The 60,948-nt window shown below is 45.8% G+C and overlaps 2 protein-coding genes and 1 long non-coding RNA gene across 6 annotated transcripts; all 3 read right to left on the minus strand.

Annotated features, from left to right (window-relative positions):
- Nucleotides 1-28,488: 28,488 nt before the first annotated feature.
- LOC143692034 (uncharacterized) lies at nucleotides 28,489-35,609 on the minus strand. The gene is made up of 3 exons (XR_013179894.1): nucleotides 35,494-35,609; nucleotides 32,753-32,826; nucleotides 28,489-28,674 (listed from the first exon to the last, which is right to left on the minus strand). It is a non-coding gene; the product is annotated as an uncharacterized LOC143692034 (long non-coding RNA).
- Nucleotides 35,610-46,086: 10,477 nt separating this feature from the next.
- FBXO4 (F-box protein 4) lies at nucleotides 46,087-54,505 on the minus strand. Of its 3 annotated transcripts, none has more exons than XM_054652689.2 (7): nucleotides 54,364-54,505; nucleotides 53,368-53,603; nucleotides 51,547-51,767; nucleotides 50,512-50,587; nucleotides 49,844-50,022; nucleotides 48,844-49,019; nucleotides 46,087-47,806 (listed from the first exon to the last, which is right to left on the minus strand). In XM_054652689.2, exons 2-7 carry the CDS (start codon nucleotides 53,580-53,582, stop codon nucleotides 47,717-47,719), a joined length of 957 nt encoding a protein of 318 aa, XP_054508664.2. In that variant the 5' UTR covers nucleotides 53,583-53,603; nucleotides 54,364-54,505; the 3' UTR covers nucleotides 46,087-47,716. The 3 variants fall into 3 exon arrangements, with proteins under 3 accessions (XP_054508664.2, XP_054508663.2, XP_054508665.2); XM_054652688.2 differs by lacking the exon at nucleotides 54,364-54,505 and adding an exon at nucleotides 53,724-53,947; XM_054652690.2 differs by lacking the exons at nucleotides 48,844-49,019; nucleotides 54,364-54,505 and adding an exon at nucleotides 53,724-53,961.
- RIMOC1 (RAB7A interacting MON1-CCZ1 complex subunit 1) lies at nucleotides 54,130-57,758 on the minus strand. 2 transcript variants are annotated; one of them, XM_054652692.2, is made up of 6 exons: nucleotides 57,607-57,758; nucleotides 57,188-57,288; nucleotides 56,661-56,804; nucleotides 56,135-56,266; nucleotides 55,828-55,942; nucleotides 54,130-54,556 (listed from the first exon to the last, which is right to left on the minus strand). In XM_054652692.2, the coding sequence occupies exons 1-6, from the start codon at nucleotides 57,674-57,676 to the stop codon at nucleotides 54,267-54,269; spliced, it is 852 nt and encodes a 283-aa protein (XP_054508667.2). In that variant the 5' UTR covers nucleotides 57,677-57,758; the 3' UTR covers nucleotides 54,130-54,266. The 2 variants fall into 2 exon arrangements, with proteins under 2 accessions (XP_054508667.2, XP_077027280.1); XM_077171165.1 differs by lacking the exon at nucleotides 57,607-57,758 and adding an exon at nucleotides 57,441-57,462.
- Between the last annotated feature and the right edge of the window lie 3,190 nt (nucleotides 57,759-60,948).

Consider the following 60,948-nt stretch of genomic DNA (forward strand, 5'->3'; position numbering starts at 1 on the left):
TCAATCAGGGGTCTCCTGGACACAGGGGCAGATGTGACGATCATTCCCTCTCGGGAATGGCTGTCACATTGGGAATTGCAAGACGTGGCTGGGCGCGTACAAGGTGTCGGGGGTATGCAATTGGCCTGACAATCTAAGAGTGTCGTCCAAATTCGGGGTCCAGATGGGCAATTGGCGTCAGTACGCCCATTCATTTAAGACTTTACGGAACCCTTGTGGAGGAGAGATCTCCTCGCCCAATGGGGAGCCGGAATTGACCTCCCGATAGCTCCCCAGGTTTTTCAGGCAGCGGCCACTGAAGAGCGCTCTACCCAGAAACTGAATTGGAAATCAAATGAACCGGTATGGGTAGAACAGTGGCCGCTCAACAAACAAAAATTGAAAGTGCTCAATGAGCTCGTCCAGGAGCAGTTACTTAAGGGTAACCTGGTGGAGTCCATGTCAGCTTGGAACTCCCCAGTGTTTGTGATCAAAAAACCCAATAAAGACAAGTGGTGGCTCCTTCACGACCTCCGTAAAATTAACAACATCATAGAAGATATGGGACCTCTCCAACCAGGGATGCCGTCCCCAGCGATGCTCCCACAAAATTGGAATCTAGCTGTTGTTGACATAAAAGACTGTTTCTTTCAAATTCCCTTGCACCCTGATGACGCACCACGTTTTGCCTTCACGGTTCCTTCCATCAACCGTGAAGCCCCAAGGAAACGCTACCATTGGTGTGTTCTTCCACAAGGAATGAAGAACAGCCCTGTCATCTGCCAGTGGTATGTGGCTTCCTTGCTGTCCCCAATTCGTACAGCAGTGGAGGACGTCATCCTTTATCACTATATGGATGACATACTAGTTTGTGCTCCGACCGATGACATGCTTGCCCATGCGCTTGACCCGACAATCAATGCATTGATTGCTGCAGGGTTCGAGCTCCAGCAGGAAAAGATTCAACGGATGCCACCCTGGAAGTACCTGGGCTTAGAAATCACCAGGCGGACCGTTGTTCCGCAGAAATTGGCTATTAAAATGAAGGTAAAGACCTTGGCGGATGTCCATCAACTGTGTGGGTCTTTGAATTGGGTGAGGCCTTGGCTAGGCATTCCAACCGAAGACCTAGCCCCCCCTTTTCAATTTGTTAAAAGGGGGAGAGGAGCTCAGTTCTCCCAGGTCACTCACCCCAGAGGCCCAGGCAGCATTGGAGAAAATCCAGGAATCCATCTCGGCCAGGCAGGCCCACAGATATCAACCGGGTCTGCCATTCAGGTTCATCGTTTTGGGGAAACTGCCACACCTACATGGCATGATTTTTCAACGGGACAAACCAGTTAGGGGCAAGGACCAAGGCTCGGGAGACCCTCTTCTGATTATAGAGTGGTTTTTTCTCAGTCATCACCGGTCCAAGAGAATGACACAGCCACAGGAGCTGGTGGCTGAACTCATCCGCAAAGCAAGATCGCGGATCAGGGAGCTTGCAGGCTGTGATTTTGACTGCATTCACATTCCCATTCAATTGCGGTCGGGCCAATTCAAAATGAAAACCCTTGAAGGGCTGCTAGAGGAAAACGAAGCACTACAATTTGCACTGCACAGCTACACCGGCCAAATTGCTGTTGATTGGACGGCCCATAAATTATTCAATCAGGAAGTCCAATTCACATTATCATTAAAAAGGATTCAGAGTCGAACCCCTCTGAAGGCTCTGACGGTTTTCACTGACGCGTCCGGAACATCCCACAAGTCTGTAATGACTTGGAAGGATCCTCAGAGTCAGTGGTGGGAGGCTGATGTTGCTAAGGTGGAGGGCTCTCCACAAGTAGCTGAGTTGAACGCTGTCGTCAGAGCCTTCGAAAGGTTCTCTGAGCCATTCAATTTGGTTACAGATTCTTCATATGTTGCAGGTGTAGTGTCCAGAGCAGAGAATGCAGTCCTTCAAGAGGTGTCTAAAATCCCTTTGTTCACTTGCTCTCAAAGTTAATTACTTTAGTCTCCCACCAAGAGCAACCTTTCTTTGTGATGCACGTCAGATCACACACTGACCTGCCGGGGTTCATTGCGGAGGGCAATCGAAGGGCAGATGCCCTTGCTGCTCCAGCCCAGATGGCCCCACTCCCTGACATATTTAATCAAGCGAAGATTAGCCACCAGCTATTCCACCAGAACGCCCCTGGCCTTGTCTGTCAATTCCAACTCACGCGAGAGCAGGCCAAGGCGATTGTGGCTACATGCCCCCAATGCCAATCCCATCAGCTTCCGTCCCTCAGCTCTGGTGCAAACCCCAGAGGCTTGTCCAGCTGCGAGGTGTGGCAGATGGATGTGACTCACATCCCCTCCTTTGGCCGGCTTAGTTATGTTCATGTCTCGGTCGACACTTTCTCTGGTGCTGTCTATGCTTCTGCCCACACAGGAGAAAGGGCGGCAGATGTAAAAAAACATCTTGTGCAGGCCTTTGCTGTCCTGGGCATTCCTAAGGTCACCAAAACTGATAACGGCCCAGCGTACAAGTCCAGGGAGCTGAGGAGCTTCCTACAGCAATGGGGAATAGAGCACAAGACCGGCATCCCGTATTCCCCGACAGGCCAAGCTGTGGTGGAGAGGACCCACCAGAGCCTGAAAAGAGTACTCGAACAACAACGAATGGCAGTGAAGGTGGAGTCCCCTCACGTCCGGCTGTCGAAGGCACTTTTTACAATCAACTTCTTGAACTGCTCATTTGACAACTTGAATCCCCCAATTGTGCGGCACTTCGGTCACCACGAGCAGCTGTACCTAAAGGCCAGGCCTCCGGTTTTAGTAAAAGATCCGGAGACCTGGAAGACAGAAGGGCCGTATGACCTAGTCACCTGGGGAAAGGGGTACGCTTGTGTATCCACCCCCTCAGGGTTAAAGTGGGTGCCATCGAAGTGGGTCAGGCCCCTTCTTCCTAAGCGGTCAAAACAAACTGGCAATGTGGCACAGGTAGAGGAGGTTTGCTGGAGAAGGAAGCGCAAACCTTCCTACACAGACCTCCCCCTGCTCTGAGGGCAGAACCAAACTTTAAACTTTGTGTTATTAACCCTGTTCCTTTATTGTTGTAGTTATTCTCTCCGGATGGCTCCCTGTTCTGTCTTGTTCCTGCTGGCCATCATCCTGTGGTCCGCTATTCCACCTGCGAGCCCATGGATCATCCCCCAGCCAAAGGCCAACGTATGGAGAAATCTTGCCAACGCCCTCGGCCAGGAACACATTTGCCTCAATATGGCATCAGCAGAGGACCCAATGTCGACCTGCCTCGTGGGGATCCCCCTCCCCCCAATCAGTTACCTTCCCCCCTTGGCCCTCCCCTCGTTGCCCTTACTTCAAGAACCATTTCCTCCCCCGTTGATCCCAGGATTGCCTGGAGAGATGGAATCCAAACCTTCACAGCTTGAATTGCTTGGCTCTGCCAACGCTTCCTTTTGCTTTCAGTTTGTGTACTCCCCTATCCCCGGGGACAAGAGATTTGAATTTATGCGGCAGTTTAGAAAAGGGTACACTGCCAGTCAATGGTGTAACTCGGTCGCCCAGCTATACACCCCGTCCACCTTTGGCGGCCAGCCGTTATCCCTAACCCCCGGGGAATTTTCTTTATTTGCGGAGACCGAGCGTGGGCAGGCATCCCCTCTCGCCTGGTCGGAGGTCCTTGTACTTTGGGTCGGCTGTCGCTGTTTACACCCAACCTGACCAAAATTAATGATTGGAAAGTGAAAAGAGCCGCTCCAGATTCAGTCCGGTCCAAAAGAGACCTTAAGGAGCTCAATCCGGAGTGTGACTCTGAAATTATCCATTGGTCCAAGCCGAAAATTGTAGCCGTCACCTTGTTTTTACCTTGGGTGTCAGTGACTAAGTCACTAGGAGAATTGGCTCACCTAGAGTGTTGGGTTGCTAAACAAGCCAATCTTACGTCAGCCACCTTATCAGACCTCCTAGCAGACGAGGAAACAACGAGGAAGGCGACGCTCCAGAATAGAGCAGCAATTGATTTCCTGCTGCTTCTACATAACCATCATTGCAAGGAGTTTGAGGGCCTCTGCTGCTTGAACTTATCATCCCGGGCCGAGGACGCGAGAGCCTCCATTCAAAAAATGCAGGACATGATCCACCAAATTAAACAAGAAACATCGGATTGGCTGGGGGACCTTTTCAAGAACTGGGGCCTCTCCGGATGGATCAGCTCGATTTTAAAGACAGTTTTGCTGGTCCTGTTAATTGTATTTGTGATTTCGCTTGCGTCAGCAGTAGTTTGGAAATTGGTTAAAGGATTTTTCCTTAAGTTGGCGTCCCCCCCTAATGTTAATCAAGTGTCGGCTGGAGAAGACGGACAGTCTGTGGAGTTGCAAGACGCCGAGGACTTATGCACAGACTCTGAACTTGAAGGTCCAGATCTGTAAGACGTATATTGAGCCCTCACTTGATTTTTCTTTTTTAAACGAAAAAGGGGGAGATGTTGCATTGTGTGTTGTTGAGCTATTGGGTTGGTTTGTTCCATTTCCCCCTATGTCTGAAAATGGTTCTGCCCCAGTTCACCTTTCCCGCCTTTGGAGCTGTCTGTTTCCCTGGCTCCACCCCAGTTGTCCTTGTATCCCTTAAATCTCCTCCTCAGTTTCCCTAGAAACCAATGTATCCTTTCCTCAACCCCTCCCTGGCGCCCTGCCAGTCACTCTCCATTCCCACCTTTATTTCTAGAAGTTTCCAGAAGGAGAGTTGGATGATTGGTCCAGGGACCGGGGCCCCTCCTCAGAATTGTCCCCATTGGTGTTTTCCCCATGTCAGTCCTTTGGATCCCACTCCCCACTGTATCTTCATTGGTTCAGGGACTGGTACCTCCCTTACATCCTCCCCCATTTAAAAAACTGCTGTAGTCCCTCCCTCCTGGGATTCATTAAAGCCTGGATTAAGCCACAGTTGGAGTCCGCCCTTTTCTTTCTGCTGGCCGCAGCTTCACCAGATTCCGTCCTGCACAAGGCGTGCCTACAGTCGCAAGCTGGGCATAGCCTTAGGCGCTATCCCGAAGCCAGCTCTCAGGAGAAGTGCCCCCCTGTGCTGCTAGCAGTGCTGGGAGCTAGCTGGACGCTGACAATTTAGCTGCACTGCTGCAGGTCAGCTGCTGGGCAAAAAGCGGAGACTGCTGGACACTGTGACCAGAGCAAGTTCTACATCCTTGGGACAGCTGCAGCCTCAGCTTTGCTTCTACTTGCAGCAGTGTCTGGGTGCATAGTCATGTATCAAGCTGCTGAAGAGAGACATGTGAGTTATTCATTGCTGCCATTGGCAATGAAATGTTTGCACCATGATGGAATGCCCAGGCAGCTCCTAGCAGGGCTCTGTGGAAACTGCTGCAGTGCAATGCTTTAATGGCGCTCTAAATTAATATCCATGAGGAGTTGTTGCATTGTGTTTTTATTACCCCTGTTTGTTATGGCTTTTTCTTTGTAGCCTTGTTCTCTCAAAAATGGTTTGTCTCAAGTTGTTTCATTTCCCCCCGTCCCCCCACCACCCCCCCACATCAATACTCCCTACTCTCCACCTAGCACCCCTAGTTTTTGCTGATTCATTCCCCAGTCTTCTCTCTGAACCACTGTTAGTCAGTGAGCCTCCCATCCCCTCTTTCCAGAACCTTCCATTAGGGGCATTGAGTGATTGGCCAAAGGTCGGGGCCCTCCTTCAAAACATTACCCGATTTGTGGCTCCTTATGTCTTTCTCCCATGTTTCCACACCCCCAGATCTTCCCATTGGTTTTTCTGTGAATCCCACTCTTGTTTATACCCCCCCTTTAAAACGGTTGTAAGAGCTCAGTCAGGGCTCTTCACGGCTGGTTTCTCTGAGAGATGGAGTTCCTAATAAACCTCAGACTGAACCCCTACAGAGAGTCAGCTCCTTCTTCCTCCACCTTTGTCAGCCAGCGCCTCTTCTGCTTTAGGGTGCATAACCCTAGCCACCCTCCTGTACCCCCTGGGCACAGGAGAGTGTCCCCCGTGGTCCACCATGTCGGCGCTGGCCGGGCAGTGACAAGACGGTCACCGAGGACACGGCGACAAGGAGTCTTGGAAATCTGTTTCTACAGGAGGACCAAGAAGCACTAGGATAAGTCTACACTGACTCTTCCTGGGAACACCATGGTCAGCCTAGAGGTGCAGGTGAAACAGAGTCAGGAGATGGACCAGGAAGCCGTGAGAGAGCCCAGGCCAATGGGTTCAGGGACAGCTGCCGCCTGTTTCCTGAGATCTTTGCAGCAGAGCTTGCCCAGCTGTACAAGAACGTGCGAGCAGACCCGTCACCTCTCACAACATGTCCCTACTGTGCTCTGGCTGAGGGGGCTACTTCACCTGACTACTGGATTTCCCTGGAGTCACCTCAGCCCACAGCGTCCTGGTGCCCCTGCGACCAGTACCTGGAGGAATACTTTATATTAGAGGATGAAGCTTAGTGATAGTGATAAATAGTGATAGTGATTCTTTTAGAGATAGTGATTGTGATACTTGATATTAAAGCATGGTGATTATTTTAGTGATAGCGATTGTGATAGTGATACTTAATATTGGAGGACCGGGCTTATTTTAGTGATAGTGTTAGTGATATTTTTAGTGATATGGATAATTTTAGTGACAGTGATACTTTATATTAGAGGATGATGGTTATTTTAGTGATAGTGAAAGATAAATAAATCTCTTTCCAAAAGCAGTAAGTTCTTGTCTGTTGTGGCTGTTTCTGTTGGGGTAGAATGCACAGAGCTAGGAGCAAGGCTGGGCCTGTGACAGGAGCTCTGAGAAACTTGCACTGCAGTGCAGGACCTGTTTGTGCCAGCCTCAGCCTGCTTTCCTAGCAATGGCCATAAACAAGGCTTCCCTGCAGCAGAATAAGGACATGCTGGTGAGGAGTCGCATGCAAAACCATCTCTATGAGCTCATTTGGGATGCTGCCCTGAATCAGGAAGGTCTGGGCAGAGAGGGAAGGATGTTCTGGGATGGATGGCTGTCCAGTGCTGAGCACATCAAGGAGACCTGAGATGGTGACTTAGGTCATGGGGATGTGGCAGTCCCTCCCCAGAGAGCTCAAAGAAGATCAAGGAGCAGAAAGCTGGAACCCGGCTTTGCAAGATACTAAGGGGAAGGAATGTGAAATTAGTCACAGGAACATTCCTAAAAATTATTTTGATAACAAAGACAACACTTATAATAAAATTGACAGTCTTTTCCCACTCACTATGGGAAAAAAGCCAAAGGTGGAACAAAACACAGGAAGTGTGCTGTGGTGTTTTGCTTGAGCGAGTATGGCAGTTGCAGGTTGTGTGTGGCTCCTTAATTGCTGTTTTGGGACTTGATTTAAGTTTTGGTTGAGGGAGATTAAGACTGGAATGTAGGATTGTAAACAAGGAGGCTTTCCAGGAGGAAAGAAGTAACTGAGTGCCCGTCTCAGGTAGAGAAAGCAAGGAACTGAAGAAACGAGCACGGCAGGGAACTGCTGTCCTGGGCTCACGACTCAGATTCACTGTGGGTCTGCAGGCCTTTCCCCATACCCGCTCCAGCTCGGCCATCTACAGCGAATGCTGGAGGTGTGAGCGCAGCAAAGCTTTTGTCCAAGAAATGCAGCACTGCTCTCTGAGGCTGACTGTTGCCTGCAGTGTGTGGGGAGGAGATTGCCAGCAGCAATTGCCAGAAAAATGCTTGAAGGCATCTCTGGACCCTGTAGGGTTTTGGAGGGTTTCTTATAGTTCTGCCTCATGCGGTAAAGACTGTCCCAAGACAATGCTATTCCCTTTGAAGTGGTGAAGAGGAACCACAGAGCTGCTCAGCCTTGTCCCTCTCCTCTCCACAGCAGCCCAGCTCCACCTCGGGCTGTCTCTCATGGGCCTCTCAGCAGCTCTGAGATACCCACCTCCTGAGAGGGCAGCCCAAGGCTCTTTTCAGAGGAGAGCTGTCCCTCGACCCTTGAACCAAGCCTCACAAACTCTTGTCATATGGACATGCACACTTGCAGTCCTGCAGATGCACATGTGAACTGAGAGCTGTGGGACATATGCAGGGTCATGCCCTGCAGTGCCATCTGCAGAAATGCCTCGTCTGCTTTGAGGGAGCTGACATGCCACTGCAGCGGGAAAACACCTCTGGATTCAACAGGCTGCAGCAAAAACCACCCCTGGGTTTCTCCTTGTGTGTTGCTCTGTCCAGTTGCCATTCCCTTGGTTTCTCGCTGTATCCCTGTTCTCTCCCCCTCTCTATCTTGCTGTCCCTTCAGAGCTTCTTCAATAGTCTCCATCCTGCCCCAGCCCTGACTTCGCTCTCTCTTCTCCTGCTCCCTCCTGCATGCACATTCTGCGGCTCTTCCTCTTTCCCTGCTGCCCCTTCCCGCAGCTCTGCTCCCGTTCTCTGCCCCTCTTTTGCACTCGTTATCTCTCCGTTCAGTTTCCTGTCCCTGTCTGTTCTGTCTCTACTTCTCGGCTCCGCTCCCTGTGCCACGCCCGGCTCAGACTCCCAGGCGAACTGGCCTGGCAGCCATTCTCTGCAGCCGGGACATGGCAGGGAGCTCTCCTGCAGCGGCACGACAGCGGCCAATCGAGCCCGGGACAGGCGCCTCGGGCCGGAGCGGGGCCGCTCCGAGCCAGCGGGATCAGCTGGAGCTGCGGCCCGGGAAGCGGGGCCGGCACAGCCCCACAGCCCCGTGCCCGCCCCTCACGGCCCCCGTGCGAAATGGCGGCAGCTGCGGCCAAGGAGGCCGCGGGCTGCGGGCAGCGCTGCCTCCCTGCCGTGCCACACGCGGCAGGCGGCTTCAGCAGCCCCACGGCTCGTCTGGGGACACTGCTCCCACAGCTGGTGACGAGCCGCCGAGCAGCACAATGCCGCGACGTGCGTTAAGGGAGACACTGGGTGTATGGCCAGTTAAGGAACAAAGAAGGGCAGTGTTCATCGGTGCCTCCCCTCGGGCTAGAACGGAGGGCCCGAGATGGCGCTCAGACCCAACGCCGAGGCAGCTGGGCCGCCTGCCTGGCTTCTGGCTAGGAGATGTGACCAAGACACCCTCCAGCCTACTACGGCCTTCTGCTCATTATGTGCTGCAGCCTTCAAGGTGAGCAGTGATCTGTGCTTGATTCCAGAGGACAGCCTTGGCCGAGTTTCTGCAGCCTGTCAGCTGGAGACTGCTTATGAGCCTTGGAGAGACACATCAGGGGTGGACATATGGCACTGCCTCTGTGCTTGCAGCTCTAAACACCTGGGGCTTAACTGGTGCTTCAAGAGCAATTATACCAAAGGCTCTCCAAGACATTCTGAGGTAGCGTTGCCTGGCACACAGAAGTCAGGAACATTTCCTTCCCAGAAGAGCTGTTCAGCCAGAAGGCCACCCGTGTTAACTGTAATCTGCAGCAGCCGACACATTTCTGTGTGTCCCGTGGCAGTACCTCATGGTGTCCGAGGACAAGCAGGAGGGAGATCAGGGCCTCTGGATGACGGCTTGAGGGACCTGGGGTGCATGTGGTATTTACTTGTACCACTTGCAGTGACCCAGACACAGGAAGGTTCTAGAGATGAATCCCTGGCACCCTGGTGTTGCCAGCAGGAGTGTGGGGCTTTGACCGTGGGTTACTCTACAGGACACCAGGCCTGATGGTGGCACAAGGGCTACATCTGCCTCAAAGGCAAAAAGGATCTTGGCTCAGGAGTTAGCGGGGCTCCTTTAGCGAGCTTGAAGTAGGATTGGAAGTGGAAAGGGAATCAACCAGGCTCACTTGGGAGAAGCGTGAGCACTGCACACCCATGTTTGCGTGACAGTGGAGGATGGAAGCAGTGCTGCTGCCATCAAAGGTGATGAAACTGTAGCAGAAGAAATGGGAAGAGCAGGTTTCTTGCCAGAAGGCTGTCAGACAAAAATACTACCAAAGAAAGACACTTGCATTTGGGTTTTTTTACAGCAGCCTTCACACAGGGCTTCTGATGGGGATTTCTGCGGAATAAGACATGAGTGCCTCTGCATTGCCAGAGTGCTGCCTCCCAGAATACATCAACCCTTCTCTGTTTTGCTCCTTTTTCCCTATGCAAAAAAAGGAAATTCAATAGAGGGGAGGTCCAGGAACTCACAGGCAACGTGGGCATAGATTGGGTAGTTCAGAGACACCACTATGTCATGAGGTCACAGAGCTCTGTGTGATCTGAGGTTCCAAAGCTCCACTGTGTTGTTCAGTGCTCGCTCTGGGCAACACTGCATCAGCAGCAGCAGCGTCAGCAGCAGCAGCACAGAATGTTGCGAGCAGGGGGGATCATGGTCCTGAGCCACTACCTCCTGCTCCTCTTTCTCCTGGCCCTGCAAGCCCAGAATGCCCAGAGTGCTCCGAGAGCTGGGCACGGAGCAGGTAGGCAGGCAGGGGCCAGCACATAGCCCTGGCTGGCAGCAGCGGGGCCAGGACTAGGGCTGGCTGAGCCAGGAGGCCACCACAGTGTGGGCAGTGGGGCAGACACACCAGGGGGGAGGAGTGAGGGGCTGCAGCTGCTCTAGGGTGCAGCATGGGCAGAGGTTCCTAAGGTGCAAGGAGGTGGGAAGGTGTGGGAATCCACAAAATCAGAGGGTTTTTGGGAAAGCTGCAAAAGGCAGGCCTCAGAGACAGCAGAACTGTGATTAGAGCTAAGCAGTAGCCGTGAGATAGGTTAGCAAAAAAATTATTTAAAAAGTAGAAAAGCAATGATAAATAGAACAATAGTCTGTGTATTTGTATCTTAGCTAAAGGAACTTTGCAAAATAAGTTTCTATGTATTAAGTGTTTTAATAGTTATATTCGTAGTAATATCTTGGATACTTCAATGTGTGTGACAAATCATCGACAAAACTATCAAAGAACTTTTTCTCCTATAAGAAAAAAGAGTAAGCAATAGATTCACAGAGAATTATCAAAATCTCACAGAGATAGTAAATGAAAGTATAGACAGAGAAGAAAGTTTTAAATTAAAACCTTAAAGTTGTCAAGATTTTTTCAAACAATAACTTGCAACTATTGTCAAATATAATTCATGCCCTTTAAACTGACTGGACTTTAGCAATATTAAATTGCTGTGTTGTGATATAGCAATGCTTAGTGCAAGCAAAGAGATGCTTTAAGTAAGTAATTAGCAGAAATATTATAGTAAAGCTACGAAACACAAGTAATAAACGACATGATTGTAAAAATTTCTTTTTAAGTGAACCAAGAGAATTGTGGGAATCCACAAAATCAGAGGGTTTTGGGAAAGCTGCAAAAGGCAGGCCTCAGAGACAGCAGAACTGTGATTAGAGCTAAGTAATAGCCATGAGATAGGTCAGCAGAAAAATCATTTAAAAAGTAGAAAAGCAAGGACAAATAGAACAATAGTCTGTGTATTAACGCTTGTCTAGAATAACTCCAGAAGCTACAGAAAAGTTTATCTAGCAAGATATTAGGAAGTTTGAAGCTTAATAATGGAGCTTTGTGCATTGTGTTTTAAGGCTTACAAGCAAGTATTGCATTTGAAATAAGCAGACATTGTTTCAACCAAAGTACATCTGCTTATAGTGGTTAGATAGAACTACTGTCAATATGCTTTTGCTTTGTGTGATTGGTCAAAAAAACTTATAAACTAAGTTGTAACATTAGGTTCTTTGTCTGCTGCCTGGGATGTGAGCTGATGGCATCTTCCCATTGTCATAACCATGTAATCAGAGTGATGCTGGATAATAAAACAGTTCAAGGCAAATTCCACAGAAGTCTGTCCCGTTTGTAATTTGTACATATACGCCAGGCCGGCGATAGGTAGGGGCAGTTCAGGCCCAGAACCTCAGCACCAGTTCTCCATCACTCAGCTCTGGTTATCATCACTCAGCACTGGTTATCCAGCCTCCAGGCCTGCCTCCAGGGCTCACACACCCACAGGTCGTGTGGGCATGCCATGGCTTTTCACTTCATGTCAGAGCTGCCAGCTCAGTGTCCCAAGGGCAGCTGGACCCCCTGCAGCTGTGAGAATACAGAACCACCTGTGTGTGCCCTATCAGTACCTTCCACATCCAGAAATTGAGGTGTGACCATGAGAGCAGTAAATGTGATGGTAACCCCTTGTGTGTGCTTGGTTGTAGTTGTTGACACAGAGAGTGCTCTTTCAGCCCCTGAGCTGGAGGCAGATGCCATGCTGATTCCGAGCTGGTACCTCAAGCGTGAGTAGTCAGTCTCTACTGCCTTGACAAAAATGAGCACTCCCTTTCCCCTGTGTTATTAATGAGAAATTTACCTTCATAGCTGTAACATTCCTTTATAAATCTAACATAGGGAAGAATTATGACACGGTTCCTGAGGGATTCCCTGAAGGATTCCCTGATGTTGCAGAGGAGCTCCTGACAGCCTTGGATGAAGCCCCATCTGGTTGGTATATCCCATTCTGTTAACCTTGAGACCTGGGATGCTGAGCTTTTGGTTCCTGTAGGGATGTGCTGTATCCTGGGTAGCCAGAAGTGCTCAGTCAGAGTCTTGCTGCAGGGACACTCCATTTCACACCTCCTGGAGTGAGCCATAGAGAGGGTCCAGCACAGCGTCTGCTCGCAGCTGTGCTTCCAGATGATTGCCAGGGGCATCTCCAGCTGCTGCTGCAGATGTACCATTGCTGGCCAGAGCTGCTGTGTGCAGACATTGGCATCCAGATGTTGGGAAAAGGCCTCTGCTGAATTTGTGTTCTCCACACACTCAGCACAGCATGGAGGCAGAAATGATATCCCAGGAAGTCTTGGCTGCCCCTGCCACACCTCAGGCTCAGGGATGGGTTGAAGCTGGAGCTCAAGTATGAGTATGAACCAGAAGGCATTCTTTCTGTGCGTCATTTGCTTCATTAAGTCTTGGGTGGTTTGGGTCTGCATTTCATGTTGCTTTCTAGAAAATCCAGCTGTCGATTCCTCTTGTCTTTGGAGACAGCGGGCTCCTCACTGCCACTTGCCAGAATGCCCAGGCCATGGTACCATGCTTGTGGTAAGGGGCAGTGGCTTCTGGTTAAAGTGTCCAATGTTTTTTGTGTAGAGACAGATTCTGAGACTTTGCCAGAGACCTTCCCTATGGAAGAAAATGACAGTGTTCCAGGCTCAGATGAAGAAAGCCAACCAATACAGGACACCAACAAACTTGCTGAGCCTGAGGAATATTCGGGTGAGTGCTTGGGCGTTGCTGTCTTGGAAGAAGAGCAGCATTTCTGCTGCATCCCTGCAGCGCTCTCCATGGATGAATTGCAGCTGCCCAGCACACAGCCCTGGCCTGCAGCCCAGAGGAAAAGACAGGGGCAATCTGCTGCTCCCTGGCACACACTGGGCACTTCCCCATGAGAACTTTATGGGATCCTTCTTGATCCCTGATGCTGAGACACCAGAGGCAGAGGAAGAGATCTCTGAAGACAATAATCCTTGGGCAGCTGACTCAAGACTGTGGGGTTATCCCTTGTGCAGAGTACAAACATTGTCTCTCACACTGTCTTTTCTCCTGCTAGGGTCAGCTTCTGGGCAAAAAGTTGAGACTCCTGGACAGTGGGAATTCAGCAAGAAGTACCTCCTAGCATCTGTTGCAGTCTCAGCTGTTCTTCTGCTTGCAGCAGTGGTTGGGTACATTGTCATGTATCAGCTGCTGAAGAGAGACATGTGAGTTATTCATTGCTGCCATTGGCAATGAAGAGTTTGCATCAAGCTGGAGTGCCCAGGCAGCTCTGTGGAAATTGCTGCAGTGCAGTTTAACTGTGCTCCAAATTCCTATCTATGAGGAGTCTTCTTGGGAATCTGTTTCTACAGGAGGGCCCAGGAAGACAAAGAGGCATCAGGACAGGACTGGGACTCTTCCTGGGAAAGCCGTGGCCTGCTTAGAGACGAAACAGAGTCGGGAGACGGACCAGGAAGCGGCGAGAGAGCCCAGGCCAACGGGTTCAGGAACAACTGCCGCCTGTTTCCTGAGATCTTTGCAGCAGAGCTTGCCCGGCTGTACAAGAACATGCGCGGAGACCCGTCACCTCTGACAACTTGTCCCTACTGTGCTCTGGCTGAGGGGTCTACTTCACCTGACTACTGGATTTCCCTGGAGTCACCTCAGCCCACAGCGTCCTGGTGCCCCTGCAACCAGTACCAGGAGGAATACTTCATGTTTGAAGATGAAGATTAGTGATAGTGATAGCGATAGTGATAATGGTAGTTATAGTGATAGTGATAATTGTTGTAAATAAAAATCTGCCATCATATGTTTGATGATGACAATTAGTGATAGTGATAGTAATAATGATAGTGATAGTGATAGTTATTGTAAATAAAAATCTTCCATCTGTGTTTTAATATGACGATTAGTGATAGTGATAGTGATAGTGCTAGTCATAATGATAGTGATAGGTATAGTGATAGTTGTTGTAAATAAAAATCTCTCTTTATTTTTTGTGAAAAAAATAAAGAGTTGAAAAACCAGTCAAACCAGTTTCTGCTAAAGTGAAGTTCTACCTGTTTGTTATTGTAATCACTGGTTGTTGTAACTAATTGCTCCTTTTGTATCGGTAAAGATCCTGCCTGGGGCTAAGCTGTCCTTCTCCCCGGACAGTGAGGGGAGGGGACATGGGGGGAGGGGGGCGGCATCAGAAGAATGCAAAATATCTTCGAGACCAGCATGCCATGGGAAGGAACTCTGCCAAACTTACCGAAAAACCCCAAAAACAACGAGCCAATGTAGAATTAAGGAATTGGAGTGATGTTTGGACGTGAGCAACAGAGTACTGAGATTGCAGAGATGTTGAAAACCTTTGTGGCCCGTCAGCCTGAGCACGAAGACTTCGGCTGAGGGCAAGACCCTGGCTGTAGTCACTCCAAGTGGGGAGGTACGGGCTGCGCCCACTACTCCCGCGAGGACGGACCCCCAGCTCTGACCCCAGTGGACAAAGCTGCACATTCCTCGTCCTCCGAGTCACCCTGGGAGTGGCGACCGGACAAAGCTGCACATTCCTCGTCCTCCGAGTCACCCTGGGAGTGGCGACCGCGGACCTGCTGAGCTTCCCAACCTTGAGCAAATCACTTTTAATAAAGGCATTAAGAGGAGAAAAAGTCTCCAGCCCTGTTTATTTCAATAGTGATAGTGATTCTTTTAGTGATAGTGATTTTGATAAGTGATACTTAGTATTAGAGGACCAGGCTTATTTTAGTGATAGTGATAGTGATACTTCTAGGGATAATGATAGTGATGCTTTGTATTAGCGGACAATGACTGTTTCTGTGATTTTGATAAATAAATCTCTTTCCAAATGCAGTAAGTTCTTGTCTGTTGTGGCTGTTTCTGTTGGGGTAGAATGCACAGAGCTGGGAGCAGGGCTGGGGCTGTGACAGGTGCTCTGAGAAACTTGCAGTGCAGTGCAGGACCGGTTTGTGCCAGCCTCAGCCAGCGTTCTCAGCAGTGGCCATTAACAAGGCTTTCCTGCACCAGAATAAGGACACGCTGGTGAGGAGTCACATGCAAAACCATCTCTACGAGCTCATTTGGGATGCTGCCATGGATCAGGAAGGTATGGGCAAAGAGGGAAGGATGTTCTGGAAAGGATGGCTGTCCAGTGCTGAGCACATCAAGGAGACCTGAGATGGTGACTTAGGTCATGGGGGATGTGGCAGTCCCTCCCCAGAGAGCTCAAAGAGGATCAAGGAGCAGAAAGCTGGTGCCAGGCTGTGTGAGATACAGAGGGGAAGGAATGTGATATTAGTCACAGGAGCCTCTGGATGACAGCTTGAGGGACCTGGAGCGCATGTGGTATTTACTTGTACCACTTGCAGTGACCCAGACACAGGAAGGTTCTAGAGATGAATCCCTGGCACCCTGGTGTTGCCAGCAGGAGTGTAGGGCTTTGACCGTGGGTTCCTCTACAGGACACCAGGCCTGATGATGGCACATCTGCCTCAGGGAAAAAGGATGTTGGCTCAGGAATTTGCAGGGCTCCTTTAGCAAGCTTGAAGTAGGATTGAAGTGGAAAGGGAATCAACCAGGCTCACTTGGGAGAAGCGTGAGCACTGCACACGCATGTTTGCGTGACAGTGGAGGATGGAAGCAGTGCTGCTGCCATCAAAGGTGATGAAACTGTAGCAGAAGAAATGAGAAAAGCAGGTTTCTTGCCAGAAGGCTGTCAGACAAAAATACTACCAAAGAAAGACACTTGCATTTGGGTTTTTTACAGCAGCCTTCACACAGGGCTTCTGATGGGGATTTCTGCGGAATAAGACATGAGTGCCTCTGCATTGCCAGAGTGCTGCCTCCCAGAATACATCAACCCTTCTCTGTTTTGATCCTTTTTCCCTATGCAAAAAAAGGAAATTCAATAGAGGGAAGGTCCAGGAACTCACAGGCATCGTGGGCATAGATTGGGTAGTTCAGAGACACCACTATGTCATGAGGTCACAGAGCTCTGTGTGATCTGAGGTTCCAAAGCTCCACTGTGTTGTTCAGTGCTCACTCTGGGCAACACTGCATCAGCAGCATCAGCAGCAGCAGCAGCAGCAGCAGAATGTTGCGAGCAGGGGGGATCATGGTCCTGAGCCACTACCTCCTGCTCCTCTTTCTCCTGGCCCTGCAAGCCCAGAATGCCCAGAGTGCTCCGAGAGCTGGGCACGGAGCAGGTAGGCAGGCAGGGGCCAGCACATAGCCCTGGCTGGCAGCAGCGGGGCCAGGACTAGGGCTGGCTGAGCCAGGAGGCCACCACAGTGTGGGCAGTGGGGCAGACACACCAGGGGGGAGGAGTGAGGGGCTGCAGCTGCTCTAGGGTGCAGCATGGGCAGAGGTTCCTAAGGGGCAAGGAGTGGGAAGGGGCAGTTCAGGCCCAGAACCTCAGCACCAGTTCTCCATCACTCAGCTCTGGTTATCATCACTCAGCACTGGTTATCCAGCCTCTAGGCCTGGCTCCAGGGCTGGACACGGTTGTGTGGGCATGCCATGGCTTTTCACTTCATGTGAGAGCTGCCAGCTCAGTGTCCCAAGGGCAGCCGGACCCCCTGCAGCTGTGAGAATACAGAACCTCCTGTGTGTGCCCTGTCAGTACCTTCCACATCCAGGAATTGAGGTGTGACCTTGAGGACAGTGCATGTGATAGTATATTCTCGTGTGTCTTTGGTTGTAGGTCAGTCCAGAGAGGGTTCTCCTCCAGCTCCTCAAGTCGATGATTCCATGCTGATTCCGAGCTGGTACCTCAAGCGTGAGTAGTCAGTCTGTATTTGACTTAATTGAATAAACACTCTTTTTCTTTGTGCTATTAATGAGAAATTTACCTTCATATGTAAATGTTCTTTTATAAATTTAATATAGGGAAGGATTACCAGAAGGTACCTGTGGTTCCAAAGGGACTTCTAAGAGCATTGGTGAAAGATGCATCCGGTTCGTATATCCCACTCTGTTAACCCTGGGACCTGGGAAGCTGAGGTTTTTGTTCCTGTATGGATGTGCTATATCCTGGACAGCCAGAAGCAATCAGTCAGAGTCTTGCTGCAGGGACACTCCATTTCACACCTCCTGGAGTGAGCCATAGAGAGGGTCCAGCACAGCATCTGATCGCAGCTGTGCTTCCAGATGATTACCAGGGGCATCTCCAGCTGCTGCTGCAGTTGTACCATTACTGGCCAGAGTTGCTGTGTGCAGACATTGGCATCCAGATGTTGGGAAAAGGCCTCTGCTGAATTTGTGTTCTCCACACACTCAGCACAGCATGGAGGTAGACCTATGAGTCAGGGATGGGTTGAAGCTGCACCTCAATCATGATGCTTTAATTGAAAGGATTCCTTCTGTTGGTTGACTAAGTCTTGGGTGGTTTGGGTCTGCATTTTCTTCTTGCATTGCAGAAAATCCAGCTGTGGATTCATTTTGTCTTTGGGGACAGCGGGCTCCTGACTGCCACTTCTCAAAGTGCCGAGGCCATGGCACTGTGCTCTTGGTAAGGGACAATGACTTGTATTTATGTCCCATGTTCTTTCTAAAGAGGCAGATCACAAGACTGTGGAGAAGAAGATGTATCCTATGGGAGGAAGTAACAGTGTGACAGGCTCAGATGAAGAAACAGAAGGAGTCATGGATACCAGAACACCTGCTCAGCATGAGAGACATTCAGGAAGTGAGTGCATGGGAGACGCTCTTTTGGGAAAAGAACAGCATTTCTGCTGTATCCCTCGCATGGATGAATTGCAGGAGCCAGGGCCTGCAGCCCAGAGTAAAAGACAGTGTGTGCTCCCTGGCACACAATGGGCTCTTTATGAGAACTTTATGGGATCCCTCTTGGTCCCTATTGCTAAGACACCAGAGTCAGAGGAACCCATCTCTGAAGACAATATTCCTTGGGCATCTGAAGCACTGTGGGATTATCCCTAGTGCAGAGTACAAACATTGTCTCTCACATTGTCTTTTCTCCTGCTAGGGTCAGCTTCTGGGCAAAAAGTTGAGACTCCTGGACAGTGGGAATTCAGCAAGAACTACATCCTAGCATCTGTTGCAGTCTCAGCTGTGCTTCTGCTTGCAGCAGTGGTTGGGTACATAGTCATGTATCAGCTGCTGAAGAGAAATATGTGAGTTGGCCTTTCCGTTGAGTTATTTATTTCTGGTTTGGGTAATGAAGTGTTTTCACTGTACTGGAGTGCCCAGGCATCTCCTGGCAGTGCTCTGCAGAAAGCTCTGCCATGCAGTTAACTGTGCTTTTATCTCATATCTGACGAGTCTTCCCGGAAATCTATTTTTATAGGAGGATTCAGGAAGACAAAGAAGTATCAACAGAGTCCAACAGTTACTCTTTTTGGGATAGCAAAGATTATAGTAAAATTAAAGGTGAAGCAGAATGAGGAGAATTCTGAGGAGGGATCAAGAGATCCCAAGCCAACAAGTTGAACAACAGTTGCCGCCTGTCACCAGAGATCTCTGTGGCAAAGCTTGCCCAACTGCACAAGATCACAGATGCAGATGCCCAACTCTGCCTGCCTCTTGCAGGTGCCATTTGTCTGATGGTGCCTTTTCACAGGTGTTCTAGGTGACCTAGGTGGTTTATATAGATACATGTATATGTTTATTAAATTTCCTGTATGTCAATACATGCAGTCTGTGTCGCTGTGTTTTTAAGAAACAAAAACCCACATAACGGAACCTGTCTGTTTTGCCTTGGGGTCATGCATGGGGTGATGTACTGGGTCCCTTGGAGAAAAGAGGGCACACAGGCACTCTTTTGTTTCTCTCTGGGCTCTGGATGGGATTGCCTGGCACAGATCTGTCACGGTGGCAAGGGGGTGGTAAGAGTGCAACCTTCCTGAAGAGTGTCCTAAGAAGGACAGGTCAGAGGCACAGGCACGTCCTCCCAGCAACCTTCCTGAAGAGTGTCCTAAGAAGGACAGGTCAGAGGCACAGGCACGTCCTCCCAGCCTGGCGTGTGATGTTAAGCTTAGGCCTCCATTTTCAGGCAATTTGGAGAAAGGGACTGGAGCTCTCTATGGTATTCCACAGAGTAGTAGCTTCTATTAAGAGCAGGGCCCTTTACAAAGAGACCCAGGGACACAAGCTCCACAGACTTGGGAAAAACAGGGGTTTATATAGGGAAGGCAAGGGGCGGGACAAAACTAGTAACCAATGGGGTAAGGGTTCAGGGGCTGGGCACAAGGGGGAGGACCAGTGGGTAACAAGAGATTAACATAGAAATGCAAAGGCCTCCGGGGATGGTATTTGCTCACCCTAATTAAGTCAGTAGCTTAGGGGTTGGCCCTCTAGGGGAATGCAACAAGCTTTTCTTCTGCCAGATTTCTGGCCCCTACCCAGGTCTTCAAATAGCAACCTGAGAAGCTGCACTCTGTTAGAAGTTGCACTTTGTAATTAGAAAATCAAAATCCTCTGGTACCTTTTAGATTGCCTTGATCATCTTAAATCTTTATTTCATCAATGTGCGAAAATAGAGAAAATGTTTGCATCTTTTAAAAAAGTAACTATGAGAGACCATGAGGTCTGACTTCCCTCTTCTGGGAAGGCTCTGATGCCTGATCCAAAAATCCTTTCAGTGTTTGAAGAGTTTCACAGTACTGGAGATTTCTTCCTGGGGATAGTGTTCTTGCAAATCTTCTCTGATTGCTGACAGTGGAAGGAGGATGAATGAATACAGTCCTTCCTTGACACAAGTGCTGGGTGAATTTCCAGCTAGCCCTTTCCCAGACTGCACTGAGATCGGCCAGGGCTGCTCAATGCCACAGCAACGAGGCTGCTCTCCACAGCACTGACTGTATCCATGCCTAGGATCAGGGTAAAGAATAGGGACCTTTTGTATGGTTTATTCCCAGAAAAGGTCAGGGACTGACATGGTTGACCATTAGGAGATGCCCTCTGGTTAGTCCTGTCTCCTGGCGCATGCCAAGAGTGGCTGCTCCCTATCTGCCCAAAGGCCAGTCTGGGTAGCGCTGTGAGCAGGGCTGCTTGGCACCCAGAAGCTGCAAGGCTGCTCTCTGCGGCTGTTATTTCCAAACCACATCTAAGATTCAAGGTGAAGGAATGAGAGGGGTCACTTGCATGGGTTCCCAAGAGGTTTAATCCTGGGAGGAACCAGAGGCAAATGACAAAGAACACAACTTTGCAACAACTTATATACAAGGGAGGGTACAAGGGGAGGACTCAAACTTCAGCCAATTGTGGGAAACCTGGGGTGGAACACAAGGTGGGGAATACTGTGTTTCAGCCAATGAGGGGCAACAGGGTAGGAGAATGGTTTGAACATACCAATGGGATCTCATGGCATGCAGGCTTGACATGGAAGACTCTAGCAATAAAGGCGGGGCTACAATGACAGACAAGGGAGGAGGGCAGGGTCGCACTGACTGGCAGGGAAGAATCCAGGATAGAGGTTGGTCTCTGGGAAGATGGGTAGGGAAATGGGGAGGTACAACTGTGGGATAAGCCAAATATATGTGGAGGTAACCCGAACAAACCATTATGAACTTGTAACAGAAAAATCACACCCCACAAGGGATGAAAAGGCACTGAACACAGGCTTAGATCAACTTATATGTGGGGGAGGGTACAAGGGGAGGATACAAACTTCAGCCAATTGCAAGGAACCTGGCGAGGAGTGCAAGGTAGGGAATACAATGTCCAGACCAATAGGGAGTAACAGGGGAGGAAAACAGTTTGAGTGAACCAATGGGATCTCAGGGGATACACAAATGACAGGGTAAGTTCTGGAAACAAAGGCAGGGTCTTCCTGATAGACAGGGAAGGAGGGCAGGGTTACAGTGATGGACACAGAAAGAACTGTAATGAAGAGCAGATCTTTGGGAAGATGGACAAGGGAGGTGGGAGGATATAACTCAGAGACAAACCATTTGCACAGGAGTACTGGAACAAACCATTACAAACCTGTAGAGAAAAAACACACCACCATACTTCTTAAACAGTGGTTTATCTGTAAGTACATCCAGAACATAAAACCTATTCTACACTATGGTTCACAAGAGCCTTCTGCCTTTCCTTTTAGTATCAAGCACTCACAAAGGCAGTGGCCCTTTGTTTTACAATATCACTTCCTTCTGTAATGTACATCTACTTTTCATTTTTAAATGGAAACTTTTTTCCTTCCAGAAAATCAGGTATTCTAGTTTTATTTTAGAATTTCTGAAGGCCTCCAGAAAGGGAAAGAGAACCTTGAAGTTTCTGAACTCTGACATTGCAGAGGGATGGATGATCACTGCCTTGGTCCTTCTGGCCAGCCTGTTCCTACTCCAGGCCAGGCACCATTGCCCTTTTTGATTATCTGGGCACACACCTGACCCATGTTCAGCTGCTGTCGACCAGCACCCCCAAGTCCTTTTCTGCTGGGCATCTTTCCAACCACTCTGCCTCCAGCCTGTGGTGCTGGGGTTGTTGTTACCCAAGGAGGTAGAATTTCACCTTTTCGTCTCTCTTACCACTGGCCATAGCCCATTGATGCAGCCTGTTCAGATCCCTCTGCAGAGCCTTCCTGCCCTCCATCAGTGCTCCCACTTGGGTTGGTGTCATACATGTGCTGAGGGTGCACTTCATCCCCTTGTCCACATCATCAATTAAGATACTAAACAAAACTGGATGACTGGTACACTGACATTTGACATTCATGTGATGAGTTTCTTTACAGATCCAAAGACATAAAACAAGGAGGGTTTACTTGAGAGGCCAGAAAGGCACCAGGCTTCTTGTCTGATATCTGCATATATTTTCTTTCCCGGAAATAGTGTCGTAGGGCACCTCCATGCCTAAAAGGTTATAACAAAATAGCAGAATAACAAAATGCAAAACAATCATCCTACTGTAGGTAAGATATTCCTTCAGTTCTTCCTCCGTCATGAGAAGGATTGACTAATTATTTTCTCCCTTCTGTCTTCCAGTTCATCTTATTCATATCCTTATCAAATTCCAAATAGTATTAAACTAACCAGAGTTAACATACTGTGTAAGATATCTCTGTGTGGGAAGAAAAAGCAGTAAAAACTCTTTTTGTCTTTATTTGTTTGCAATTATGTTAGTAAGTTCTACTCACAGTTAATTTAAAGCTCTTAATACTCAGTTGGGTGGAACACATGCAACTCATGGCTTAAACCACTAGTAATCAACATGAAATAGTTAGGTATTCATAAAGTAGTTAAATGTCTTCTTACAGCAAATTCTTCTGCTAGTCATGTAAGAGCAACTGTACTTGAATAAAAAACTTCCAAATGTTCCCAGCATTGCTGCACTCTGCCATTTTTACATTTAGTAGAAGGCATACCAGTTTCAAACTTTTCAAGTTGCATTTTAGTTTTTGGTAAACGCTTAGGCAAACAGGTGACAATAATTGATATGAGCATTGTAGACATAGTATGGAATTACCTCAACATACTACTGTTGATCCTTCTTAAGTGCTGGGAGTGTTTTTTGCAGTACAATGTGAAATACTAAGACTTCTGTGTGCACTGTTCTGGCTTATTAGTATCCCCTTTTCAAAAGCAGGTTGAACTAGCTTCCAACTCCAAACTTTCTGTGATTTTATGGCTTTGTGTGTCACTCCAGCAGCAGCTCTTTAGTTCAGTGCTTTCTCTTTTTCAGTGACAAATACATTCACTGTCATTTCTGGAGCAGGCAGAGAACTAAGGAGGCAGCAGTGACAATCTCCCTTATTGTCATAAAGAGAGAAATAGTGAGGATTATATGTAGAATTCTGTTAGAGAGAAAAAACTTTAGGCCTGTGAATGTCTGGCTGTTGACCCTTGAAAGTGTCCCAGTGCTGCAGCGGAGGTGCTGGTTGGAGTGCTGACCTTACCCTAAGAAGTGTCCTGATAAGGACGTCCTGGGCATGCAGGCACGTCCACACTTTCACTGGTGGTCTAGCTTCAAGGTGACTTAGAGGAATGAGAAACCAGAGCCTTGTATGGTGTTCCACAGAGACCAAACCTTTATTAGAGCAGGACCCTCTGGGAAGGGTGCCAGGGACAAAAGTTCTGGTGAAGCAAGGAAAATGTGTTTATGTAGGAAAGACAGAGGGCGAGACAAAACACACAGGCCAATGGGGTAAGGGTGCAAGTGTGGAGCAAGGGGGAGGAGCCAATACGGTGGAAGAAACCAACATACTGCAGCAAAGGCCTCTGGGGGCAATCTTTCTCATTACCCTCTTGGTTCTGCAGGGATGTGCAGCAGGTCATTCCCTGGCCAGTTCTTTGGCCCCCACAACTCCCCCTTCTTTATTTAATATAAAGGCTTCCCCCAGAGACCTTCCAAGCACAGTTTTACACTGATTAAACATACACAGAAAAATGAAAACAACTAAAAGGATCCAAAGTATGTTCTTCAAAAGGGAGGCAACCCATCCCTTGAGTCCCTAGTGTCTAAAAAGGTCTTTGAACCACTTTGGGTCCTGTTCTTCTTTGAGTTCTTTTATGAGGTTTTGGATCTTCTGGATATGCATCTGGATGCTTTTGTGTGGGAAGTGAGGTTGAAGCAGCACAGCCTGTTGAACTCCTTGCAGTTGTGTCCAGCAGCAGGAAATCAATTCAGTTCTCTCTAACAGGCCGCTCAGTTTTGGAGAGGGCTTGCCTGGTAGTCTCCTTGTCTGACAGAAGGTCACTTAGCACTGCAGACGTTAGGTTAGCCTGCTTACTAAGCCAAACTCCAGATTAGAAAGCTCACTGAGGGCTTCAGCAGCAGCAGCCCCGGGTAGCAAAGGGACATCACCACCCTCTTCTTATGAGGCCAATCAACAATTTCACTGTTACAATTTTTCATCGAATTGAGTGAGCTCTGTTTTTTAGCATGACAATTAATTTCTCTTTTGCCAGTCGTGGATTAATGTTGAGTTTAGGGTAAGGATGGTAAGCTGGCCAAGGTTGCAAGGACCTCCCTGCAGATGGGAGAGAATTCCTGCCCACACCCTGTCCCCACAGATTGGAAACACTCCCCAGAGAAGCACTCTGGGGTAACAGGAGAACACAGATCCTGTGTTGCTTGTGTAATTGCACCAATTAACTGAATTGTACATTTTGTTATTAGGTGAAACATCTTTGTGGTAGATCGATTTTTATATTCAGACACGGGATATGGTTTGCCTGAAGGCCTGTAGTAGAATCTAACACAGTAGGTGGCCTTGGAGGATCCCAAAAGCTCCAATTCTTGGGTTTGGTTCCTCTGGTGCATGGGGCAAAATCTTTGTCTACTCATTCCAGGTGTCCACCAGGTCAGGTTCCTTCCCTGTGAAGGGGTATTCACTGGGCTTTAATGGAACCCCTACCAGGCATGAGGCCAGTGGGTTGCTGGCACTGCCCATGGACAGGCACATGTTGTGTTGCTGAAGAGTTTTTGTGAGGGTGACCTAAATGTTCTCATTGGGCTGTGCTACTAACCATGCATCCAGTGCCAGCGTTCTTACTGGCATCCAGAAGATAGGGACAAGCAGAAGGACCTTGCCGGGGTAGGTGTTGCCTATTATGGCGGACGGATGGTAAAGGTGCTGCAGCCTTCCTGAGGAGAAGCGTCCTACGAGGAATGGCTCAGGGGCACAGGCACATCCTTCTCTCAGCCCAGCAAGTGATGCTCTGCTTTGGCTTATTCTGGGCGATGCGGAGAAAGGAGAGATGGGAGATTGTATGGCATTCCACAGAGAACTAGCCTGTATTAAGAGCAGGGCACTGTGAGAAGGAGACCAGGGAAAAGAACCCTGAGGATCCAGGGAAAATGGGTTTATATAGGGGAAGTGAGGGGTAGGACAAAACACTAGGGCCAGTGGGGTAAGGATGCAGGGACAGAGCAAAGGAGACAGGCCAATGGGGTACAAGGGATTAACATGATACTGTAAAGGATTCTGGGAGTCATCTTTCTACTTGCCACAACCAAAAGGGTTTTGGCTTAGGGATCACCTCCCCAGGGGAGTGTGGCAAGCCTTTCCCTGGCTGGTTTTCCAGTCCTCACAACTCCCCCTTCTTTATTTAATAAAAAGGCTTCCCCCAGAGACCTTATGAGTAAAGCCTTAAAACAACTAAACATGCACCAAAAAAAAAAAAAAAAAAAACCAAACCAAAAAAAACCAAAAAAACAACTAAAAGAATCTAAAGAATATTTTTTGGATGGAGGCAACCTATCCCAGTGTCCAAAAAGGTCTTCAAACCACTTAGGTTCCTTTTCGGTTTTTAGTTCTTGGAGTAAGTTTTGGATCCACTGGATGTGGGTGGAAATGCCTTTGCTGTCGGTGCTTAGGTTGAAGAAGCACAGCGCTTCAAATTCTTCACAGCTTGTCCATGGGCAAGCAGTAGAAAGTCAAAGGCAACTCAGTTTTGAAGTGTGGCATGCCTGATAGTCTCCTCATCCAGCAGGAGATCACGTAGCCCAGCAGATGTTAAGTTGTTTGCCAATTTTGTTTGCCAATTTTGAGATTTTTCTGACCAACACACCAAAGAGTGTGGGGGAATCAGTGCTGGCTAATCACCAATGCACTCACTTCCAGCTGTGAGATAGGATTAGGAGAAAGGTAAAGCAGGCTCAAAAATTTACAAGGGTGTAAAGAAAAATTTATCAACAGTAACTAAAAGAAAGAGTAATGAGAATCAGAAAAAATCTTTGAGAATACTTCCCCTCCCCCCATAACCTTTTCTTTCCCACTGACAATGTAAAGAAACAGTACCTAAACTTTCAGTCAGTTTGAAGCGGCAGCTGTGAAGGATTGTCCCTTCAGGACGTCCTGGCTAGCCAACCAGCACTACTAGCAGCTATGGGACACTCTCCTGATTTCCGTAGGTCAGAGGAGCGTCTAAGGGTCTCACCTTGTTCAGGGACATAACTCGCAGCAACAGTCAGCAGAAGAAATGAGAGTGGACTCCAGCTGGGGTGAATCTGGGTTTATTGAATCCCCACAGGGAGACAACACCCCCAGGGGAACTAACAGCCAAAGCCGAGACTGAGGTTTTACAAGGGTTTATAAAGAGGGGAGGAAATGGGGGTGGGGTTGGTCTCCAAGCAAATAGGATTGCAGGGGGGAGTGGGATACGGAAGATTGACTTTTGGAATACACCAACAGGAATAACTTTCGGTGGGGGCCCCAGCCCCTGAACCAATCACTCGACATTCTGGCTGGAAGCTTCTAGAGAGAAGGGTTGGGTTGCCGAGTGACAGACAGGGCACCAGAGAGGGATCAGGGAAAGGATACATTGGTTTCCATGGTAACTGGGGAGGAGCCAGGGTGATTGACAATGCAAGGGAGGGAAGAGAGAACCAGGGCAGAACCATTACAAGAGAGGGGGAAAACAGAGCAGTCCAACCGACAACTTATACAACCAATGCACAACATAACATCTCCCCCTTCTTTGTTTAAAAAAAATTATGAAGAATTTAAAATGAGGTAAACTGAATTTGGTTATTAAACTCAGAGTTGGGATAAATGTTTCCAAACCAAGGGTGGCTCAGAATGGCTGAAGCCCATCAGTTTTCATCCATAGGCTGTTCTTCTCCTGGGCTCATCACCTGATTCACGCTCAGAGGGGACAACAGCTTGCCTAAAAGTCTCTCATTTTTCAAATGATGGAGGAGGCAATCAAAACTATAATTACAACTAAAAAACTAAAAGTATGGTTCTCAAAATTGACCCAACCCAACCCAAGAGGCCCCATCCCAAGAAAATGTCCCATAGCCAGTGTCATGTTTCTTTCTTGATCTCGTGAACCATATTTTTCATTTTTCTGACAGCACTTCTTGTGTCCTCAGCCTTAGATGTTAGATTAAGGCAGCAAAGGCCTTTGAATTCCTCGCACTGATGGTTATGTAGAAGGAGGAGGAAGTTGAGGGCCACCCTATTTTTTAAGGTCACCTTCCTTGTGATTTTCTCATCTGATAGGAGGTCCATTAATGCGGCTGACGTAAGATTGGATTGTTTATCCACCCAACACTCTAGGTGGGCCAATTTACCCACAGCGTTGGCTGAGGACACCCAGGGCAAAAACGCAGTGACTGCAACTCCTTTTGGTTTTGACCAATGGATAATTTCTGAGTCACACTCTGGGTCAAGGTTTTGAGATCCCTCTTGGGACGAGCCAAATTCAGCCAAATTTGTTAGCTGTGAGATCGTGGTGTTGTTCCTGGGCAGGTGCAGTTGAGAGCTGTCTACTCTTCGTCTGAGTGACCAGCTCCCCCAGCCCACCTTGCTCTCACGCCCAGAAGACAGAAGACGTACACATGACCAGACGATGAAGGAGGGCTCTCAACACGGCTATGAGTCCAACAGGGTTTATTGCAGGAAGGTCAAAGGGTCCAGGTAAGGTGAGGGCAAGGAGAGGGGCAGGGACACAACCACTGCCAAAGGGAAGCCAGTGGCAGAGCCCAGAACAAGGGTGGGGCCAGGGTTTATAACTGGGGGAAGGTAGGTGGTGTCAGGATACATGTATCCAATGGGAAGGGGAGTCAGGGGAGGAGTTGAGGTGGGGTGACAAGGGGTACCCAATGAGAGAGGGGGTGGAGGGTGGTCCTATGATGAGACCCAACTGGGAAAGGAAGAGCGGAGGACCTTCTAGAATCAGGGAATGGACCACAGTTGATTGACAATCAGGCTGAAGTCTCCCAGGGTATCTTCACTCCATCCTCCCTGTGACCTCTCCCACAGTTAGCCAATTATTAATTTGGGTTTTGTTGGAAGTAAACAGTGAAAGCCGTCTGAAAGTGCAAGGGCCTCTGTTAAGACGGTATGGGATGCCTGCCCACACTCGGTCTCCGCAAATTAAGAACACACCACGGGAAAGGGATAAGGGCTTGTAATCAAAGGTAGAAGCCATTTCAATCTGGGTGACTACCTCATACCAAGAGTTAGCAGTGTATTCTTTCTTAAGCTGTAAAACTGATTGAAAAAGCTTATTTGGAGAGTTTGGGGTGAACATAAACTGAACACAGAGTGAGGCGTTGGCAGAGCCAAGCAATTCTAATTCCAGGGATTCGGAATCCAAAGGTTTTAGACCCCGGATTCTGTTCCTCCAACTGATCAAGGGTCAAAACCAGGAGAGCGGGTAATCTTCTGGGGCATCAAGGGAGCAAGGGAGGTAGCAAGGGGAGAGGGAAACTCATTGGGCAGGAGAGGGATCCCCACAAGGCAAGACAATATAGGGTCTTGTGCCGATGTGATGTTGAGGCAAATATGATCTTGGCTGAGGACTTTCGCAAGGGTCTGCCAGACATTGGCCTTGGGCTGGGGAACGATCCATTGGTCCGTTGGCTGGAAAAAGGACCATAAAAGTGACAAAAAAGTGACAACAGTGGCTTGAATGGGAGCCATCGGGTCAGGGTCACGACAAAGAAACAGAAAAAAATTTAGAAGATAGATTAAAAAATTTTGGTCCTGCTCAGGGAGGAGGTTTAGATCTTGGATAAAGGGCTTGCACCTCCTCCTCCAACAGGCCTCTTCAATCTGTGCCACAACTCCAACAAACGGTGTTTTCTTGGAGAGAAAGGGCCTGACCCATTTGGAAGGAGTCCATTTCAAACCCGAGGAAGTAGACATGCATGCGTATCCTCTTCCCCAGGTGACAAGGTCAAAGGGCCCCTCTGTTTTCCAGGTCTCTGGGTTGTTAATTAGGCCTGGAGGCCTGGCTTTCAGGTGCAGCTGGTCACAGTGCCTATAATGTCTAACAATGGGTGGGTTGAGGTTGTCAAAAGAGCAATTTAGGAAGTTGATAGTGAACAATGCTTTTGAGAGCCAGATCTGTGGGGACTCTACCTTCACTGCCATGCTTTGTTGCTGAAGGACTCTCTTTAGGCTCTGGTGGATTGGAGCAGTGGCCGGTGAAAAGTGAAACGCCCAGGCTAGATAAGTGTCCAGCCAACCTCCAGCCAGTCAGGCACTTCCCCGACCCGGAGTCAGGGCGTTGTGCCCAAGGCGATGTCGAGCCTTGCGGACGTGTGGCTGCAGTAGAGAGCTCCGAAGTCGCAGGATGAAATGAAGAGGCGACCCTCAGTTTCTTCGGGGGGGTGGTTTTATTGGTAGGGAAACGTGGAGTTTTTCGGTGGAAGAAGCTGAGAGCCCCGAGGCAGGGAAAAGCCTCGGTTTTACAGAGGGTGGGAGGGGTCAAAGATAGCAAATCAGAGAGGGATACATTAAGGATTGGCATGATCGGAGAACCCATCAAACACAGTTGCAGGAGGGACCCTGGCCCCTAACCCAATCACTCGACACCCTTGCCCGAACTCTCTAGAAAAAGAGGCAGGGGTGTCGAGTGACAGGCAGGCTGCCAGGGGTGGGGAACAAGAAAGATACATTTGGTAACCAAGACAACTGGGGAGGGGTTTGGGGATTGACACAAACTGGTAACAGGGCAGGACCTTCTGAGAGAACAATGGGGGGAAAACTGAACAAGCGTAAAACACACCACAACAGTGGGTCCTCTCCACCATGGCTTGGCCTGTCGGGGAATAGGGGATGCCGGTCTTGTGCTCTATTCCCCATTGCTGCAAGAAGCTCTTGAGTTCCCTGGATTTATACACTGGGCCGTTATCCACTTTGATGACCTTGGGGATGCCCAACACAGAGAAAGCCTGCACAAGATGTTTCTCCGTGTCAGCTGCTTTCTCCCCTTTATGGGCTGAGGCATAGACAGCACTGGAGAAGGTGTCTACTGACACATGGACATAACTGAGTCTACCAAAAGATGAAATATGCGTTACATCCATTTGCCACACCTCACAACTAGATAGACCGCTGGGGTTAGCTCTGGAGCTAAGAGATGGAAGTTGGTGGGACTGAAAGTGAGGGCATGTGGCCACAATCGCCCTGGCCTGTTCATGAGTGAGTTGGAACTGTCCAACAAGACTAGGAGTGTTTTGGTGGAATAGCTGGTGGCTAATCTTAGCTTGATTGAACATGTCTGGGAGCGGAACCATCTGAACTGGGGCAGCAAGGGCGTCAGCTCTTCAATTGCCCTCCGTGATGAACCCTGGCAAGTCTGTGTGTGATCTGACATGCATCATGAAGAAGGGTTGCTCTCAGTGGGAGACTAAGGTGACTAATTTTGAGAGCAAGTTAAAAAGGGGCATGTTGGACACCTCTTGCAAAATTGCATTTTCGGCTCTGGACACTACACCTGCAACATAAGATGAATCTGTGACTAAATTGAATGGTTCAGAGAACGTCTCGAAAGCCCTGACTGCATCCAATTAAGCTACTTGAGGTGATCCTTCTACCTTGGTAACATCAGCCTCCCACCGCTGGGTTTGAAGAAGATCCCTCCAAGTCATCACAGATTTATGGGATGCTCCGGATACGTCAGTGAACACGATCAGGGCTTTTAGAGGGGTTTGGCTCTGAACGCTTTTTAATGACAGAGAAAACTGAACATCCTGATTGAAAACATTGTGGGCTGGTTGATGAATATAGATTTGACCGGTGTAGCTGTCTAATGCAAATTTCAAGGGCTCATTCTCTTGGAGCAGGTGTTCCAACATACCCTTTTTGAATTGGCCTGAATTTAATTGAATAGATATGTGGATGCAGCCGAAATCACGACCTGCCAGCTCCCTAATCTGAGATCTTGCCTTGCGGATCAGTTCTGCCACCAGCTCTTGTGCCCATGTCATCCTCTTGGACCTATGGTGGCCGAGAAGACCCACTCTATGATTAAGAGGGGGTCTCTCGAGCCTTGGTTCTTGTCCTTAGATGGAATGTCCCATTGGAAAATCACTCCGTGGAGGTGTGGCAATTTTCCTAAAATGATAAACTTGAATGGCAGACCTGGTTGGTACCTGTGGGCCTGCCTGGCAGAAATAGACTCTTGAATCTTCTCCAGCACTATTCGTGCCTCCCGGGTAAGTGACCTAGGAGAACTAAGCTCCTCTTCTCCTTTCAATAAATTGAAAAGGGGGGGCTAGGTCATCAGTTGAAATGCCTAACCAAGGCCTTACCCAGTTCAGAGACTCATACAGCTGGTGGACATCTGCCAGGGTCTTAATGTTACTTTTGATAACCAATTTTTGCGGCACAATGGTCCGCCTGCTGATCTCTAAGCCTGGGTACTTCCAGGGTGGCATCCACTGAATTTTGTCCTCTTGGAGCTTGAACCCTGCAGCAATCAATGCACTGATTGTCAAGTCAAGCATGTGTGTAAGTATGTTATCTGTCAGAGTGCAAACTAGAATGTCGTCCATGTAGTGAAAAATTATGATGTCTTTCATGGCTGCACGCACTGGGGACAGCAAGGAAGCGACACACCATTGGCAGATAACAGGGCTGTTCTTCAACCCTTAAGGGACAACATGCCAATGGTAGTGCTTCCTTGGGGGCTTCTTGGTTGATGGTAGGAACTGAGAAGGCAAAATGTGCATCGTCAGGGTGCAGGGGAATTTGAAAGAAGCAAATGTCCACGACTTGATGTCCACAACTGCCAAATACCAATTTTGAGGGAGCATCGTCAGGGATGGCATCCCTGGCTGGAGAGGACCCATGTCTTCGATGACATTACTAATTTGGCGGAGGTCGTGAAGGAGTCGCCACTTATCTTTATTGGATTTTTTGATGACAAAGACTGGGGAGTTCCATTGTGACACAGTCTCCACCAGATTACCTTTCAGCAGCTGCTCCTCAATGAGCTCCTGGAGTGCCTTCAGTTTTTGCTTATTGAGCGGCCACTGTTCTACCCCTACTAGTGTATCCGTTTTCCAATGCAGTTTCTAGGTAGGGTGCTCTTCAGTGGCCGCAACCCGAAAAACCTGAGGAGCCATCAGGAGGTCAATTCTGGCTCCCCACTGGGCAAGAAGGTCCCTTCCCCACAAGGGTTCCATATACTCTAAAACAAATGGGCGTATAGATGCCAATTTCCCATCTGGCCCCTTAATTTGTACAACACTCTTAGACTGCCTTGCCAATTGCATGCCTCCAACACCCTGAACGCAACCAGCCACATCTTGCAACTCCCAATGTGACAGCCATTGCCGAGAGAGAATAATCGTCACATCTGCCCCTGTGCCCAAAAGCCCTCGTAATGATTTATGATTCCCACCTCTCAACAGACTGCAGATGATTCGAGGCTTCTCTTGCCCCAAAACTTGGGCCCAGGCTACCATATGGGGAGTGTTCTGTTGATGTGGGTGAGGTAGTTCTGGATCCCAGGTCAGCTCAAGCACTGGAATGGCCTGAGCTATGACCTGACCTTTGGGCAGAAGGGTGGGAGGGCAGACACAGTACAGCCTGAGAGAAAACCGCCCTGGGTCCGATGTTAAGAGACCCAGGACTATGTTGATGTCGAGTGGTGTAAACTTGGTGTTTCCAACAACAACATACCTACATTTGATCTGATCTCAATTACCTTGATGTTCTGGGCACACAGATACCAGGTGGAAATGAGAATTCCTCAAATGAAGTGGTTCTGTGAGCTGCAACCTGAAAGGGGTAGTTTGAGAACATGTGGTTAAAATGGGTCTAGGTCATACACATTCTAGACAGGTCAAGTCTGGTTTGATCAAATCTGGTTGGGTTGTGGACACAGGTAGGTCCTGTTTAGGGATGTCTTCTCCCTTCCCTTCCCTGCAAGATGGTATTGAGCCCACCTCATTTTTGTCTTGGTACAGGGGGGGGACTGCACTCAGAAATTAGTTTTTTTTAATGGGAGTTTCCCTGAGATTTTTGCTTTCTTCTGAATTTGATAAATTGAAGCCTCAGGGGGCACTCTGGCAGCCAATGTCCCGTTCTTCCACAAAGATGACAAGGAGCGGAATGCGTTTGGGACAGCCTTGGGATGCATGACTGGTGATTGGCAGATGGTGGGGCCGGATCAGCAGCAGCAGTGTTTGCAATGTCAGCAGCAGCAACTCTCTGGGGGTTGTGTTGGGGCTTTGCATCGAGAGCTTCTGGAGACACGGTGACCCTGTGGGCGTGAACCTCCAACATATACTGCAGAGTGAAAGAAGGATCCAGCGGCAAGCTGAAGATGGCAGCCTTGCATGCTGTATTAGGATTGGCAGACCCCACCTCAGTGAGAATCTCAAGCCTGCCCTCTTTGCTCTGCACCTGCAAATCTACAGCCCTGTGGAAGCGTTCAACAAAAGACACAAAAGGTTCATTGGGGAGTTGAATAATTTGAGAGTAAGTAAAGCGGGATGCTGCAGACCGCAACCAAAAGAATGCTCTTTCTGCTCTTTCATTCTGGGGGGATGATCATGCCTGGGACTGACCATCTGTCCAATCCCCCATTCCACACAAATGATCATTAGATATGGTTCCCCCACTAAAATCCATGGCAGTGCAGGGGTTATCCCAAAGCATAAGTAAGATCCCCATTGCTTCCTGTTTCCATGCCGCCTCCTACATAACAAACTCAGTGGGGTTCAGCAACCATGAAAAAAGACACCGCAGATCAGCAGGGGTGACCTTGGATTTGGTAAGCGTTGCCCTTAGGATCCCCCGGAAGTATTCACTCTCCCGGGAGAAATCCTTTTGGGGCTTGCACAACTCCTTTATAATATGATGGGGGAATGGGGTCCACTGGGCCTGGGCTCTCCCCTCCCTCTCTGGATGGTAAGTGACCAGGGCTGCTGCAGGGATGGGAATCAGCTCCAGGTCCCAGCTCTCCGCCTCTTCCCCCCTGGACGCCGAAGTGTGGGAACCAGAACTGGGAGGGGAGGAGGAGTGGCTAGAGGACTGGACGGGGACATGTGATGGTTCTGTCCCCGCCCCAAGGGTGTGATAGAGAGGGGGGCTTGAGAGGAGGGAGGAGAGATTGAATAGAATCGGGAGGAGCCGTGGGGAGAGGAGCAGAAAGGGGAAAGGAGGGGTAGTGGTAGGAGTCTAGGGACAGGAAAGGGTTTTTAGAGGGAGGAAAGAGGTTATGGGATGAAGGAGGGGAAAAGGCAGAAAAAGCCATGCGGCTTTCTCCATCTTGTGCTCCATGGGAGCCATCTTGAGTAGGTTCTTGGGTGGGGAGACAGAACTGAACAGAGGATTTGGAAGATGGGGATTTATTAACTGGGTGAGAGGGGGAAGGGGAGGAATATCAGGGACTCTGGCCAGGACTACTCGGGCGGGGGGATTGGGAACTTCAAGGGGAGCCAGGGGGATGGTGAAAACCCTGCGCTCTGCTGGAGCGAACTGCTCCTTTCACAATCCCATTTTTAGAATGAATGGGAGAGACAAAAAGGCTAGGACCAGGGGAACAGGGAGAACTGGGGATTAAACTCTGTGATGATGGCTGTTTTCTCAGTCCCAAACTAGATTTTAAAACAGCTCTAATCTGTGAGGTCCAAAATTTAATTTTTAACAGAGAAGAGTCCCCTAGTCTGGCAGATTCTTGTAATTTGTCACTAACAGCATCCCAGAGGCCTAGGTAGTAAATTTGATTGGGGGAAACTTCTGGGAATTGGGAAAACAGCCATTTAACTATCTTTCTAAATTCCTTTTTGTGAACTTTAACACCGCCCCCTGCAAGGATCCCTGCAACTTGGGTGTAAACTCTCTGAGCCACAGAGAAACGAGCACCTATGGTAAAGATGTTATTTGGTGCAATCCACCACCCCAGTCCATCCACCGCCCCAGAAAAACGTAAGAAGAAAAGGAAAGGCCCCACACCAGCCCCTGTGAGAAAAAGGGGAGCTGCACAGCAAAGTGCCAGTGGGCACAAGGAGAGGAACCAAGCACTGCACCAGTCTAAAAATTTAGTAAAATGACAGGGAGAAAGAAAGAGAAAGACTCACGTTCTGACAAGAGCCAAAGAAAATCTAGGAGTGACGGCTTCTGCTGGGGGGATGTCTCCTTTGGTGCAAGGAGCTGCCATTCCCAATCCTCTGGACCACCCAACAAAAAGGAGTCTGCACTAACAGAGGTAGCTTGACTGTCAAGGAGACTTATTGCAGGAATCCAAGGGGTAAAATCCAGAGGGTCTGCAAGCCTTGTCCGTGGGTTCTGTTCTCAGCTGCCGCACGTTGTGCGCCAAATGAAGTGGTGGCTGTGAAGGATTGTCCCTTCAGGACGTCCTGGCTAGCCAACCAGCACTACTAGCAGCTGTAGGACACTCTCCTGATTTCCGTAGGTCAGGAGAGCATCTAAGGCTCTTACCTTGTTCAGGGACGTAGCTCGCAGCAACAGTCAGCAGAAGAAATGAGAGTGGACTCCAGCTGGGGTGAATCTGGGTTTATTGAATCCCCACAGGGAGACAACACCCCCAGGGGAACCAACAGCCAAAGCCGAGACTGAGGTTTTACAAGGGTTTATAAAGAGGGGAGGAAATGGGGGTGGGATTGGTCTCCAAGCAAATAGGATTGCAGGGGGGGAGTGGGATACGGAAGATTGACTTTTGGAATACACCAACAGGAATAACTTTAGGGAGGGGCCCCAGCCCCTGAACCAATCACTCGACATTCTGGCTGGAAGCTTCTAGAGAGAAGGGTTGGGTTGCTGAGTGACAGACAGGGCACCAGAGAGGGATCAGGGAAAGGATACATTGGTTTCCATGGTAACTGGGGAGGAGCCAGGGTGATTGACAATGCAAGGGAGGGAAGAGAGAACCAGGGCAGAACCATTACAAGAGAGGGGGAAAACAGAGCAGTCCAACCAACAACTTATACAACCAATGCACAACATAACATAGTGCCTCTAGAGTAGCCTTTCTTCAGTTCGTTTAGGGAGAGAAGTCCCTCTCGTTAATGTTATGGAGATTTCTACACAAGAAAGAACCAGTTCTCTCATGGCTCTCACAAATAGCAGCCACCTAGGCACATCTGCAATAGTGATTTCCCTCCTATTTTCCACAAGTTTTTCCCACAGCTGCGTTTATGGGCCCTGTCAACCTATGGGGTACTGTTTGAAAGGTGAGCTGTTCAAAGGCAAATGTTCTCATTATCTAGCTCTAAAATCATCTTCATCTTTGGGATCAGAGCTCTTCTTCTTTTTCTTCTTCTCCTGGGGGCACGAGACTACTCTTCTTTCTTTTTCTATTCAAACTTCTCATAGGATCACAGCTATTTTAACATCTGCTTACTTTGGCATGGAGGCCTTTGCTTGATATCAAATTGAACCCTTTATCTCCCCATGACTTTCATGTAGTACAGGGAAACAGAGTCTTTTCTCCACAGCTCTGCAAGAGTGTTTCAGCCCCAAGATCAAGACATCTTCTCATTGATCCCATCTGGGACTTGACTACTTCTTCACTGACTTCACTGTTTTCATGTTGGTCCTTTACATGCTTGCATCTTCTTCCTTTCTTCCACTGAAGCACTGAAAGAGTTAACATCTCACCCAGGGCCTGCAGATGGCCACTCGGTGCTTGCAGTGGGAACTGTGACTGGGGCTGTGTCAGGATTGGCTGCGTGGCTGCTCTTTGGTTTTCTCTGCATTCAATTCCAGCTGCAGGGCCACTCTGCGTGGGCTGCAGGGCTGCCTCTGGCTGCAGCCACATGCAGCCTTGTGCGCTGCCACACTGCAGGGAGGGGACTTGGCAGCAAGATTTTAATAGCCATGGACCGGCCCTGCTTCAGCCAGTGTCACATGGCACACTCTGATGCACACATTGACAAGGGGTGATATTCCCCTGGGGCCCAGGAATCCCCAACTAGTTACTGCAGATCAATGTGGATGACAGACAAGACAGGCTTTGCTTGGAAATCTGAGGATTCATTAACTCAAATGCTGACCAGAGGCAAGGACCTAGAACACAGGCTGGGTAATGGGTTTTAAGGGTTTTAAGAGTGAGGGTGGAGTTTAGGGTTGGGGACCAAGAACAAGAGAGCTGGGGAGGAACCCAAGGTGGAGTTTACAATTCACAGACCAATGAGGAAAACAAAGGGAGGAGAACAGGTCACATGGAACAGTGGGGCATCAAAGGTGAGGGATTTCCAAAGGGGACTTCCAAGCAGGGGGCTGGGACAAGGGAGGATTAACAAGTGGTAGGAGGAAAGACAGGGAACATTCTTGAACAAGGGGCAGATCATAGGATATGATAGATAACTGGGTAGGAGGGCACAACTTAGGTAAAACCAACAACATTGAGGGAACAGGATCGAACCATTAAGGAAAAGCACACCACAACAGACCAGGGCCTGGCAGCTGCTGGGGCTCGGCCTGGCCGGGACAGGGCCCGGTGGGCTCCCCGGAGAGGGGCCCTGCCCTGCAGCATAGCCTACCTGGCCTGCCCCAGCTGGGACAGGGGCTGGGCCGGGCTTGTTGCTTGTTCCCAGGCTGGAAGGAAAACGAGGATGTTTCCAGGTTTATTTTGTCTTTAACATGTGTTTTTTGCAGAGGCATGTCCAGCTTTCTAGTGGCTGGAAGCTTTGCATTACTTACCTAAATGTCTCCCATGACGAGGGAGAGAGGAACAGCCTGGGGTGTACAGGAGGGGGAGATGGGGCTTTTGGGGCAGAGAAAGGAGAAAAGTACAAGAAAGGGGGCATTCAGAGCTCTGCTTAGTATTTAGTATTTGTTGTTGAAGTAGCAGCCTTGTTACCTAGGGTGTGGTGCAGCCCTTGGTCTGGTCTGTGATCTGGTGATGGGACAGTTTAATCTTTGCTGTAGGGGTCTTTGGTGCCATCTCCAGGCTGTTGTTTGCTGTTCCTCTGAAGAAGGTCCCACAGAGAGTCAGCTGAGTAACAACAATCACACCAATATGGCTACATGTCATTCCACTTTTATTTAGCAAGCTTGTCATATTTATGCTTCTATACATTGTTTTGCACAACAGCTGCTCAATACTCATTGGCTAAGTGACTGCAATCTTCCCCAGTCCCCAGCTCATGTTTTCACTTTAGGTTTCAGCTTCAATTTTTATTATTTCCTATTAGCCAACAGAATTGTTGCATGGCCCAGAAACTCACAAACCCTTTTCAAGGGTAGTACACTATTCAAAGTGTATGAAAATGATGATCATCAAGAGTGGGATCTAGAAATCATAAAAGTGCTATTCAGGTAGAGCATTTCTAAATATATTTTTCAGCTACCAGACTTAAGTAAATTGTATTCTCACATGATAGATTTTCCAGCTTCTTTTCACTTCCCATGAGTTAGTGATATAATAGGAAAAAGAGTCTTTGATTCTTCATAATAAAATGAAAGAAACAGTAGTGAGAGTTTACACAATCAGTTTTTGTTAGAGAAATTAAAGAAGCCACTGTGAGGGTAGGAAGGAATGGACAATCCTGAGACACTTGGAAGATCACTGTTTACCTAAACCAAAATCAGAAAAGAAGTGCATAAATACAGAAAAATTCTTAAAAGTTTTGTTTTACTGTGGTGCCTGTATTACTGTGCTGAGTCACCCACTCTCATCCAATCCAAGCACTCCCACTTATTTTTATCCGCCTGTGTTTCTTACCTTACAGTTAAATAACTGCACTGAAGTAAGATCTATCTTCCTGCTTTTTGTTTGAACAGTACCTTGCTCAAGTTACTCCCATGCCTCTGTCTGAGAACAGTAGGTGCTGCAGAAATTTTAAAAAATTAACTCTCAGAGAATACAGAGAACTTGATAAAGAGAAACCAAGATTCACCCACATAAAGAGATGAGCTGAGCTTTTAAAATGTGCAAAAAGAAAAGAGACAGCCACACAAAAAAAGGACAAGGAGGAGAAATTATAAGTATTAATAAATGCTAAGACATCATGACTGCTTCAGAATATCTGAAAAACAAATGTGTTATGGGCCAGGAAAATATATTTCATGTCCAGTCACTGTACATGATACATCTGTCTGCTAGAGATGGTAGACTAACCAACCATGGCCAATGCAAAGACCTTATATAAATGACTGATACTGAAGAAACAGAGATGTGAAAAGCAGTCAGAGAAGTGAAAGAAGACTGGAAAGTCTGGAAAACCAGGGAAGGTGCAACTTTGAGAATACAGGTAGTGAAAGAAAGTGAGAAAAATGCAGCTGTCAGAACTGGAAAACAACCAGGATATGAAGCATATGAGATATGCCTCTCTTCATTCTGGTCAAACCTCTTGCAAGCAGGGTTGGAAGTAAGGAAGAAGAGAATGACAGTTACTGGAAGAGGTGTCCAGGTGCAGATCAATAAAAATGTATTTGGTTCTTGAACCAAAGTAAATAGAGTTAATAATCAAAGTAAATAGCAGCATTTTCCCCCTGTCACTGGTATTGATTGGTGTCTAATTTTTTGACTGAAAATTATGCTGCTAATTCATTTTTGTTTAATTATGAAATCAAGTTGTTCTAGCTTGCCCTGGTTAGGGATATTCTTCATTTATGCTGTAGATTCAGTGATGCCAATAGCAGAATCACAGGCTTGTAGAAATTCGCTAGAGGGAAAATCACTGCACCAACCCCAAAGTAAGCAAAGGGTGTTTCTTTTTCTACCTGGAGGGGAAGTGGTGAGCACAGTATTAGGTGAATTGCAGTCCTCAGTTTCTGACATTGAAATCGGCCATACAGTCAGTTACCCATACAATCAAATAAACCTAGAGTTTTTGCATCAGCCTGACTAGAATACTTCCACTGACTAAGAAAAAAAAAAGAGTTTTCATATCTATCTATATATCTTTCATGCTTTCTAAAGGAAGAGAAAGATTTTTCTAAAGGAAAAGAAAGATTCATTTTGCAAAGGCTAACATGCTAAATTTCAGGTATGTGAGTATTACTGAGTCAGGTGATCCTTCTCACACATGTGGTACTTGAAGACTCAATTTGTAGACAGATTCTACAGCACATTAGGCATATTAAAGGACTAATAACACTGGCTTTGTTTCGTTTTTTGTAGAAATGCACTTTGATTTCCTAAACTTTAAAATAAACAGTCTGTACAGGAACCTCTTATTATTCTCCAGACTGTAGGGCAGTTTGCCAAGGGAACAGCACTATGACCTCTGTGTGTGATTGATGGCAACAAGCAGAACAGAATATTGCCAGTATCCAGACAAAGGCAGAGTATAAGCTAGGAGTATAAACTGAGCACTTTTTTTACACAAGACTTTCAGTCTGTCTCAAAGACCTAAAACAAACAAAAGAATTAAATGTTATAAACCAAAATCTTAGGAGCAGTGGTGTTGCAACATGCTAAAGTAGCACAAAATCTCCAAAACGCTCTCTGGTGATCTCTCTCTTTTACTCTACATAGGAACTTTGGGTCTCTAGATACTCTCAACAACATCCTACTTAGGTATCCTTGAGTAGTTGTGCAATGAAAACCTGTCTTCAGAAATCTTGGGAACAAATACAGGGGAGACTTTTAGCAATTCTTTGATCTACATAAGTGAGTCAGAGGATCACAACCCTTTCTTGACTTGAGACAGCAGGAATACATTTTAGTGCATTCAGGCTACAAATATGCTCTATTTAGGAACTGGTTCTGGCTCTTTATCGATGTGACTGGGAGTAAATTTCAGGATTTGGGTGGATCCAGTGGTCTGGAACCTCAGAAGAGATGAGGCTGCATTGTTATGCACTCCTTGCTAAGGATTGCTGCCAGCTGGGATGGACAGTGTGAGCTGTAACCATACAGTGCTGTCAAGGTACAATCACTGCCCTAGTGCCTCTCTTTGGGATGTGCTGCAGCTAAAGTCCTGTGCAAGCATGGCCCACAGCTTGCTGAGGCCAGCATGTGTGTTTCACAGAGGCCTTGTTGTCACACTGTGTCAAACAATGATCCAGGAAGAAATAGAAAGACTTAATTCAAAGATTTAGTTAATTGTATCTCTATTTAGGAAATACAGTATTTTTTTATCCTACAGGACATTGTCATTTAAGGCTTCCCTTCTGTGAATTTACTCTGGGACTGTTTTACAATACTTTGTCCCAGAGTATAAATCCAGTGTGCTGGTGCTCTTTACCCAGAAAAGGGGTATGTACTTCTGGCATAGTTTGACCCACTTCAAATGAACAAAGTACTCTTATTTTGGAATAAGGTTGGACCTTCTTACAGTTTTTCAAGAACAGCTAATTTTTTCTGAATTCAGTATCTCGTTGGATACAACTTTCAAATGTAGGCAGTCTGGTTAGGTATTTCAGAGACATCAGGAAAATGATATCTGTTCTGAGGAGTGATGCCCTAATTGCTGTGCTAGCTTCTACCTGCATGCAGATAATATGAAGCTTGACAGCCCCTGGGTATGTTGTAAGTCCCATTCAGGAACAACCTGAGCTGTCTCACCATTTCAGGGAATACTGTGACAACAATGATAGTCCAATATCCAGTTATCTTCATTCCACTTTGATGTGCATAAACCAAAACCAAATTAGCAGCATATAAATACACAGAAATATCCAAGCAGCATTTTCACTAAGAATACAAGATCAGACTTCATGCATTTCACTGCATATTGTGTGATAACCATTGAAATTCTGTGGATTCTGTGTTTCAAACATTCCAAGACCTTCATTTCTCCTGGCGTATGCAACTCTGTGTGCTCAAACATGGAGTAAATTTATATGCCCAGAAAGTGATTAGAATAAGGATAGGATTCCTGGCCTATAGCTGCACCTCTGAGTGCAGGATCTCACACGGTCCAGCTGAAGCACAACTCTGCATTCTCTCCCACTCCTGAGTTCACAATTATCTGCTCAGCAAATCACGCATCAGGCCAATGAATATAATCTGGTGCACAGACTAGAGAGCAGGAAGGAAACTGCTGTGCTGGAATGCTTAGAGACCAGAGATGCATGGAAGGTACCACTGTGGGAGAAATAAGACAGGAGCTGGCTCAGCATGTTAGCTTGAGGATGTCACTCAGGTGGCAGTAGGGACACCCATAGACAATAGGCACTGTGGTGGAAACATCAGTATCAGGTTATATGTTAGCCAGAATTTTCTGTGGCTGTTGATTTTAATTGCCTGCCATGAATCTTGTTGGGTACTGCGGCAGCAGTTTCCAATGCATCCTTTTCAGTTGGGGCTCTCAAACTATTTAACCCTTCAGGCATACCAAGACACTCCAAAAAATCTTCACAGCAATATGTCCTTTCAGTAATTTATTTTTCAGTTTATATCTATGTTACTAGCTACTTGTGACTGGAACAAGTGATCACAGAATAGTGGGGGATCCAAATGTGTGTATGTACATCAGTTTATTTATATTAACTCCATAGCTGTGGTAAAAATAAAGCTGGAAAACATAAATCCTTGGTAGAATTTTTTTGTTATAGTGAACCTAAAAGCAGTTCAAGTCTCCACTGAAAAGAAGGATATTGATATTAGCTCAGCAGCAATTCTTTTCAACAAAAGACTGAAAAGTGCTTGAATTCAAGTACATAATTCAACCATGTATTGATTATACTCAGCTTCCTCTCTTGTTTTAGAGAAATGTAGCAGTACTTAGATAACTGGGTTCTTTGCTTTCAATAATATATATTTTGACAAATTTTGACTCTCTAATTTTGAAAATAAAACCCCATGGGATTCTTTTAATGTTGTTTGTCAGTTAAATGTGTAATTTGCATTTATTTTCTTGCAAATAGCTTGTAGTTTTTCAAAGAAGCCTAATGTATAGCTGTGTCAGTGCATCCTTATGCTATATTGCCAAAGGTCTGGATGTGTGATGTGTAAATGTTATAGTCATAAAAGAGGATTCTCAGGTAATTAATTACTTAAATCCTCATTATTCAGAGTCAAGAAAAAATTTAATTTATCCCACCAAATTTAATGTACAGCACATATGCAGATCAGATTTAACCTATTTCTTTCATATGAACTAAAGGTAAGGATACTGTTTTAAATCTTCAAAAAATTTAAGATGAAGCCAGTTGAATTTCTAAGGGAATTGGCTGTTAATACCATCAGTCTTATGAGAGAAAGTTCTAAGCAACTGGTGTTTCTAGTTACACCTAGGAAACTTGTGTAAACACCTTCTACAAAAGATTATTTGATTCAAATAGAGAGAAAGGCTTGGTTTTGTTCTTGATGAGTAGCCCTTTTATGTTCATATTTATGGAATGTGTGGTATCAGGCATGAATGTGTTTGTAATTTAAGTTTGTGGGGAAGACATGAGAGATGCCACACCAAAATTATATTCCTTTATCAACAAAGCACTACGGATTAAGCAGTACAGCCCTTGGTCCTCAGTTACTGTGTAATGACAGAAGTTCCTTTATTCTTCGGTGAGAAAGCTGTGATTTTTTTGTTATCACTTTGTAAAGAGTAGTATTAAATAATTTAATGAATACAGTAGGTCTTTCTGGGTTGTCATCAGGATTACTTCAGAGTGAAACACTTCACAGAGCTGGGTGAAATCTGTTTCTGGAACTGTATCAGAGCTTCATATACTTACAGCTCTTGTCTACCAGTAGTTTGCATACTACGGAGGAATTAATTTTGGTACTCTAAGACTAGTATTGTTCAACTTTCTTTTGATGGAGCAAATGGCTTGATTGATTTCACCCTTCTGAAAAAGACTGAATGCCTTTTTTCTCCCATGAGGTGACTGATTCTGTGTGCTGTCATATGCAGGCTGGTGTTCCCAGAGACAGTAGGCTCCTTGTGCAAGGACAGCCAGAAATACTGCAAGTGAGAATACTGCTGGCCCATTCAGTGGGCTAAGAGGTGATTCAGAGACTTCCTGATGCAAAGCCCTGCCTGCAGCAGAGAGCACACTGTGCACATGTGCAGGACAGGTGACTGGTTTGGGAGCAGCCCTGCAAAGGGCACCTGAGACCATGGTAGACCAGGGATCCTGGCTTTAGTAGTGTGCCCACACAGTGATGAAAGCTATGTTGGGGGTAAGTGCTCAATTCCCCTCTGCCCAGGACTTGTAGCTCTGAATCTCGGGCAGGGTGTCCAGCCTGCACTATGTGAGATAGAAACCAGAGAGAATCCAGAAAAGGGTCACTAAGACATTTAAGAGGCTGGAGGAGGTTCCTTCCTCCAGCCTCTTAAATATCTTAGTGACCCTTTCCTAAGAGAATGGCTGCTCAGGAACTTTGGCCAGTAATGCCCAGACTGGTACCTGCAAACAGCTGCTCAGCACAGATGCGGTAATGCTGCAGCAGGAGATATCTAATCTCACTGGTTCTTAAATATTCCCCTTATCCAGACCCATCATGTTTTGTTGTTTGCCAGGTCTCTGCTCTATGCCTACTACCTACCTTCTTGATTGCAGTTTCATCCTCCTAAGACAACTGAGGGCAGCCTTTTTTCAGACACCCTCTGAGGTTTAAGTACAGGCTCTAGCTATATCATGTTCTGTAACTGAACAAAGAATGTTATTTCTCTGCTCCTGTATTTGAGGAAAGTAATTTATCTGGAACCACTAGTGCTAGAGTGGCATGAAAAACACAATAAATCACAGACACCAATCACTTTGCAATAATGCCAACAATTATTTCCATATGTCTTCTGACAGCAACTCCATCTTTTCAGCTGCGATATTCATGCTGCCATACAAAGTGATATTGACAATACCCACCAGATTAAGAGGCAGCATATTCCCCGTCTATGAGCCTTTGAAAAGCATTTCGATTTTCCCATAGGTCTTTCTATAACTGTGCCTGCTTCCTGCATCTCTGAGCAGCGAGTGCAATTGATTACTTGGAGCAATTTTGGCAAAGGGTGTAGGGATGCGCCTGGACAGCATCAGTGCTGACGCAGATCAGCAATGCCATCCTGCAGGACACAGAGAGAGCCACAGTTCCTTCTGAAGCTGCAGCTAGAAGGGTCCTGACACTCCTGCTTAGATCCAGGGCTGCTCCATCATCATCATAACCTGCAAGACATCTCACCAGTGACAGTGTGCTGCCTCTGTCCTGAGAGCCTCAGAGGTGCCCCCAGGCACTGCTCTGGAGCTGGCAGCAGGCATTTTGTTATTCAATTTTCAAAGATTTGAAAATTAGCATCCCCATGGCCACTTCCTTTGTTTGAAAGTTGCTCAGGTGAAGTCCAGTAATTGAGTTTTCTTATAAATTCACATATATTGTCATTTTAATCTCTTATTTTGTGACTACTGTTTAGATAAACATACTGCCGCAGTGGGTACAAAAGCAATTTCTGTCTAGTGCTTTTAGAATCCTTCATCCCTAGGAAAGCAAAATTTCTGGGATCCAGATCCTAGTTTGATTTTTCACAAACCCATCATCATTGCATCTACTCTGATAAATACAAAACCAATTAGATTTTTTTAGAAAAGTAGTTTTCTTTTTACATTACGAAGTTTTAAGATACACTTAAGTCGTGTTCTAATATTCCACACACAACTATTTTTGACTTTCTAACAATGACAGTCCCAAGCTTAAATGATTTCTATGCTTCTAAATTCAGCAGATTTGGGAACTGAAATAGGAGGAATTGTCAAATGTAAAAGGCAGTGCATCTCTGCAACTATTTGCTGTGTATGCTCAACAAGCTGGTTGCCTCTTCCACAGCATATCTCTGTGCACCTCAGCTGCTCCTTTGAACAGTGTACACGCTCATCTTCCTTGCCTGTGCTGATCCACCACAGCATTTAATCATGGAGCTCCATGACTGCATGGACTTCTCATGCCCACTGTGTGTTTTCTACACTGCACCCTTAAAACCTGTAATTCTAATAGGTATTCTAGCTTTAAGTTAATCTAACAGATGATCTTTCAGAAAAACTACATACCATACATTATCCTAACCCTTTGAAATGACAGTGAATTATCGTAATTAAACTGGTAACATCCAATAACTTTCTTCATTAATGACTATAGATGACACACATGTAAGGGGCTTAACACACATAGGAAGACTCTAACTATTATTCTTTAAAAAAGTATTTATTCCTGATGAAGAAAGTAGAAAGAGGATCTTCCATAACCCCTCCATGTTCGTAGTAGCAACAGAATCAGGTTGCTGCATTCAATCCCCTACAAACAGACCACTATGAAATTAATGTGATTAGGAAGAAAATCACATACACTCAGTCACAAAGCATGGAATTTTACCCTGAACACTCAAATCCATTGGATCTGTTCTATTTTAAAGGGCAAAACACACATACACTATTAAAAAAAACAAAACAAAACAAAAAAGCCCCCCAAAAAACCCCCAGAATTTTCACTGTAATGTTCCTTTGAATTTTCCCTTGAAACTCCCATGTGTCCCTGATTAAGACACACCAAAAAATCTGGGAAAATGGATTAATTGTGCATAAAGATGAAAAAAAGGAGATACTTTCTAGTTCTTTAAAAAATTCCAAACATCTTCTCAAATGGAATGTTTCTGACATGGCTGTGTTGATCATCACTCAAGTATCCCAGATTGAGGGCGGTTACAGCTGTATGTGTGTTATGCAACCATTTATCTAGGGTTCCAAGAAAAAGCTACGAGACACCTGAATTTCCATGATGATAGGAGAAAATAAAACAAAAGGCCCAGAATAAAGCAAATAAATGCCCTGGCAAGAAATCCAAGTGAAGTTTCTGAACATTCATCCAATAGTAAAAACATCAAAAGGTGGAAGATGATGACTATCCCAAAAGACATCTATATGGAAACACAATTTCCAGCTTTAAAATGTTGCTTTGCTTTTCATAAAACTATTTGCAAATGCATAGAAAATTTCAAGACAGGTATAATTCATACCTGCAAGTGGCCACAACTGTTTGGGAAACCTGACAGTCTGTGTATGCAATAAAGTCCTGATTGATCCTATTTAACATTTGTTCATGGGATCGGAGGAATATCCAGTTCAAGCTAATGTTTTCAGTGCAACAGAAAGAAAAAGATGTTGAAGTCTGTTGTGGTTGGTTTAAGTAAGATCACAACAAAGAAACAACAACCCACATGCAAGAGTGTTTGTTTGCTTCTAAGAAATTTGGTCTGGGCTGAAAATTCCCCCCACTATTTTTTGTCTAGGCACTTTTTTCTAGAAAAATTCAGGGGAACTCACTTTTCTAAATTCAAGAGTTACTGTCTTTCTGTCAACCTCCTACTGTACAACCTGCAGTATGTTTTCTTTGGTCAGGAAGTGTCACTGTAAAGATCTCCACTGAATATATTTACTAAATGTGTGATATGGCTGTGCTGATAAACTAACGTAGCGTTACATATTTATTTATAAAAGATATTAGACCATCAGATATATTGGAAAAGATTGTACTCTAAAGGCCTCTGGTTGAAAGGAGAGAAAAATAACAAAACACTCAGATTGTCCTTCCAAATCACTTCTTTGTCACAGCTAGAATCAAGGCAATTCTACTTGTACTTCTAATTCAGGAATATAGTTGAAAAATATTAAGGATTTGAGTATGTGCAGTGAAATATATACAGGTCTGCCTTATTAGTTTTCCCTTCTCACAGTAGTCTGGCAGGAAGGACAAGATTCTTACTTCAACTGAAAGGGAAAACACCAAAAGGCTTATACAGGGCAACAATGCCTAATCCTACTACTGTGCACTTTTACAATTTGCTTCTTCCAAGAGCCACTCAATTCCATTTAGCAGTCCATCTAAAGTTGCAGCTACAGTGTCCTGCATCTGTGAAAATAAAATTGAAAGAAAAAGTTATTGTATTAGAGGTAACAGCTAACAGGATCTAACAGTATTTTAATATCACTCTGTGTCTATCTGTAAAGTCAGAAACACTCATGTCAAATCTAAATTTTTATCACTACTGTAAAGATCCCTTAGACAAAAAAAGGTTTTATGAAAGTAAGAAAATAAACAAAAAAACACCTTCATGTTAAGAAAGCTTTCACTCTTAGTATCAGAGGTGAAGTTTTTTTCAATTGTTTCATCAGCCATTCTGGAAGACTACATTTACTTTACAGATGGAAATCCACTTGAAAAATCTTCTTGTTACTCTTAAAGCAAAATTGCCACTTTAGAGCTTTAGATTTCTATGCATCATTAACACTCAGATTTTGTAATATCTTATCCAGTGGCTATTATAAATGGTATGTTTTGTAAAAAGCCTATAAACATTTTCCTTATGACAACAAAGGAATTACCTCAAATCAGGATTTTTTTTCTGGTTAAATTATTCCTCAGCTACACAACATCAACAAAAATTCATTCTGCATGGCTGAACCATGCTGATAGATACTGTCCTTGACAAACATAAAAAAAACAAGTTCAAGACCTCACATCCTAGGTAGAAAACTGATCTGTCAAAAACTGAAGACATCACATCAACTGAGTGATAGTAAACAGTCTTTTAAAAATGTCCCAAAAATCTATCTTGTGTCCAAGGCTGTGACTTAGGAAATTCAGATTTAAATGAACTGAAGTTTCCTTACTCCCCTCAAGACCATAATTTGTCCTTCCTTACATTCCAGCTCCATCTTAAGTCTGTTGTGTGTTTTTGGGCAAGTCACTTAAGCTTCTTGTCTTCAGACAGGCTAATAATTCATCTTGGAGCACCAAAGAAATGAACTCTTTCACTTGAATAGAAAGCTTGTATACTAGTGTTGAAAGCTGCACTCTTGCTTAGGTAGGTATAGTTAAGGAACCTGAGAGCCTAAATTAAATTTAAACCACAGAGAAACAGAAAATAAAGGTTTAAGAGCAAGTACCATCCAGGGCTGACGCAGCAGATTAAGTTGCAACTGATGTGCCACGTAAACACATGGAATTCTTTTCACACCAATGTCAGACACACAGGACAAAACCAGCAGAGGTCTGTTTGGAGGCCCGAGGGCTGGGTCGATCATTGCTGAAATACGAGCCAGCTCCTCCTGACGATCATGTGCTAAGAAACAATTTTTAATGCATGAGTCTTAAGTATATGCAAAAAAAAAGTGTTTTCGTTTTTGGGATTTTTTTTATTTCAGAGGCAGTTAGACAGAGGGGTGGAAGGGCCAAATGATCTTGTTCTGCTTATCACAAGAGTTACTCATCTGCCCTTATGTTACACAGATATTGATGACATTTAGATGTTAAAGATCTCCGTAGATTCTATGGCAGCCTATTTCAATCCTAACATCAGAGTGTTTTCTGAGTACCTCACAGAGATCAAAATTACAACAAGCCATTCAGAAGTACCCACACACTGCACAGTCAGCAGCCTTTCCCTACTGAATGCACTTTTCTCTTAGTGTATCCCTTCAAAGTTTTTTGCCTGTCTCTTTTCTGAGATAGCCCTTTTCCTCCGTTCAAAGCTGATGAATGTAAAGAAAACTACCGGAATTTTTATTGGATTATCATCTCACAGGACTAAACTGATTTAGACTAATTGCATTTTTTACTGTTTTCCTGGTGAAGGTTGTTTCCACAGCACAAACAATGTATTTTCAAGTTTCTGCTATACATACCCATAGGGGTTTTTTTGTTTTTTAATCCATGTAATTTCCCACATGTAATTTAGACAGCAACCATATCAGTATGTGCCATAAACAAAACAAGGGGCCACAATCCCTAACATGTTGATGAGAGTGTCTAGAACAGGAGACCTCTTCAACATGAAGAAACAGCAGATTTTGAAAGGATCAGAACATGGATTTTGATGTATTGCATATTCTTTGTAATCTAACACACCAGTTATTCACAAAATATAAATAAAGAGCAACCTCTTACCTCTATGAGCTTCTGCATTAGCAACATAAATGAATCCATCAACTACTTCGCACACCTTCCTGACTTGAGCTATTACACTGTAGTGCATGGATTGCTGGCTCCCTACTGTGCTGTTCTCTTGGTAAAACATCTTATTCACAGCAACAGCTTGCTCCTCCCTTGCTCTCCTCCTCTCCACACTGAAAGATATTTCAGTAGTCAGGTTAACTGAGAATATCAAAAGAGAATCTTGAAAGTCTAGGCAGTGCATTTTTTCTGGCTGAGCCAGAAAAATGGTTTCATGTCTCACTGCCCCCTCCTGCTTTCCTTTCTTTCTGAGTGCACAGAGATGGTTGGCAAACTGCAAGATGCTATACACTCCAGGATGAGTTCATGGAGTGTTTCCAAAGGGACTCAACCAAGGTATTAAGAGGGATAGACGCACCTGTAATGTGCCTGTTGTACACCTTTGGTACATATACTGTTTGGAAAAGCTTTATTACTTCCATGAGAAAACTTAGTGGTTGAAAAAAGAAAGGAAAAACAAAGGCATGCATTGAAACTTCAATTTATAAGGGATATCCTTGCATGAGAAAGTGCATACGAAAGTCACAGGACAAAAATATGAAAACTCTGAAATAAATTAGAAACTGTACTTTTCATTTGGTGGAGAACAGATCTTATCTTACCTTGTGGTGGAATACAATGTCACAATATTGAATTTTTGACTGTTGTAAAACTGAAAACTGACTCCTGATCCAATTCCTACAGGGAAAAAATGAATCTATGAGATTACAGCTATTTGGCTACTGAATACAATTAAGTGGTAGTTCAAAAATTCCAGTGGTGCTACAAAATGAATATATTCAAACCTAGATATTGCTCTTAGGGGTAGAAGATTTACTATATTACAATTAAACTTTATACATGGTCCAATTGATCGGCCTTTTAATTTCATGAAAATCTAGTCAAAGGTATTAAAACCGTTTCTGTATTTCTGATTATTAGAATTGGAGCTAGAAATCTAAAACAGAAAGGAACCAGACTTGTATTTATTAGCTGAAACTGGCATAGAAAAGGTTCCAGTCTGCTTATGACAAGCTGCATTGAAAAGGACATATGAGAGAAAAAAAAAAACACTAAAATAATTGTCATGCTTCCTATAAATGCAATTTTATTATTTGAGTTCTGCTGTGATGAAATAACTGTTAGTTAAAGAGTAAAACATTTTTGTCTCTGGCTTGGCTTGAAGTCAAATTAGACTTTCAAAGCTACTCTTTAAAACATAAAAAATCCCTCACCTGCTCCTCTAACTCTTCTAAGTAAAATTTACATAATTTGATCTCAGAATACAGAATCATCAAAGACAAAGGTCTTTTTTAGCCACTTACTGCAAGCAGTACTGAAAGAAAGGCTTGTCTGCATTTATTGATCACAACAGCAGCAGTAACATGGAATTTTGGATGAAAATAGAAGTACAAGGAGCAAAATGATTCTTCAGACAATGTCCAAATTTAATCATAAATTCACTGAAGCTATTAGTTTGTCCCAAATGTTTGCTGCATTTATCCATCTGAACACATCAGAAATTGGTTTGCTTTTACCATGATTCTACTGAATTTTAAGGATACAAAAAAATTGTTCCTTTTCTTCATTTCTTCCTCAGTATTTTGTGTTGTATCTTTTAAGAAAACAAGAAGGCCAAAAGCCAAAACCATCATTACCATGAATTTGTCTCTGAGGCAGGCCAGCTACCAGCAGAATTTCTGGGCATGTCATCATCTTTTGTACTAAAGAGTTGTCCAGCTCTTCCAAACCTGGCCCAAACATAGCAAAGCGAGGTTCTGCCTGAGTGACCAGTGATTGCAAAAAGGAAGTCACAGTCCCATACCGGGGACGGCTCGATTTCAAACTTCTTCTACCCTGAGGACAGCTCCTTTTATATCTGTTTAAAATAGATGCAACTAGAAATTAAACACAAAATACAAAAGAGGCATTAATCAAACAAATTAATTTAGGTCCCACATTTCTTATGCTTTGCTTCTGGTATAACTCAAAGCGTAGGTCAAAAATTATAAAGTTCTAAACTGAGGATTTCCAGCACCAGTACAAAGCAGGCAAAAGCATCAATTCTTTTAAAGTCCACTTTTTGGACGTCAGTACACTTCTATCTAAAGATCTTTTAGTTTACTTAAAATAAGAATTGCGAATTCCCCATCCTCACTGAATACACAATATAGGTAAAATAACATCAAAGCTGAAGAGTCACATTAAAAATATAAATCAGCTTTGTGAGTGCATTTTAAACCTTAATTAAACTCTTTTGTGTTTATAACAAGTAACCACCTGAAAATGAACATTTTCCCTGTAGTTAGAGAGCATGCAAGCTGTGGAAGGAGACAAGTGTTGTCTGCAAACTTAAATGCTCGTTTGGTGTGGATGCTAGAAGGCATGGAAGGACTGCTAATTGAGATGAAGAAAAACAGTCATCCTAGAGCAGCAGTTTCAGTTTGCTTCCGGAGTCATGGCTGCTGCTGAACAAACCACTTCAAGGAAGCATCACATGTGGGCTCCTTTATACCCACTCTGAAATGGGTTTCAGTTGAGATCAGCAAAACAGCTCAGTGCGTGCAGACACAATGGAAATCAGTGACAGATGGTTTCAAATTAGTAATTCAGACCTAAACAGATTTAAATCCAATTTCAAAATCAGTCCATATTTTGCATGTCAAATACTGTGGGTACTGTTCCCACCTGTTAAAAGAGGATGAAGGGCACAGAGATTGCAGAAGTTAGTGCACTTACCACAAAGCAATGTGTTAAGGACCACCTTTGGAAAATGTAACTGCAAATAAATCAGAAATCCCAAACAAATCTACAGACCACTACTGCAAATCAAGGGAACTGAATGAAATTTAGAAAAGAAGTCACCACAAACTAACTTGTTTTAAGAGTTCTTCTCAGTCATCCAAACATATTTATTGTGTTGCTATGCTTTTCACCTATACTAGCTGAAATCAGTCTTCGTCTTACAGCCTTTGACAATCGGACCTAAAACAATACAACTTGTTCTTCTGTACACATTCTGTGCACTTTTTTATTATTAGGTCTTCCAAATAACATGAAAAACAATGAAGATTCATTTCACTCAGTGTAGTTTGAAGACTTCTTGGTACTTTTATGAAAATAACTGCCGTGGCACTGAGAGCAAAGAACACTTCTTTATCAAGATCAACAGTAAGCAGTATTTCTGTGCCACAGCAGACATACAGTTTACAAAAAGCTGTAATTTTTTACAGCATTACCGTTGTCTTTTTTACAATGTTTTACATTCTTGTTGACTTCCAAACAGAAAGAGCTGACCAGACTACAGAGCAACAGGAAATTGTATTTCCAAAATAAACAATGTATTTGAGACACATCAACATTTAAACAGCAGCTTACAGCAGAACTTTATTTCTGTAAATATGAAATATACCTGTGGCCTGAATATTACTGCTGTAGGCACACCTGAAAGTAATATAAGAGAATATGGAGATACTTACACTGCCATGTAATCATACAGTGCATTGTCGCTGACCTCTGAAAAGGCTTTATTAAAAATCTCCTCATCTGGAAGTGATTTCCAATCAATAGATGTCCAAGAGGGAAGATCCCGCAGGAGAAAATACCTCCATAACAACGGGTCTTGCACAGCTGCCCTCCAGTAGCAACTCGTGCTTCCCAAGCGGCACAAATCTTGGGGCGAGAGGAAGGACATGATGTTCAGCTGCACGTCGATCTGAAAACCATTGAGAACAGCGGTTTAAGGACTCCCGAATTCAGCAGTGCAGAAGAACGGGGTGAGAATGCAGCGCTTTGCCCACCCCCCCCCTTCCCCGCCCCACCGGGCCCCGCTCACCGGCAGCATCTGCAGGGCGCTCTCTCCCCCCGCGCCGTCCGGGGTCGCCGGCAGCGGGGCGGGCGCGGTGCCCCGCATCCAGCGCTCCCGGAGGAGGCGCAGCCCGCCCCGCACCGCGGCCTCCAGGCCGGCACCGCGCGGCTCCGCTGCCGCCGCCGCCGCCGCCATGGCACCGCCCCCGCGCAGCGCCGCGCACGCTCCGGCACCGCGCCCCGCTCCGGCACCGCGCCCCGCTCCGGCACCCCTGGCACCGGGCGCCGCTCCGGCACCGGGCACCGCTGGCACCACTGGCACCGGGCCCCGCTGGCACCGGGCCCCGCTCCGGCACCGCGCCCCGGCGCTGCCCACGGTGGCTGCCGCACCCACGCCCCAGCACCGCACTGCACTTTGGACCGCGGTCCGGGAGTCCTTGGAATGCGAGTTTTTAATGCAACGGAAGTATACATTTCGGTTGGGAACAACAAAAAAAAGAAAATAAGTCAGCGACGAAGAGTGTGCTCTTATGTCACGAGTCTTCTTCTAGCACAGACAACGCAGTGGATCTTAGTTGTGAGATTTCACAAAATAATGCAGCATTTGTTTTGCATTTGTTGTATTCCACCCTTGACCTTTTAAGGGTCCTTCACATACGGCCACATACTTTGTTAACATGTTTCTCCCCGTTTCTTGGAAATCCAGCGATATGCTCTGTGATCTGCTGCCCAGGTCCCTGTTAGACACAAGATCTATTGACTCAAGGCTTTCCTGCTTCCCTTCTCCACAGTGTTTCAGTCCCCAGTAGCACATTTCTCCACTGTACATCATTGCCAGTAAGTGAGTGTCACTAAATATACCTGCAAAAATAATTTAGATCAAGTACTTTATTATTCTACTATAGGAAAGTACACAGCTTGTTAATTTTTTTTCAGTAACAATGGCGAAGAAAATTTCAAAAAGACAGTATAAATATATAATTATATAAATATATAATGCCCAGAAGAAAACCATGGATCAAGACCATGCTCATTTCTCTGTCCAGTTTGGCCCTCCATAATGTTAAAATCTTTTAAGACTGCCATATAAACATTATTTCCATAGTTTTGTTTGCCTAATTATCTCATAGAATTTCAGTATTTCTTTACAGCCTCTTTAGCACAGGCATGACTGTACATATTAACTCTGGAGTATTTCTGTGCCTCCCACAGTTTAAGCCTAAAAGATACTGTCTGAGGTCATCTTAACTCATATTAACCAGAGCAGCTTTATTAGTATTTGAATTCAAAGGCACACATGTGTCTTTCACCAAAAAAAAAAAAATCCTGCTAAATAAATCCACAACTTGACTTTACATTATGGAGCTATATAGCAGCAATGCCACTTTCAGATTAAATTAAACAAGAAGGTGCTGCATATTCTGCTACAGTCAGAGTAGAGCTGGTTTTGAGTGTGCTCAACGTGGACACTGTGTCCTCAGCACCAGCTGGTTTACCTTACAAATCCCCCCCTGCTGTATCACCCTGCCTGCATCACACAGATGCAGCCTCAGATCCTCCTAGAAACGCTCAATAGGAATGAAACTCACATAAAGCTACATAAAGTGGTGACAAAGAACATTTGCCAATTCTAACCAATTCTGCATATAGTTTTTACCTGCATGAAGTCTGTAATTGTGTTTGTACCCCTGCTGTCCTAGAGCTAAAAGGGAAGATCAATATGTGAACCTCTGGCACCCTCTGCAGTCATATTTGTGCCCTAAACATCTGACAATGCTGAACTAGATGGTTCACAATAAAGTACTGTGTATAAACACTGCCAGTGTAAAACACTACTGTGCATCAAACCCTCATTGCCTCAGTTCACCTCCCTCCAGTGCACTCATAAAACATCGGGAAAATGAGCGCTGACACACCCTAAAATTCATGAGTTTAAAAAGAAGGGGGGTGGGCATTCTTGCCTGCTTATTTGCCTCATTTTTTATCTTCTTGTTCTAAAAAGTGTCAAGTCTTGAACATAAATTAGGTCAAACAATAAACACACGCAAAAAAGCATTTCATAAAGTGAAGCAGTTATTAAGAAGAGTAAGTTAAAAGGTTTTTTGGAGTTATTTTTTGGGGTTTTTTTTTACCTTCACTGAGTAATCTAGCTGTGTCTTTATCCTGAAGTGAGATATCTTCATCTAGCTGAAGAGGGCATCTAAAGCTAAGCATCTTCATCAAGTACTGAACTCCATCATTAAGACACTGAGTAAAGTTAAAAATGAGGAAAAAATAAGTTCTCGTTAAATTAATGATATACAGAAATACTTCTTCCTATGAAGCCCCAAAATCCCAATTAAAGGGAAAAAAAAAAAAAAACAGAACAAAAAAACCAGCCATATTTTAAAAGTCAAGAGTCAAACTTTAAAGCTCATAGAACATTTTCATCTCCTGTACCTTTTTAAATGTGGCAATGTTTTCTCGTACCCATTCACTCCTTTCTTTTGCTGTGTGGCAATACATGTAAAGCAGGGCTCCTTTTCTCCAGTAAAGACATTCTAACAACTCTGCACCAAGGATGTTGATGGGCTGAAATAAAGTCCAACAAACTGGTCTAACACAAAAATAAACCACCTGAACTACTTATATGCACTGGCACACATGCAAACACTGTGTAAATCTCTTATTTCAGGGACTGTGTTTGACAGCAGCACTCAGAGAGACAAGGCTAGCCTAACCTATCACTGTAGGTCAAACAGGAGTATTAACTGCCTGTAGAATCATTAAATGATAGCCAGAGAAATTCTGAGCACACAACAAGGCATTTGAAACTATATTTTCAGGAATCCCTATTTAAATACCAAAAAGATTTGAAAACGCTTCCAAATACTTTAAATTCTGCCCATCAAAAATGCAAATACTATGTCCCATTTCAGATTTTTCGTTTTTAAATAATGAAATAATTTGCCCTCTGGCTACTCACTTCTTTTATGCCGCATTCCCTCACTAGGTCCTCTGGTTCTGAAAGAACAGAAATAAGTTCCTTAAGTTTTGGCAAGGCAGATTCTTCTGGAAAATCTTCATCCACAAGCTGGTTTTCCTCAAAATACGTAATGTCTAGGACAGCCTATGAAAACAAGAACATATACAAGGCAGAAATGCTACTGTCAAAATAATCAAGTGGATGTGTGTTGTAACATAGAAAACTTGTTAGTTTATAAACCACTACGATTCGAAGTTTTTTTTTAACATTTAGTTTACAAAAGGTGCAAGGTGGAAGTATTGAAGGCCTGGTGATGGTGACTGTCAAGCCAAACCCCCTTCTGTCCCTAAAGTAACAGCACGAACGACTCCAAGTTATCCAAGTCAGAAGCAGTTCTGTGCTCACCACACACCCCCAAGTAACTGAGCCGCCTTTCTGCCCCACCCTCCTTTTTTACACCAAACCGTCTCCCACACGCTACACAACACATCTTCTTGAAAGACAGATTGATGTCCATAACAATGTACCTGGGTATAGAGCTGAAAAAGCGTGGAAGGATGTTCTTTCCCTTCGCTGCAAAGATCCTTCAGCTTGTCCAGATTAGCAGAGCCTTTCGCTAAGAACGTATCTGAGGGAAGAACACAAAGCTCCCTTAGCACCGATGAGGGCTCACTCTCCTTTTCCACATGGCTTTCTCATCCATCCCAGGGGCATCTTCAAGAGCGGCTGAATAATAATAATACAGCACCGAAGCAGGCCAGTTATCCTGTCAGACCGCACCTTTCATGATTAAAATAAGGCATCTGCGGCCAGGCTCTGATGCTCCCAAGCGCACACGCCGTATGCGAAGATGCCCTCGGGGCCGCCCGTGCCCTCGGGGCCGCCCGCGCCGCCCCCGGCCCCGGCCCCGGCCCCGGCCCCGGCCCCGACCCCGCTCCCCACTCACCGCGGGCCCCGGGCGGGCCGAGCCGCCGGCCCAGCGCCGCCACCCGCTGCCGCAGCGCCGCCGCCGCCATGGCGGGCCCGCGCCCGGCCCCTCGGCGCAGGCGCAGCAGCGCGGGCCCGGGGGCGGGAGCGGCTCCGGCCGCGGCTCCGGGACAGCGGGGCTCGGAGCTGTCGCTGCCGCCCGACCCCGCCTGGGGCACCCGGCCCGGGACACCTGGCCACTGATCCCGCCGTGACACCGCCGGCCCGCCCGCCCTGCCCGCATTGTTGGCTGGGATTGCAGTTCTGGGCTTGTGTGGGTGTGAAAGGTCTTTCATAACAGACGGGTGTGGCGTCTGCAGTGCCCTGTCCGTCCCCCGGGGAGAGACCCTGTGTTTACAGAATTTACGGAACCATTTTACAGCTCGGAAAAGAGGTTCCAACCTATGACCGAATATCACCATGTCGACCAGAGCATGGTAGTGAGTGCAGCGTCCAGTCTTTCCTTGAACAGTTCCTTAAACAGTCTTTCCTTAAACAGGACAATGACTCCACCACCTTCCTGATAGCCCATTCTAAGCTCTAATCACCCTCTCTGTGAAGCAATTTGAAACAACGTTTTGTGATGTGTTTTGTGAAATACTTCGTGAAACAGTACAGTGTCCAACCTAGACCTCCCGTGGCACAGGTTGAAACGATTTCCTCCCTTCCTGTCGCTGGTTGCCTGGAGAAGAGGCCAACCCCGCCTGGCCACAGCCTCCTGTCAGGCAGCTGCAGAGAGTGATAAGGTCACCCTGAGCCTCCTTTTCTCCAGGATAAACATCCCCAGCTCCCTCAACTACTCCTCACAGGACAGACCCTGCCCCAGCTCTGCTGTCCTTTTCTGGACTTGTTCCAGCACCTCGATATCCTTCCTTCAATTGCAGGGCCCAGAGCAGGATATGAGGCGAGGCCTCAGCAGTGCCCAGCAGAGGGGGACAATCCCTGCCCTGGCCCTGCTGGCCACAGCATTGCTGATCCAGGCCAGGATGCCATTGGCCTTCTTGGCCACCTGGGCACAGCCTGCCTCATGTTCAGCTGCTGTCACCAGCACCCCCAGGTCCTTTTCCACCGCAAAAATTTGACTGGAGTTTTGCCCCATGAATGAATGCTTTCCAGCCTCACTGCAAAATAGGTGTTGTCCATAAAACAAACTGAAACAAAGTCAGCAAAGATCAAGCCCACACTTACTTTCCAATAAACAGTTTTGGTGGTTGTTTTTAAACTACATTTTAGCACTTGTTTACTTAAAATGCAAAAGCACAGCCATGAAAATACATTAAATAATCCTGAAACTAAATACCTTTGATTAGATAAGTGAAGCACTTGCTCCAACATTTTGTCCAGCTTTTAATAATTCTCTTCTGAAATTCATAAATAATAGAGTTTGCATATATGAGGGGAAAACTTTCCGTTTATTTTTAAAACATCTTCCTACTATCTGACAGTCAATCATCAAATACTTGGTGTTGTCTAGTTATAAAAGTGCTATATTTTATGATAATGTTTCCCTAGCCTTCTCTATATCTTTACCTGCCTGGAAAAAGCCAATAGCACAGTGCCTAGTCTAGTAATGTAAAGCAAATTCACACAATACTGAGAATTTTGTCAACTTGAATATTTTGAAAGAATAATTGACTAAAGACATTTTCCCATTTTGAGGTCATATGCTGTTCATTCTGTCATTGCCTATGTTCCCCCAAAGTACCTAAAAAAACCAAGCAAGCAAGCAAGCAAAAACTCACCAAGCCTTCCCCTTCCTGCATCCCCTGAAAATAAAGTGTCGCTTACTGGAGTACTTTAGAAATGAAAAGCTGTCTGCTTACAGGCAGAGTTATTTTTGCTGTTATCTGTCTTATGTCTTATGAAAGAGTTGCCAAACAGGTTAAATACAACAAAAAAAGGAGAACCTCGAAAGAAAAATTGTGTTTTCTTCCTAAAATGGTTTGATTTATAGACGGAATAAGAGTTTTGATTGGATATGTATTGTTCATTCCTGCATAGTTGATATTCAGATGCAATTTTTCATCAAAGTAACAGCTGTGTTAAGAATACCAAAAGTATTCTGGTAGCTAACCTGTGAGTAGAGGAGATGGTGCTTCATGCCTTAAGTGAAATACAGCACTTTCCATGTTATCAGCTTGGGGACTGAAAAAGGCTTGTGAGATTGAGACATCCTCTTCTTCAGATCCTTTGCTTGCTTGGTCCTTACCTCTCCTCTTCAATCCCCAGCTATGATTTAAGTGTTGCTTTTTTCATACCTAGTCAAGTGGACAGGCACATCAGCCCTTAATAGCGAAGGAGATGTCACCCAGCCTTCAAGATGTCTCCTGTAAAAAAAAAAGGAATAAAAATTAAAGAGCCCCAAACAACCTAAACTAGAACAAAACACCAAATGGTTGTATGTTGACTCATCTGATAAAGGAAGTGGTATTTTTTCTTCCTGTGCTTCAGGCACTGCTGCAGCTTACTTTAGTTGTATCCATTTTAAAAGCTATGTGTATATGCAGTGACTGTTTTTTCCCAGAAATTGTTATCCACTCTTTGTGTAAATATCCAGTGAAGTTGGTTTTGACCTTATCAATTGCTGAGATGAAAGAGGTATGTTTCTGTTAATACCAAGCTAGTAAAATAAAAGCTGCTACAAAGATTAAAAAAGGTGGTGACACACAATTCTCTTGGGATATTTGTAATGTTTGTTTTTTTATTTCCCCCAACTTGATTTTTATCATGAAATGTGGTAGACATCTCTAGAGGCATTTTTCTTGACATTTGTTTCTCTGATACCCCACATACTCCCACTGGGAGCTGGTTTGTGAGGAACAGAGAGGACAGGACTTCTGGGCAAGTAACTGAGAGACTACAGAGCCTGGAAAAGGGTTGGGAGGCTGAACCAGCATGGGGTGCTGCCTCCTCACTGCAGCTGGCAAGCCCTCACCCCAGGCAGCCTCTGCCTCTCTCCTGCCTGGACTGGGCTCTGAACAGCCTTGTGCCCATCCCTTCCCCAAGCTGTATTCCCTTGGGCACTAAACCCCCAGGCTCTGTTTTGTAGTTTATGGAGCTGCTGTGCCAGCCTTTTCCTCACACCATGCAAAGTGCGCCATTCTGAAGGTGAAAGACAAGGTGTCTGATTATTTGAGGGAATGGTGATCTCATTTCCCTTATTTTTTGCTTTTGCTTAGAACCTGTTTGAATGAAATCCCTTTCTGTCTGCTATTTCAAGGACAGTGGACTGGTTCAGGATTTGCTACCTCTCACCATTTTTCTCAGAGCTTGGGAAATGTAGCATTCAAATTTCTAGAGCTTCACATGAAGGGGCATCAAA

This window comes from Agelaius phoeniceus, chromosome Z, assembly GCF_051311805.1.
Source record: "Agelaius phoeniceus isolate bAgePho1 chromosome Z, bAgePho1.hap1, whole genome shotgun sequence".
Taxonomy (NCBI): domain Eukaryota; kingdom Metazoa; phylum Chordata; class Aves; order Passeriformes; family Icteridae; genus Agelaius; species Agelaius phoeniceus.

Bases quoted from the DNA above. Each gene is read 5' to 3' on its own strand.
- FBXO4 (XM_054652688.2), bottom strand. From the start codon at position 53,891: ATGGCGGCGGCGGCGGCGGCAGCGGAGCCGCGCGGTGCCGGCCTGGAG. The intron at 53,604-53,723 runs GTGAGCGGGGCC...AATGGTTTTCAG, and splicing joins GCGCCCTGCAGATGCTGCCG to ATCGACGTGCAGCTGAACAT. The intron at 49,020-49,843 runs GTAAGAGGTTGC...ATTGTTTCTTAG, and splicing joins TAATGCAGAAGCTCATAGAG to CACATGATCGTCAGGAGGAG.
- RIMOC1 (XM_054652692.2), bottom strand. From the start codon at position 57,676: ATGGCGGCGGCGGCGCTGCGGCAGCGGGTGGCGGCGCTGGGCCGGCGG. The intron at 57,289-57,606 runs GTGAGTGGGGAG...TTCTTCCCTCAG, and splicing joins CGGCCCGCCCGGGGCCCGCG to ATACGTTCTTAGCGAAAGGC. The intron at 54,557-55,827 runs GTAAAAAAAAAC...TTATTTTTGCAG, and splicing joins AGCTAGATTACTCAGTGAAG to GTATATTTAGTGACACTCAC.